The following is a 72,089-nucleotide window of genomic DNA, read 5'->3' on the forward strand; positions in this document are numbered from 1 at the left end:
TTTGCATTTCCCTCACAAACAAGAGTAAAATTTACTCAAGCAAAATGAGCCACGTGCAGCTTTTGAGCACTTGAAATGTGGCAGGTGTGCTGAGGAACTGAATTTTAGTTTTATTTAATTTTTATTAATTTAAATGTAAATAGCCACATGGCTTATAGCTACCATAGGGAATATGCAGCTGTAAACACTACAGTTAAAACTGATATTTCATCTGAGGATTCCTTTTATGAAATCAATTCTGAAATTGTAGTTTTCTACATTTATATATTTATTCTATCATGAATTTTAGGATTTATTTTCATGATGTACTTGTTCTTTGTAAAGATGAGAAATGGCCATGAGGGATATGTGGCCCAAATTAATTCAATTCCCGGACAAAAACTGACTCCCTGACCCCCACCCCCACCCTTGCCAATGTGTGTCTCTGGGCCAAGAAAAGCTGGGAGAGGATGTGAACAAATTAAAATAAATCTAGCAACATCATGAGAAAAATAAGTCAAAGTGGATTCCTCTTACCACGGTCAACATCAGATGGTCACACGGGAATGTTATTTCCTATCTGAATAATCTTGTATTGTTATTACATTTACAAATTCCACAAATATTAATCATGTATCTCTCTACTGAGAAGGAATATAAAAATTCCAGCCAATAAACATAAAAGAAGTGTGCATAAGAATGCTTCTATACAACTGTTTGAGCCCCAAAGTCTCAGAAAGTTGAAAAATACCAATAAAAATGTAAAATTCTTTTTCTTTCCAATTTCTTAATCTCTATTCCTTAAAGTGGAAGAAAGATGGAGCAGGAATTAAGAAAATTGTTCAACAGAATTGCTGCAACTGACACGGTTTCTTACAAATAAAGAATGTATTGAAAGAAAACGTTGCCTTAGCAAAGTATATTACACAACGAGGAAAAGGAATCTCGGAGAGAATGAAGACAATCTCTCACGGAGGTCTGATCAGAAAAAAAAAAATTCTTGACTTTCAACACTTTTCACTCTACTTTCTATCATAATTCAACATATTTCTGTGGCTCATTTATAAAGGAAAATATCTTTAGATATCTTTAGAGTATTCCAGGCTAAATAGAACAGCATTCATAAAGATTACCAGAAACACAGGGCGTAAAATCAATAATAGGAGTAGCTGGGTTCTTTATAGCAGTAAGAAAGAGAAAAGAGACCAAGAAACCAATAGGCAATGACCTAAAAGATTGTTAGGAAATGCTCCCTCCTCACTTTGTCTCTTGGGGTTCTTTGTAAAAGCCAGGATTTCACATTTTAATTTTACAGCAATCAACAAGCTTTAATCATTAATTAAAATAATTAAATACCATTTTCACTTATCGAATTGGCAATGATTAGAAAAAAATGTAATACCGTGCTGAGAGATTCAGAACACACTTTTGTGGGAGTGTAAATCGGTGCAACCACTCTGGTTGCATGCTACAAAAGCTTCAAAACACACCCATCCTGTGTGCGCTTTCCACTCCAGGCAACCTATTTAGCTGCAAGGATGTTCTTCCCAGCTACATAATGGAATGCTTTGCAAAAATGGTGTTGCATAATATATTGTTATATGAGGTGGAGGAGGGGGGTTACTAGTTCAAAAATTATGATTATATTTAAATTATATGTACACATAAAAGTAATTGGAAAGGGGTAGGATTAGGAATATTTTTATTTTCTTTATACTTATCTATATTTTCTCTATATATACTATATATATAAAAATATACATATAAAACATTACTGCTTTTTCAAGAAAAAAATTTAAATGATCATAAAAAAGGAGGAAGGAGGAAGTAACTTTTAAATGCTGCTGCATGAGGCCTGGCTGCCTCCCCTGCAGATGTTGTCATCTATTGTTTCATTATAACAAACTGCCTTTTACTGGAGTTAGGCTAGGTGGGTTTCTTTTCCCTTTTCTCTAATACTTTATCCCAAACTTTGTACCATCTGGAGGTACTGGCCAAAGAGTAAACCCATGTGTTGATCGGTAGTATTTCAGCACCTCCCCTCCACCACCAAAGGCTTTGAGACTTGTCAGAATAAACTCAAATTCTCAACATCTGGAATGCTGGGGACCATCTTATAGTATTGGTACAGTGGGGTTAAATAGGGAAGACCTCCTTGTCATCTCAGACAGACCACTGCCAAGAAGGCAGAGTTTCACTTTGGGTTTGAGCCACAGATATGACACTTCACTCTCACACACAAGTTTTTACTTCCCCAAGATGTAATTAAATCAGTCTGGAGACCTGACTGCATGTAACGCAAATGAGGGTTTCTGATGCCCTCCAAACCCTTGAGCTTCAGGGTCTCTCCTACCCCAGTGCTCACTCCCCCCCGCTTTCAGTCTCCAGGTGCTTCTCTCTGGCAGAAAAATCAGAAGCAAAATATGAATAAGCATCAACCAGAGTTTTCAGAGTAATTTTTCAGATTGCTTTAAATGACAGCATTTCCAATCCTGGTTTGTCTCATTTACTTTATTCCATAGAAAAAAGAACAAACAATACTGAGTGTGAGCTTTGACGTGACCTCCAACCATTTTTATATTCATATTGTTAATTTTGCCACTCAATTTTGCTTCCACTATACGCCATTAACTTGTTTTTTTCGGATGTCACTCATTTAAAAATTTTCTGGCATTTTCCATTGTTGCCCCAGTCACACAATTACAATTGACATAAAGCCAGCCCTACTCTCAGTTCAGTCTTGGCATAAAGTCACATTCAAAGAAATAACAGTCCATCAGAAGATTATAACAATTAAAATCTTTATGTGCCTCTCAAGAAAATACCACAGGATGAGTACACAAAATTTCTGAAAACAAGATAGAGAATATAAGTTGGGAGACAGTCCACCGGGGCAGAATTAGAATTTTAATGTGTGAGACACCAACAGGAAGTCACACTATGGGCTTTAAGGAAAAGAACGCTGTGCTCAGAGCAGCAGGCCTAGAAGCTGACTCTGGCTAGTAACACTCAAAGCAAAAAGAGAAAGTTCCAGCTGAAGGGGAAGGCACAGAGGTGGCTGCCAGAGTCCCGGTGAAGCACAGGATGCAGGCAGTGGTCTAGGAGGATGCACCATTGATAGGAGTGATGTGAAGGGTCCTTGAATATGTCCCTTGCACACTCGACATCTGAGAATGCGGACTTACAAAATATATTAAGGAGAGAGTTGCCTTACAAAAAGATTGTTCGAAAAGTTAATACCATTTCAACATATTTTCACACCTTTATTTCAAAAAAACTTGAATTATACGCAAATTTTCAGGACCCCATGAAAAGTAAGGTCCACTCATAATGTTAAAAATAACCTCAGGGTCATTACAGCATAAGCAAATCATGTTTTTATTAACAGAGATAGGGAAAGAAAACCTCAATTTACGACGGGGTCATGTCCAGATAAACCCACCGTTAAGTTGAAAATATCATAGGTCGAAAACACGTTTAATACATCTAACCTCGCAAAGATCACAGCTTAGCCTAGCCTACCTTAAATGTGCTCACAACACTTACATTAGCCTACAGTTGGGCAAAATCATCTAACACAAAGCCTATTTTATAGTGAAGTGACATTAGCCTACAGTTGGGCAAAATCATCTCACACAAAGCCTATTTTATAGTAAAGTATTGAATATCTCATGTAATTTATTGACCACCATACTGAAAGTGAGAAACAGAATGACTGTCTGGGTACAGAATGGTTGTAAGTGTATCAGTTGTTAACACTCCTGATCACGTGGCTGACTGGGAGGTACGGCCTCGCTGCCGTTGCCCAGCATCAGGAGAGAGTATCATACAGCATATCGCTAGCCCTGGAAAAGAGCAAAATTCAAAATTTGAAGTACAGTTTCTACTGAACGTGTATAGCTTTCGCACCATCCTAAAGTTGAAAATCGTTAAGTCAAACTATCGTTAAGTTGGGGACGGTCTGTAAATGCTTCTTTATTTTTATTGCCTCCGCTTAGACAAGTAAAGAGATGAAGGTCTTGAATGTAAGTAAAAAGTTAGAACACTAAAGACAGATTTGGGAAACATCTGGGTTCCTCACGTGCTAACATAGGACCTACTTCCCTGCAAGCCCTTCCGCCAGCCCAATGATTTCACGAACACAGAAAGTGTATTCATGCATATTTGTAATAATTAAGTTCCTTTCTCAGGCTCGGGGACTGTGAGACCCAGGCCCTCCTCCATGGGCCACCACAGTCACCACTGCTGAGGTTCTAGAAGCGTCAGGATGTCTGAGGGCCTTCCAACCCCACAGCCACGCAGTGCCCCAAGCAAAAATGAGAACAGTTCTTCGTCCTCCTCTGTCTCACTAGAACCCCAGAGACATCTGAGGTTTGTATGGTAAAAACTCTTTCATTTTACCACCCACAGCACCCTCAATATAGGACTCAGAACTTTGTCCACAGGGACTGGACCAAGACAGAAAAAGACAAGGGACAAATTGTCTTTGTTACTAGGCCAAGCTTTGCTGGTCGACTTTCTCACCTCTCAGACAAGCCTTCTCCCTGGGGGCTCCAGGCAGGCACGGCCCACCAGGGTGTCAGGCCCCTGACAGGACTGTGCCCCAGAGCTGGATGCAGCTTGGGCTAAAGCTGAGACCCCCTCGCCAGCCCTTCTCTCCCACACATGCCCGTTCCCCCAGCACGACAGCCACATAGAAATTAAACCCACAGGCAGGAGGACCCACAGAACCTCAAAAGGAGCAAGCACAAAGTCAGAGGGCTAGCTTCTTGGGCTGCGCCTGAGAAGACAATGTCGCTCTCAGAGAAGAAGAGTGACATCAGCACAGAATATGTTTTAAAAACAAGACAAGGGCTTTTTGGCAAAGAGAGTGCCTGAAGAAGCAGATTAAAAACAGAAAATGCCAGACTTCTTGCTCTGCACCATTTCCCAGAACAGTATCAGAAAAGCAGAAAGACATTCAAATGCTTTCACTCTTTTAATGGGTTCACCAGCCGCATTCTGACTTTCAGATACTTTCCACTAGAGTGACTTGGAGCAGCCAGTACCAGGAGTGCTCATGAAACCCAAAGAGCTCTTCAGGGGCCAGGCCCCTGGCACCCACCTCACCACACTGGAGACCCTCACCCTAGGGCTGGCCGGTGAGGATGACATTGATCTGAGCATCACCCACCTCCTTTCCTTAAAAGCATTCAGCACGGGATATCTTGCAATTGCAGAGCCCATCTTGAGGAGAATGCAAACACAATCATTGACAAGCCTTTCACAAGCACTTACAGTCTTACAAATAAGTCCTTCCCTCCTGCATCCAGCTCGCAATTCTAGGGCCACACACTCCTTCTATTTACCACAGCCCATGTATCTCCCTACCACATGCACACCACATCACAGACAACTACAGCCTCATTTATTTCTATGACTGCATGCTACAGTTACTTTTCCCTTCAATTGCTATTGGAATGTTTCCTGGAAAATGCTCACATGACCTTCTCTGTTAATAGTGCTTGCTTTCATATTACCTATTCAGAGGAAGAGCCTTTCTTCCTTCCCTCTACAAGTATCGGACATTTGTGAGGCAGAAATAAAGAAATTTAAAAAATGGGGGGAAAAAGTCATTCAATATTTTATCACGCTTCTAATTCGATTTGTGCAATGATTTGGGGTTTTTTGCAATGTTTTATTTTTACAGGTAAATTACTTGTACAAATTTTAACTATATCCTTTTCAGAAATACAACAGAGTCTCGTTTAGTTCAAGGCTGTCAGCAGCCAATCTTCCTATTGTAAGAGGTATACACACCATTGAAGCAACACAGGCATTCAAAATAGCAACCCTTAATGAGAGATGTGCACGCCCCTTATAAGGAAAACTACAAAATTTGTGTCTGAGTTTAGGGCCCACCAAAACGCAACACTGAGACTTACTGAGACTATTTGGGAGGTGATTCCAGGAAGCAAAATGAGGAAGTGGAAATGTACAACAGGGAAGAGAGAAAAGCCAAGAAAAGTGGGCAATTTTTCTGTGGGCAAGTGGGGCTTCATCTCACGGGGCACCTTTGAGAGACGATGGGAACACATCTCAGGTCATCCAACCGCAGGTTGGGGAAGCTGGAACACTAAACTACCAACTCGCATCTCCCATTGGTGAAGACTGCCCCAGGAGCCCTGACTCCCCACACTTTGGGGGTGCTCCCGTCGGTGGCAGGACAGGCTGAGATGGTGCCAAAGAAAGACCTTAGGCAGAGAAGAGAGATGCAGGCCTTGAGGTGGGAAGGCGTCAGCATTCTGGAAGCCTGTTACAGGTGACCTCGGGTGAGCCAAGGGGATGTAGGATGAGGCATGAACAGCATCTGCCATAACTCTATTGAGAGGTACACAAAACCACCTGAGTAAACAGATTTGTATTTTCCCGGACATGGGAGCCACGTATTTTACATAATGTTTAAGTCAGCTAGGGCTGCTATAACAAAATACACACACTAGGTGGCTTAGACAACAGAAATTTATTTGTCACTGTTCTGGAGGCTGGGAAGAAGAAGATCAAGGTGCTGGCCAATCCAGTTCCTGGTGAGGACTCTCTTCCTGGTTTGCAGATGGCTGCCTTCTTGCTGTGTCTTCACTTGGCTGACAGAGCAATCATCTCTCTCATGTCTCCTCTTATAAGGGCACTAATCCCATTCATGAGGGCTCCACCCTCATGGCCTAATCACCTTCCAAAGGCCCCACCTCCAAATACCATCACTTTGGGGATTAGGGCTTTGACATATGAATTTGGGGGTGGGGGAACAGAAACATTCAGTCCATAGCACATAAAGATATCAATCCTTCACACATTTATTCATAAATGCAATTCCATTCCAATAAAAAAATCCCAACCACAAGTTTCTTGGAATTCAACAAAATTATAGAATTATTCAAGAAGGAGAAATAAGTAAGAATATCAGAGAGATTCTGAAGCAAAAGAGGATAATGGGTGATATTAGTCCTACCAAGTATTGTAGCATATTATAAAGCTTTACCTGCCTCATGTGTTAGTATTAATATGAGTTTACCAGAGCATGAGATGAAAAGCCTCTCCCCATGTAGCACGCCCTCCCCCAGTTGTATCCATTTGCTTTGATAATACCTTATGCAGAATCTATGTAGAAAGATTGGGGGCTGAGTGAGGGTAGCAGCTGACTGTTCACTGGTGCGATATTGTGACTTATAAGAAATATATATTTGGTCTTTCTCCACAGTTCCTGGCTCATAGCTCCTAAAACCCTTGGAATTTCCTGAGCAATGAGAACACCTTTTGTCATAATACTTGGCCTCTGTTCCTCAGTTCCTGAAATCGCTTCAGGGCCATAAAGGTGAAATGGGTGTTTTGTTACATGTAACAAGTCTCTTTCCACCACAACTGGGTTTATGTTAATTTGGTGACTTTTGGAAAGCACCTAAGGATGGGGGCTGGCTGCCAGGAGAAACAATTATGAAGAGAGGGTTGGAATTTTCAGTCCCATCCCCTGATTTCTGGGAAGGGGAGAGGGATTGGAGGTTGAATCAAACGCCAAAGGCTAATGATTTAATCAATCATGCCTATTTAATGGAGTCTCCATAAAAACCCAAAGGAAGGGGTTCGGAGAGCTTCCGGGTTGGTAAACACAAAGAGATTTGGGGAGAGTGGCATGTTTAGAGAGCATCGAAGCTCCGTGCCCTTCCCCCATACCTTGCCCAAATGTCTCTTCCATCTGGATGTTCCTGAATTATGTCATTTTATAATAAGCGAATGATCTAGTAAGTAAAATGTTTCTGTGTGTTCTGTGAGCCATTCTAGCAAATTAATCAAACCCAAGGTGGAGGTCATTGGAAACTCTGATCCATAGCCAGTCGGACAAAAGCACAGATAACAATCTGAACTTGCAATTGGCATCTGAAGGGGCAGTCTTGTGAGACTGAACCCTTAACCTGTGGGATCTGATGCTATCTCCAGGTAGAGAGTGTCAAAATTGAGTTGAACCGTAGGACACCCAGCTGGTGTCGGAGAACTGCTTGGTGAGGGCGGACCCCCCTACACACACACACTCACACATACAAACGTTGGAATTGTGTGTTAGAATCATTTTAACCAATGATGAGAAAGATTATACCAGTGGTTTAGGAACTTCCAGTAGAAACACAAGAAATCTCCAGTTTCCAGAACAATAGAATAAGTCAGAAGCCAAGCCTGGGGTGGGAGTCAAAGAAATACTGACAAAATCAGACAGTTTGTTCCACAAAATCTGTGATGCAGAAGAAGGACCCAAGTGTGGCAAAGGTTCTAGGTGACATTAAACATTGGTTTGGGTACCTGGGATAGCTCACACATGGCTAGACAGAAAAAGAAAAGGAAAAATTCTGTTGGAGCCAAGGGGAAAATAGGAACCACAGCAAAACGAGTGGATGGGAGAGATAACCACACTCAGGACGTTGTTTAACTGATTTTCCTGGGCACCTACCATCTGCAAGGTCCTGAGTGTCTTCTCACAAGGAATTTACAACCTAATTAAAGACTAACAGATAAATAATAGGGGAGACCGAAACGGGGCTGGATGGTACAAGCCAGTTGCTGCTGGAGCAGGAGGAAGGCGGTTGAGTTTTGGTGGGAAGATATGGAAAGATTCACAGAGGAAGATCCATCTGAGTTAGAACCCCACAGCAGAGGGGGGCGGGGGGCAGGGAGAAGGAATTCAGGGCTGAGGGAACTGCTTGAGTGGATCCTCAGTTTAGCAATTAAAGAAAGGTCAACTGGCCCTTCAGGACTGCAGCCCCAGGGATGCAGGGAGAGATGCCCAGAAACGTGGTCAGGGCCCTTTCACAAGACCTGAGCCCCAGATCTTGAAGTATAGCCATTAAGTATAGCCGTTAAATGTGTTTAAAAAGTGGAGAGACATGGGCCACCCTGTACTGTGGCAGCACTATGATGGTTTCTTTTTAAATTCATGATCACTCATCTTTAAAGAAAATGTTCCTCACTCCTAAGAGAGAACCACAAAAACAGGCTGGCTGTCTTCCTCCTCTGCCTGTAGTGACTTGTGATACAATACTTCAGATTACTGCAGCCATCTGACTGCAACCTGGGGAGGGCAGGGAAGAGAGAGTAAAGGAATGAGGTCTTTGAGGACATGAATATCCCACTGAAGGGGCCCACCCTGAAGAGGCCCCTCATTGTTAGAGAGAGTTCAAAATACCCTCCCTTACGCCCACACTCTCCCCCAGCCACCACCCAGTACTTTGCTCCCCTCAGGGTAAAACTTCTCAGAAGAGTTGTCTCTATTGCCTCACCTCCCATTCCCTCTTCGATTTACTTCTGTCCCCATCACTCTATTGAAACTGCTCCCATCAAGTCCCCAGTAACAACCTCCATGTCACCAAATCCGGTGGGTTCTTCTCTATCTCCATTCTATTCAGTCTCTCAGTAGCTGACTCCTGCCTTCTTGAAACACTCCTCTCAGCTTCCAGGACCTTCTTGGTTTCCCTCCTACCTCACTGACCATCACTTCTCAGTTTCTCTTGCCAGCTACTCTTCCTCCAATTCAAAGTGTGGCTCAGCAACATCAGTATCATCTAGGAACCCATTAGAAATGCAGATTCTGAGAGGAGGAGTCAAGATGGCGGCGTAAGCAGACTCGGAACTCACCTCCTCCCATGGACACAGCCAATTTACAACTACTCGTGGAAAAATTACCCCTGAGACAGAACTGAAAACTGGATGAGAGGAACTCCTGCAACAACGGACAACCCTAACTGAGGTGGAAGAGGCAGAGACTCCCTTCTGGAGAGGAAAAACGCCGCCTTCACAAGCCGCCAGCTTCACGGCCGCCGGGAGCAGCTCACAGTACAATGATGTACACCTGAAACTTTTACAATGTTATAAACCAATGTTACTGCAATAAAAAAAAAAAAAAAAAAAAGAAATGCAGATTCTTGGACTCCATCCCAGACCTACTGGTCAGACTCTCTCGGGTGGGGCCCAGCAATGTGTGTTTTATCTCGTCCTCCAGGTAACACATCCTGAAGATTGAGAACTGCTGATCTAACCCTGTCAGCGTTCCCCACAGCTCGGTCCTAATTCTTCTTCTTTTCTCTGGCTACACTTTCTCCCTTGATGTTATCATCCAAGCCCATGACTTTGAAAACTGTCCATATACTGAAACTTCTAAATGCACATCTTCAGCACACCTCTCCCTCCACCTCCTGGCTGAGTTCCAGAATCCCCCATTTGGGGGTTACACAGGCATCTCAAACTCAACATGTCTAAGATGGAAAGAACTTCTCTAAAACCCCTTTCCTCTAAAACTTGGTCTTCCTCCATTTTTTACCATTTCAGAATCCCACCACCCTACATCAAGCCCCTGGACCACTGCAGAACCCACCTACCAGGCCCTGCTTCCACTTTTGTCCCCTCATGCCCCACACAACAAACAGAATGGTCTTTTAAGAAGGCAAATCAGGTGATGTCACTCCCCTGCTTACATCTTCAAGGGCTCCTATCACATTTAATTAAAATCTAAACACTTCATTAAGGGCTGTTAGGCCCTGCATGACCTGGTCACTTTCTATATGGCTGCCTGTACTCCTTTTGATATCTGAGGTCAGAGACTGTAACTATCTAACTCACACTAGATACTCAATAAATTATTTGTTGAATGAAATAATTTTCCTTTTGCAAACAACATAAATTTAGAGTTTGACTTATTTAGCTTCTCCACATTTGCTGAGGAGGATCTATGTGATGTTGACAAATAAACTTTGAGCCAGGACAAAGGAGATGCAAAGGGAGACTTTAAAAGAATGACCGGATGGTGCTGTGAACCTCAGCACAGCAGGGGCCCATGAGGGCACCAGATGAGTTCCCAGAGGACAAACCCTCAACCCCATCCCTCACCCAGTCCAGAAAATGGCCTTCCTTGTTATAACAGGATACGATAGTTGTAGGGATGGGAGAGGCAATCATAAACGAGGTTGGGACAAGGAATGATGTAGGGCCGTTGCAAAAGCTTCCTTCTGTGGGCTGCCCACTCCTGGAGCTATTCATAGGCTCAACGAAAGCCCCTAAAAATCCATACACCAGCCCCTAAAAATCCACCAACCCCATTATGGCAGTTTTTAAAAATGGCCACAAATTCTTTGATACTCCTCCCATTGAGAGATGAGGTCTACATCCCCGCTGTTGAATCTGGGTGGGCACACGACTACTTTGGTCAATAGCACACAGTGGAAGTGATGTTATGTGACTTGCGACACTAGGTGGGAAGTGGCAATGCAGCTTCCATCTTGTTTGCTGAAACTCACATGCTTGGAGTCCTAAGAAGCCACGTAAGAAATCCATTGAACCTGAGACCGCCATGCTGGGAGAAAGCCAGGCCACATGGAGAAGCCATGCAGAGGCACTCTGATCAGCACATCTGAGCTTCATGTCCTCCCAGCCCAGGTGCCAGTCATGCAAGTGAAAGAGCCTTCAAGTGATTCCAAGCCCCAGCTATCAAGTCAGCCTCAGACTTGGGGTCTTTCCAACTGCAGCCCCAGACATCATGGGGCAGAGTCAAGTTCCCACTGTGCCTGTCCAACTCCCTGGTCTAAACAATCCACGGCCATAACAAAATGGTGGTTGTCTTAAACCACTAAGTTTTGCAGTAGTTGCTACATAGCAATAATAGCCAGAATAGGACATAAGGCAATTTCTTTTGGTTCCCTAATCCCCCCAAGAAATCTTCTGCCTTTAGAGCCTTTTCCTGGTGGGCAGGAAGGGAGAGCATTCAGCCAGTAGACACAGGATTCTTTTGAGAAAAAGCTGAGTTTCGGCGTCTTCTAACTGTTAAAAAGAAACAACAGTCCCAAAATGGGGTCACTTATGCTAAGCTCCACCAAGACTTAATACCTAACCTAACTGCAGTTTCAGCCTCTCCTAGGAGTGGAATTTTAAACCAATCATTCTGGAATTTCCTGATCAACACTAGTGAGGTAATCTGCCTAAGGCCCCCTGCATTCCCCAAAGGGAAGGTGACCTAGCCTGAAATACTCCATTTTTTAAACTTCTTTGTCCCACCCTCTTTCTGCGTATAGAAACCTTACATTTTGTACAACTCCTCAGAGCTCCTACTTATTTGCTGGATGGGATGCTGCCTGATTCATGAATAGATGGATAAAGCCAACTAGATCTTTAAAGTCAGTCGGTTGAATTTTTGTTCTTTAATATAACCATGCTTTACAGGGCCCTTCCTGCCAGAGGGAAGCCAGCCCCTTGTCCAGTCTGATCTGGTCACCCACTCCCAGCCCCACCCCAGCACGAGACTCAAAGAGATGCTTCAACACCCCTAGTTCACCTCGAAACAAGCCATCTCTGAGGAAAGAAGATAAGGTTCTAAAAGTACTATCAATGTGATCATTACCTAAAACTGACTGGATAGAACACGGCCTCAGCATTGCTGCCCAATGATCATTTCTAACTGGCCGCAATCCAGTTCTCTGTTACTGAATCATCTCCATCCAATGGCGGCGTTTTCCAGACCTCTCATTTCTCCTTCCCAAACAACCTTTCAGGCCCCCACCCACATTCATATAAACCTCTCCCGGGTCTGTTTCACATTACTCTGTACAATTCTCCTGGCTTCTTGCTTTCCTCACCATGTGTCCTGGTAATTGGTCCTGGGATACAGTTATTTAATCCAAATCCTGTTTCCAATGCGTATCTCAATAATCTTAAACTTCTTTTCTTACAAGCTGGGTGGAACCTCTTGCCCTTAACAAGGTGACTAGATGTCCCATGTTTCCCAGGACAGCCCTGGTTTATGCCCATTGGCCCGGCTTAATTAATACGGGTGCCACTTTCAAAAGTGCCCTAATTTGGGTAATAATTTATACAGTCCCCCTAACTCTAGCTCATGTCCTTCTGTCACTTCATCTCTGGCCATGCTTTACATGAGACAAACCCCCATCTATTTTCTTAGCAGAAATAACGAGCAAGAACACACCTCTCAAAATACCTCATGTAATATGCGGAGTGGACTTGCTCAATGGAGAGCATTTTTCTCATTTGTGAATATCATAATCTAAATCATCTCTTTTGTACATAAGAAGCAGAAACTGAGTAAATGAAGGAACAGTTGATGGCCAATGTCCTTTCTAGGCCTCAAATTTCAAGGATTTATGTGAAAATTCATAAATCCTGGGCTCCATCTAGGATAGCAAAATTTTTCCCTCTTTAGAAATTTCTGGCTACCGGAAAAGTTCCAGAAATTGCTTTCTCATTCCCTAACCTTTCATTTTCTCCATTATGTAACGGGAGAGCTGGAGCTTTGGGCCGAATTTCCCTTTAAAGATGATTTTTATAGTCAATGAGCAACGTCAGAGAGTGATGACAGGAGGAGGCAGTATCAGCTGATGAAGCGTTCAAACAAATCCCAACGCGTGTTTTCCGGTGACTCAGATTCCCGGCCCTGCTTGGCTGCAGCTTTTAACATCAGCTCCGGCCGCCGGCCCGCAGGTGCGCCCGCCCGTGCGCGTGGCCGCGTGGTCATTGGTCCCCGCGCCGACTTCCGCCCGCGGCGCCGCGGCCCCGTCCCTCCCTTCCCGCCCCCGCAGCGCCTCCTGGGCCCCGCGCGTCGCCGGCCCTCGGCGCCAGTCACTGACAGCCGCGGCGCGGCGAGCGCCTTCTCTCCTCCCGGAGCAGGTAAACAGCCTTGTCGCCTTTACACTCCCAGCGGGGGCGTGGGCGTGGGCAGGGGTCCTGAGAACTGGGGTACGCGGGGCGCGCGGAGACCGCGAGTGAGAGTCCGGGGCGGTGGGGGGCACACCTTGACCGTGGGGAGGGCCGGGGCTTCCCGGCGGGCGCGGGGCGCGTGGGGCCTCGGTGTGCGCGCGTGTTTGGGGATGATGCCGCTCGGTTTTGCGTTTCTGGTGAGGAGAGCCCCTTCTATTCGGAATGAGGCGAGGGCGCGGCTGGCCGAGCCCCGCAGGAGGGATGTGGGTGGTGCCGAGGTGCCTGTCCGCCCCCTGCCTCACCGCCATCACGCGTGTCCGCGGCGGGAGCAGGAGAGCCGAGTCGCGCGGCCGGAGGGGGCCTCAGGTCCGGGAACCTGGGGGCGATCACCCCCGCGCTGCCGCGGCTGGGAACCCAAGGAGGGCCGCAGACGGGCCCCGCTGGGCGCTCGGCGGGAGAGCCGCCTGGGGGCCGCGGGCTCCCGGCGCCCCGCATGCTGGCCGCCCCTCGGAGCGGGCAGGGGCCGGGGGCGGGGACGGCCCTGGGCCGGGCCGGCCCCTCCCGATGCCCAGAGGTACGCGGGGCGGGGGCGGCGGGAGCGGGCGCCCGCCCGGGGCCATGGCCTCCGCGGGGAAGGAGTCCCGGGGCGCCTGGGGGCCGCCGCCGCGCTCGTCCCAGGAGGTGGCCCCGCCTGGCTCCACGCAGTCAGGGCTGTCCCTGAGGAGGCCGCCGCCTGGCACCGGGCCTCTGCGGGGAGGGGTCTCGGGCGGCCTCCCCCTGCACTCCCCGGCCTGGGGCGTCCAGGCCGCCGGGACAGAGGGTCTCCTGCCGGCCCTAGGTGTGGCTGACCTGCAGGCTTCGCTTTTCACCTTATTTCCTGTCCCTCTGGAAGGACAGAACGCAGTCTCAGGGGGCTCCCAGGGAGGGGTCGGGGGAGGTGGGGATGCCGCTCGGAGAACCAGCCTCCCCCACCTGTGCGGGAGGCGCCTTCACGTTTGTTTACACAATGGGGAGAAAGCCATTCTCACTGTCCTTTTCGGTTTTTTCTTTTCTGTTTGTAGTAGTTGTAGCAAACAGATTTTTAAAATCATAAACCCACCACCGTCACATCCACCCTCACCATCTCGAAGCCACTGCTTTCTGGTTTTCAGTCTCCTCGTCTCCAGATTCGTACACAACACAATGCAGTTATACCGCCCTGATCATGATTATCCCATGGCCGCTCTATCTCCTTGAACTTAGAGCATCACAGTTTAATAAGCAGTTCCCCCCACGTGCTAAACATTTGAGATGTTTCCCTTTTGCTTACGAAAAACTCCAGGTAGAATAGGATTAAAGATTTTTACAAATCAAATTGTCAGAAAAAAATAGGACTGGAAATTGAATAAAAATGCCAGACCTCTGGAGAATTAAGAACGCTCTCAGATTTGAAGAAGAAAGAAAAAAATCACCAATGAAAAGGAACAATTTTTCTTACACAAACACTGAGAAGCTCGTACAATGAAAAAGGACTAACCAGAAACGGAAAGAAAGCAGAGAGCTTTCTGTGATTTGCATATTATTTGTATCTGACACAAGTTTTTCATTCTTGTGAAAGGAAAATATCAAGATTATAGTAGATAAATGGTGAAACGAATCATCTAGAAAATAAAATACAAACTGAAGCAAGTCTGGGTTATGGTTTTACATCTATTAACAAAAACAACAATAGTAATAGTAACAGCAACTGCTGTTGGAAAGTGGCCCTGAAACGCATATTCCGTTATCTGGGGAGGTGGCAGGGCTTTGGGGTTAGAAAGATGGCTCTGCAACTAACTTTGCGACTTTGAACAGGTCACCTACTTTCCTAATCCTCTTTTTGTCCATTCATAAAATAGAGGTAATGATACCTACTTCCGGAGTTTGTTCCCAAGATTAATTTTAACCATCTATGTAAAATGAACCCTTGGATGTATACCTTTTTTCTTTTCCTAGTCACATCCCAGTGGGGACATTGTGAATCAGTGCAAATTTCTTGTAGAGCAATCTGGTGGATTTGTTAAGAAGTTAGAACACCATGACCCAGAAAACCCACTCCTGGGAATTTACCAGCAATGGAAGAAACAAACAAGAAAAAAAAGAGCCATATGCAGGCGCATATGCCAGGCAGAATGATCTAAAATTAGACTCACCTGGGAAACAACCTAAGTGTATAACAGCAGGGCAGCAGCTGAGAGAATCATGACACATTAACTGAAAGGAGTATTATGTAACTATTAAAAGTCATGATTTTGAGCCTGATATATGGGAAAAAACTGACAAGTCAACGTGCAAATTACTAGACCGGATCTACTTACTCAGACCTGAATGCGTGTGTGAATGCTCTGAAAGGAAAAGCACAAAAAAATGAAATTTAATAGAATAAAAATGAAGTTTTAATAGGAATTACAGGTGATGTTAATTTTCTTTTTGTTGAAGTATTGCTTTTCTAAAGAATGTAATTTTTTAAATAGTTCACCCTTCTCAGTTTTTTCAGTGAAATGCACTCAGTTTTCTGGGTGTGAAAGAGGGTGAGCTCAGTGTTAGGTTTGCTGCTACTTTTTTAGCTGACCTCATTTCTTTTTTCAAATATTGTCTCATTTTTTTCTTGAATAGATTTATTTATTTAGTTTAGTTTATTAGTTTGGTTTAGTAATTTATATGTTAGGTTTTTCTTTTAAAGAAGCTGTTCTTAGATTTTTTTATCAATTCTAGTTTTTTCTTTTTTGTTGTTTTTAAGGACTCCTGAATATATTTGAAAACTGAACAGTTTCACCCAGGCCCAAGCATTCTGTCTTCCCAGAGACGCAAATCCAGCTTAGCTGAGCCACAACAGATGTACGTACCCTGTGGAATCTCTTTGGTCTTATGATGGTTGAAAGTACCCAACTGCACCAGAAAATAAGGGTCTGGAAAGGCTGCGATTACAGGCTGCTGCTCTGGAGGCCACTTGGGTCTATATGTGTAATTCACACCTATTGCATCATCCTTTTCTGTAAAATCAGCTTCATTTTGCAAAGAAAGGGCCACAGCTTTCTCCAGAATCATGCTGAATTATGTAAGGAAGCAACCATTTTAAAATAATAAAATAAAACAAAAATAACATAAACATTTCTGCACCAAATTAACGCTGAAGGTGACTGTCAACCAACTGACGAAAGGCATTATGAGGTGAAAGGTTTTCTAAGCACTGTAGTTTTAACTTACCTGTTTCATTCTCCCTTTTCAGATCTTATTTCCTCTTCTAAGGCAACTATATCAGCTGTGAACTGTACGTATTAAACATTCATGACGTGCCTGTATCTAACCCGGTGATGGCCGAAGGGTTATAAAATAATCCTTGGGTGACTAGTGTGTGCAGCAGTGCTTACAGTCGGGAGAATTTTTTTCCCCGTTTGTTAATCCTTTTTCTCCTATTATATTCTGCTTATTACTGTCAAAATATTGTGTGATCACTCCGAGGGAGGTGTACCCTTTTATGAAAAGCATTATAAATGTTAAGTGTTGCACTTTTGAGGACTTAGCTCTGAAGCATAGCTAGGAGTGCAATTTCCTTGGAAGCTTTTATAGATTCCCAAAGCCCTCGATAGACACTTCCAGGCTATTGGCCTGGATAGGCTCCAGCAGTGTTTTTTAAAAGCACCATCAGGTCATTCTGATGATGGGCCAGGTTGGGGTCCTTTGCCCTATTCAGTCCAGGGCTGGGCCTCAGGGTACCAGTGAAAACCCCCACCCCAAAATGTTTTGCAAAATTTTGTATAGCCTGCATCAGATTCTTTAAGGGGCAATGATCTCGAAAAGATTAAAATATGACAAATGAATTCTATTTAGCTTGGGAAAGACAGGAAATTTCCCCTAGAGGGGGGCAGTGGAGGGTGCAGGGGGCTGTTTGGTGCCACTTCTGGATTTCACCAATTAAGTTTCAAGTGGTGACATGTTCTGAGTATCCGAAGTTTGGCTCCTGGAACACAACCGTTGGGCAAGTTCCTACCAGAGCTGAGAATTCCTACTCTCAGTCCCCATGTATAAATGGGAATAGGATGAATGGGGTAATCTACGGATCTTTTTTTGTACCTTCTTTCTAGTTCCATTGCTCTGCCGTTCTGCTCACGAGCCAGTGTACATGAACTTATTGTAGTGTTACATTGCATTCTAATACCTAGCAGGCCAAGTATGCCCTAGATTTTCTTCCGGTTCAATAATTTCTCCAGTATTCTTAATTTTGAGTATCATTTTGAGTAGCTCGTTCTTTAAAATCTCCTTTGAATTGTGACTGAGATTGTGTTGACTTTATGGATTATTTGCAGGTGAGTTGGTATCTTTTAACGTTGGTTTTCCCAACCAAAACTGTACACCTTTCTCTTTTTTCCAAAAGTCTTCCTTTATGTTTCTCAGTAAAATATTATAGCTTTCCTCATATAAGTCCTACTATTTATTTTTTGGTTAAATCCTAGATATTTTGAATTTTTTATTTCCCTTGTGAATGGAATGTTTTTTCCACACTAAACCTTGTAAATAATTACAACTGATTTGGGGACTCACTGGTTTTTTTATATAGTCGTTTCAAAAACGGCCACCCGAATGAGCTCACTTATTTATTCTAAGACATTTTTGGATGACTTTCCTGGATTTTCCAGATAGAAAATTATACCTAGCTAGGGGCCGTCCTGGCAGGTGGCAGTTCCCGGATTTGATCCTGGGCGTGGACCTGCTCACCACTCATCAAGCCATGCTGTGGTGGCATCCCACATAGAAGAGCTACAACTCTATAACTGTGATACACAACTATGTACTGGGGCTTTGGGGTGACAAAATAAAAAGAGGAAGATTGGCAACAGATGTTAGCACAGGGCCAATCTTCCTCACAGAAAAAAAAAAGAAAAAAGAAAATTATTCCTAGCTAGAACTGCCAGAACAATCTAAAATAACAGTGATTGCTTACATTCTTGTCTTGTTCACTACATTAATAGGAATGCCTTTCCTCTTTCAGTTAACGTAGGGTGTGGGCTGTGTTTGTGATACTGATTGTTTTTTGTGTGTGTGAGGAAGATCAGCCCTGAGCTAACATCTATGCTAATCCTCCTCTTTTTTTTTTGCTGAGGAAGACTGGCTCTGAGCTAACATCTATTGCCAATCCTCCTCCTTTTTTCCTTCCCCAAAGCCCCAGTAGATAGTTGTATGTCATAGTTGCACATCCTTCTAGTTGCTGTATGTGGGATGCGGCCTCAGCATGGCCGGAGAAGCGGTGCGTTGGGCCCGAACCCCAGGCCGCCAGTAGCGGAGCTCGAGCACTTAACCGCTAAGCCACGGGGCCAGCCCTGTGTGATACTGATTCTTACTGATGTAAAGGAACTATCCTTCTAGTTCTACAGAAACCTTTTTTTAACAGCTTAAACTTAAAAAATCAGGAATGTTGATTTTAATTGAAAACTTTTCAACATCTGTAAAGAATCTTATGGGTTTTTTTCCTCCTTAACCTATTAATAGAATTCCTGATTTTTGAGCCATCCTTGTATTCCTAAAACAATACTTATTGATCACAGTATATTTCTTTTGCTAAACTGTTAAAGTCAGTTTGGCAGTATTTTCTTTTGGATTTTGGCACCTGTATTGCAGGAAGCTGGGTGGCTAAGAGTGTTGAGCCTGCGCTCAACACTAGAGCCTGCGCTCTAGGTGAATACTGGAGTTTGAATCTCGACCCTTTATTCACTTGGCTGTGAGCACTACTTCTCATGAAGATGCCCAAATGTTTATCTCTGCTGAGTTCCATATTCTTAAAACAATTGCCTAAATTGATACACCCCCTTGAATGTCTCATAGTTGTAGCCAGGTTAATGTGTCCAAATTAAAACTCTTGGTTTTTTCTCCCAAGCATGGCCCTCTACCACTTTCCCCTACTTCAGTAGATGCGATCGCCACCATCTGCCTGGTTATGAAAGCCACAGACCTGGTCAGTTGTCACTCCTCCATCCACTCTATCAGCAAGTCTTAATTGGTTCCTTCTGCAAAACACATCTCATTTATTCATAGCTCCTGAGCTGCATCGTAACCACCCCAGCCCCCACCACCATCTTCCTTCAATCGTTTCAACTGGCCTCACCATTTCCTTTCTTGCCCCCCTAAATTTTCTTTACACAACAGTCTGGGTGAGCTTTGTAAAAACAGTCCTATTGTGGTACTCTCCTGAGGCCCTTTAATTGCTCCCCCACCGCATTCAGAATAAAAGGGAAACTTTCTCCATGGTGTATGAAGCCCTCGTGATCCGGTCCTCACCCACTCCGGTCTCATCAGGCTGCTTGCCCTCTGTCTTATCAGGCTCCAGACACTTACCTCCTTTTTGGTCCTTGAACCCACGAAGCTAAGGATCTTACTCACCATTGAGTCCTCAGCCCCTAGCACAATGCAAGAACCTTAGAAGACACTTAAGTATTTGTTGAATGAATGAATAAGTTATTGTACTGTAAACCTTACATTATATGTAATATTTAATTTTTGACAAGTTGTTTCCTCCACTTCTATGGTTATTGGTCAATTCAGGTTTACTATTTCTTTAAAAACTGGTACATACTAGTGATTTTGTAAATATTCGTTGAATGAATTCTAAAGTCGATTTCTGTAATTTATATAGTAGAAAGGCAATCCATCTCACACAGGTTTTTAATTCATAAAACAAAATTGTTTATAGTAAGTTGTTACCCTTTTAAAGCCTACTTTTTCTAAGGTTATTTCCCCTTTCTCATGCCCAATATAGAACTGTCATGTTTTCTAGTGATGTGTATTTGTGTGCATATTATGTTTTCCAATAACTTTTGATTTTATTTAGAAATACCACATTTTTCTGGGTTTTGTTTATTAAATTCTACTTTCGTCTCCATTATTTCTTTCTTTATAACTATGATGCTTTGTTTTGAAATTTTCTATTTTCTTCCTTTTTGAGTTGAATAATCATTTAATTTATTGTCATTCTTTCTGTTCAATTACATCACCCACACTCCGTGGATAGTCACGTGGGTTCCTTTCTTCCCACATCCCTGCCCTCCATTATCCAGCATTCTTTTTTTTCTGGCCAGCCTGATAAGTGTAAGTGATATATCATTTTTTTTCTCATTTTATCTGATTCTTAATGATTTTGAACATTTTTTGTGCCCTTTTGGCTTTCGCTCGTCTGTAAATTATCAGTTTGTATGTTTTGGCCATTTTTCTATTGGAATTATTGTCTCTTACTGCTTTTCAGGAATTCCTAGTAGGTCCTAGAAATGAATCCTCTGTTGGTCTTAGATACTACAAATATCTTTTACCATTGTGTGCTCTTTTTATTAACTTTGTCCATAGTATTCTTCTTATTGTTTAACAGTAATCCTTAATTTTTCTGTAATAAAATTCTTCAATTATTTACCTCATGGTTTGTGCCTTCTGTTTAGGAAGTCCTTCCCCCACTCCGGGCAGGTCACAAAGACATTCACCTGTATTTTCCTCTTCTCATGCTGTACTTTACCTTTGCTAGGTCTGTAAAACATCTAGAGTCTGCTTTCATATGTGATATTAGAGATCCAGTTTTATTTTTCTCCAGTTTCTCAGAAGTGCCTACTAAACAAACCTTCCTTTTTCCATTGGTCTGTGGTGCCTGCTTTATCATATATCAAGTCCCTACTAAAGTTGATATACAAGGGTTTATCTCTGAACTTGCCATTCTGTTTTCTTTGGTCTATTGGTCTGTTCCTAGACTTTTACCATGCAGTCTTTATTACTGTGCTTTGTAGTAGGATTTAATGTCTGATACAGCAGATTCTCTCCTCTTATCTTTTCCTTTTTAAGGTTGAGTTTGCTATTCATGGACATTTCTTTCCTTCTGTGAGTTTATTGAACTCCTCAAAAAATCCAGCTGGAATTTTGATTGGCATTTTATTGAAATTATGTTCATTTGGGGGTAATTGGCGTCTTTATAATACTAAGTTGACTCAATCAAGACCATGGAATGCTTTTCCATTTTATCAGATCTTCTTCTACGTTCTTTATTAGAGTTTAAAAAAATGTTTTTTTAATAAATGTCCTTTTTTCTTTTTTTTTTTTTTGCTGGGAAAGATTTGCTCTGAGCTAACATGTGCTGCCAATCTTCCTCTTTTTTATTTTTTTTCTTTTTCTCCCCAAAGCCCCAGTACATAGTAGTATATTTTAGTTGTAGGGCCTTCTAGTTCTTCTGTGTGAGCTGCCGCCACAGCATGGCTACTGACAGAGGAATGGTGTGGTTCTGCGCCTGGGAACCAAACCTGGGCTGCCAAAGCGGAGCGTGCCAAACTTTAACTGCTAGGTCATCAGGGCTAGCTCTACAGTTAAAAATTTTTTTCCCAGTCTTTTTTTCTTTCTTTTTTTTTTTTTTTTAAGTCATTTCCTACATACTTTACAGTTTTAGTTGCTATTCTGAGTATCTTATTTAAAAAAAATTTTTTTTCTAGTCAGTTAATGCTGGTATAGAGCAATGCTGGTGATTTTTGGAGGCCAATCTTGTTATCCCACAACCTTGCTGAACTCTAGTACTGGGTCTCGTGTTACCTCTGTCGAGTCGGTTGGATTTCCTATGTATATGATCACAACTGGAGCACCTTCCTTGCAGTTCTTTCCCCACTTTCTTCTTCGTCTTTCATATGGCATTGGACAGCCCCTCCAGTCCTGTGATGATGGGCACCTTCGTCTTGTTTCTGATCTTGCAGAGAATGCATTCATGGGTTATCCATTGAGTATGTTTGCTGTTTTTGTGGTATAACCTTTATCAAGTAAGGAGAGTTTCCTCCTATTCCTCATTTGCTAAGAGTATTTTTCTTAATGGTAAATAGGTACTGACCTTTGTCAAATGCATAATGTTTTGAAATGTACCAGAGGATTAGGTCTGACCGTTCACAGGAGAGTATCTTATATGAACAGTGTCATAGCATAGCCAGGGATTCAGAAACCCAGTCTCCATTCCCAGCAGTTTCACTAACCAACACTGTAATCACGGATTTGTCACTTGACCTTCCTGAATCTTGGTAGCCTAATTTGTAGGGTGACAGGTTTAGATTAAATAATATAAGATGTTCCTAATTTTATCACAAACAGAAAGAGATTCTCCAAAGTCTCATGTAAGTTTTAAGTCCCTCTTATCTTGAGAAATGATTCTCTACTTCAAAATGTAGTTATTTTTAATACTTCTCATAATTAAATGTTGCTTTTGTTGTTTTCAACTGATTTTAAAATGATCTTGTCTTAATATATTCTATGATTATCCAACTTTATCCAGAATTCAATTTTAATAAAGTACTGATCAGCGACACATGCCCATATCTCTGATGCCGTATTGCTGTATCTCCAGTCCGTGGTTATTCCTCAACTCCGGACTCACCAAGCTAACTGCCTACTGGTGTCTCTTGTCCCACATGTAGGTTGGTAACAGTGTTGCCGAAGCCAAACCCCTCATTTATTTCCCTGTAGACCTGTTCCACCTTCTGTGTTCTGTCTACACAGTTGCCCAATCCAGAAAACTGGGTGCCACCTCGACTCTTCCAGTCTCTCGTCTTCCACATCAAACACCAAGCCCTCCAGAAGCTACCTCCTAAATCAAATCACCCATTACTCTCCAACCCCTGGCCAAGGCTGCCATCTTCTTTGATCACTGAAGTAGCCTTGTGACTAGTTTCCCTGCATCCTGACATACACACACAGTCCCCAATCCATTCTTCACAATGTTCTTTCTAAAAGGGAACCCAGGACTCTTTAGTGGCTTAGATCCAGACTACTTAATATACCTTATAATTAGGCTGACCACATAACCTAGCATCCAAACTGGGACACTCTTGAGAATGAAAGGGGCACTATTAATATTAGCACAGGAACGAAAGATGTAAACTGTCCTGGGCAAGTCAGGATGTCTGCTCACCTTGCTTATGAGGCCCTTTGTTATCTGACCCCCACCTGCCTCTCCAGTGCACATTGAAGCTCCACTTCCCTGAAACCCCCTGCGGCCCCCAGATCTGCCAGTGTTCTCTCTCACCACCTGTCTCCACTCTGAATGCTCTGTGGCCCCATTCACCTCCTGTGCCTGGCCCAGGGACCTGGTCCGTCTCTGTGTCTCCTTTACTGTGTGGTACTATCGGCTGCTCATGCGTCTACATAACTTACAGAGCTGTAACTCTTACAATCTCCAGTGAGGTATGTTCAAAGCCTAACTCGGTGTTACTCCCCCTGCAGCCTCCTCTTCCTCCCGCCTTGACCATTTCAGGGAACATCTCCAGCCAGCCAGAGTCTACCATGGTGGGTGGCACATGAAATAAATGTTTATTTAACTGAATTGAGGATGTTAGACAGTTGGCCATTGCAGAAAAGAATGTTTTGAAAATACATAAATATGGTTCACTTTCGATATCCATTGTAATTATTTAATGTTTAGTTTGGTTATTTTTTAGACTTCATTACACATGTTTTCACACTCATCCATTCATTCAGCATTTGTTTTGCATGTGTGTGAGTCAGGCACTATGTCTAGGCACTAGGGACACTGCTGTGACCAAAACAAAACTCCCTCCCCAGAGGAGCTTACGCTCCCCTGGAGAAGATGAACAATAAACAGTAAAGAATAGATGTCAAGTTGGCATCACTGCTCTGGAGAAGAATGAAGCAGGGTAAGGGCAGAGGACAGGGGTGCTGATTTAGGTAGAGTGGCGTGGACAGCCCCATTGAGATGATATTAGAGCAGACTTGAGCCATGTGAGTAACTGGAGGAAGAGCCTTCCAGGCCCCAAGCAGCAAGTGCAAAGGCCCTGAGATGGGAAAGTGTTTTTCGGGTTTGAGGAGCAGAGGGAGGCCGGGGAGAGGCAGGCTGGCGGGGCCAGGTCACATGGGGCCTAGGCCACATGGTCAGGACTTTGGGTATTATCCTGAGCATCAAGGAGTGGCACAGTGTGACCTCCATATTAAAAGTCTCCCTCAGGCCACTGAGTGGAGAACATATACAGTGGAGGCCAGGGGAGAAGCAGGGAGGCTGGTTGGAGGCTGTTGAAAGGTTCAAGTGAGAAATGATGGAGGCTTCAACTACCATGGAGGCTTCAACCTACCAAACCCCATCCCATTGGGGATTTAGGATTTATTTTCAAGATAGAGCTGATAAGATTTGCTGGTAGATTCATTGTGTGCTATGAGAGAAAATTCAAGAATAACTCCAGGGTGTTGGCTGGGTTTGGCTCATTGGGGTGAATGAAAAGGGTGTTGACATAGAACCCCTTTGGCTTGGGAGTTATTGGCTGAGGTGATCATCCCCTAGTTCAGTTCCTGGAGGTGTGTGAGCAGAAGTATGAGCTGCATGGAGGCCAAGAGCTGAGCAAACAGAGCATAGATCAGGGACGCAGGCTTGCAGAAGACTGGGGTGCCGGGAGATGTGGGTGCAAGGATGAGGCCAGTCAGCATGTCCTAGGACCCTGCCCCTCTGACCCCTACCCAAAGGAGCCTCCAAAAATCCTAACTGGTGTGATCTGAGCAGTTTGACTGGGCTTGTAACTTTCAAATATATTTCTATTTACTTAAGACCACCAAGACATTTCAATAATAATAGTAGAAACATAAATAGGATGTTAACTCATTTGTTTAATCGTTGTTCTTCCTCTGAATATTATCCAATTTAGTCTTTATCTCTGAAGGTTATGAAAAATAATTTTCTAATTCTTGATGCCACTTTTATTTGAAGATAATTCCAGTGCTGAAGATAAGACTAATATCAGCATTACAGCATATGCCATTTTCGTTTTTACAGCACGTAAAACGTGCTATTTTGGAGTGTGTAGTTCAACATGGGGTACAGTAAACACTGTTCAATATTCATTCTACTATGTGTCTTTGATCTATGCCCTTGGAACTGAGCACCCAGGGCACATGAGATTATCAGTCTGAAAGGAGATTTTTAATTTGATGAATGTACAGTCTGCAGAGGGTCATAAATTATCATCCAGGGTACTTGGTTTGTTTGTTTATTCCTAAACTATGCTAGCCCTTTTATATAAGGCATGTTTCTTTTGTACCAAAAATTAGGAGAGAATAAGTCACTCATAAACCATTAAATGCTGAACTAAAACTCATTCAGTGAGTGAGTGACTGAAATCTTGTGAACACAGCTATTCCTACCCTACTTTGGGCAGCCCCATTTGTCTGTCTATAGAGAGAAAGATGAATTTATAAGTGGGTTTGCAAAATCCTCCATGTTTCCTATTTCCAAAAAGAATTGTATTCCTTTGAGGAAATTCTTGTTGGCATTTATATGTGCAGGGGGTGTTAATTCCTTCACTTAACAAATATCTTTTGTGTGCCTGCTCTGTGCCAGGCGCTGCCCTAGCCCCTGAGGAGACAGCAGCAAGCCAGAGACTCATCCCTGCTTCCGTTCCGCTGAGGAAGGAAGACCAGAGCTGGCTAGTTAGGAAGTTATTTCATCACTGCAGCGCCCACCTGGGGGTCTTCCTAAATAGACATTAGACTCACAAGACTTCCGTAGGGGCCACACCAGGGTCCTCGGGGCAGTCCAGCAGCAGCCAGGGACTTGTGTCCACCCCCAGCCCCCACAGTGACTGCTCAGGTGCAAGGGAGTGAAATCCATGTTGGTGGGTAAAGGGTTCCCCTTGGCGTAGAAGCCCCGGGCCCCCCAGGAACCAACATCCTTTATAACAGCGCGATGGGCACAGCTCCTGGGGTCCCCACAGGAACCTGCCTGGTTGCAATAATCGTGGCTCTAGAGAAGCTGAAAGCCCTGGCAAACCCACCAGGTGTTTAGAGCTCCTGCTAGTCCAGGTGCAATGTATCAGTCAGAGGTTATTTTTACCATAAGCCAATTTGCTGGCATTCCACCTTTATCAAGTTTCCGGGAAAACAGAGCCAGAAATTATTTTAAGATCAAATTTGTCCTTAGAGAAGGAGAAAGAGTTGTGTTAACCTTCTGCTTACAATTACTTTCGTCGTAAGTGCTGCAAAGGAGAAGTGCAGTGTGAAAAGCATTTATGACCAGGAGCTGATGCCACTGCTGTGCATGCATTCATTATGCAGCAAAAGTGAAGTGGTTTCAGCGTAAACGTAGGACACTGACACCCTCTTCATTTTGCAGATAAGTCATCATGGTGAAAAGCCACGTAGGCGGCTGGATCCTGGTTCTCTTTGTGGCCACATGGAGTGACGTGGGCCTCTGCAAGAAGCGACCGAAGCCTGGAGGAGGATGGAACACTGGGGGGAGCCGATACCCAGGGCAGGGCAGTCCTGGAGGCAACCGCTACCCACCGCAGGGTGGTGGCGGCTGGGGTCAACCCCACGGTGGTGGCTGGGGTCAGCCCCACGGCGGCGGCTGGGGTCAGCCCCACGGTGGTGGCTGGGGACAGCCCCATGGTGGCGGAGGCTGGGGTCAAGGTGGCTCCCACGGTCAGTGGAACAAGCCCAGTAAGCCAAAAACCAACATGAAGCACATGGCAGGAGCCGCCGCGGCCGGGGCGGTGGTGGGGGGCCTTGGCGGCTACATGCTGGGAAGTGCCATGAGCAGGCCCCTCATTCATTTTGGCAATGACTATGAGGACCGTTACTATCGTGAAAACATGTACCGTTACCCCAACCAAGTGTACTACAGGCCAGTGAGTGAGTACAGCAACCAGAACAACTTTGTGCACGACTGCGTCAACATCACGGTCAAGCAGCACACGGTCACCACCACCACGAAGGGGGAGAACTTCACCGAGACCGACGTCAAGATGATGGAGCGCGTGGTGGAGCAGATGTGCATCACCCAGTACCAGAGAGAGTACGAGGCTTTTCAACAAAGAGGGGCGAGCGTGGTCCTTTTCTCCTCCCCGCCGGTGGTCCTCCTCATCTCTTTCCTCATTTTCCTGATAGTGGGATGAGGACCGCCTTCCTGTTTCACCATCTTCTTAATCTTTACCAGGCTGGGGAAGGGGGTGTCTCATTCTTGCTTCTCTCTTCTCACCCGTAGGCTAATACCCTTGGCACTGATGGGCACTGGGGAATGCAGAGCAGACCCGGGATGCTCTTTATTCAAGCCCTGTCTGAGTCCTTCGCGGGCCAGTGCCAGTGCCAGGCTGGAAAGAGGGTAACAGCAAATAATCGTTGGTTGAGCTGGGCTTATTTTTTGTCTAGTGCAACAGATTGAGGCTAAAACAGTTCTCAAAACAGTCTTCAAATACCTTTGCCTAAATACTTCCGGCTCCTTCCTCAGCTAAAGTTCAGTACACTAATGCCTCATCTTAGCAGTGATTTCGAGCAATTCGGAGAAATTTTCTCATCCGTTTTAAGAAAACTTGACTGCATTTTCCTGTCCAAACAGCATTTCTGCCAAATTTGGAAGGAGGCCACATGATACCCATTCAAAAAAAAAACTAGAAATCCTTAGCTCTTGGGCCCAGGCTCAGCCGGCTGGAGAGTGTGGGCCCTGTGTCTGCAGAGAACTGTAACAAGGTTTGCATTTTGCAGTATGGGCTACACAGCAGCTGTTGCATCAAGAGTAAAGATGTGTACAACACTAGACCTCTGGGCAGAGGACGTTTTCACAGGGAATGAACACGACTATCACAATGTGAAAGGCTTCTGGGACTAAAAACTCCAGCATTTGGGAGTGGTGCCCTTGGAGGCAAGCTCCCGTTCTCAATGTTTAAAGCACCTACATGTGGCATTCCTTTCTTTAGTAATTCAACTATAGATAATTAAGGCAGTAAAAAATTAAATTACCTCCTAGACACTGGAGCAAATCTTCGTTCGTTTACCTGGAAACGGGAATGATTTTGACGTTGTTTGGGTGAACCCAGGAGATTTTAACATGGAGCTGAAGCTGTACAAACACCATTATCATAGAGGATTATGGAATGAGGAAAATGGTTAGTGGACAAAGAAAAGAAATGCTTGCATTTCTTCATTGCTGTCATAATTGTCAAAAATCATAATTAGATTGAGTCTTTAATTTCTGTAATTGGCTTTTAAATCAAAGAATAGGGAGTTAAACCAAAAAAAATCTTAGATTGGAGATGATGGAAATATCCATTCAGAGTAGAAAAAGAAATTCTGTTAAATAAGGTAAAATTATCCCCTGGATCGTTCAATATGGTCACCTAGCAGATATATATTACTCTTCTGCAATGTTATTGGCTTGCACTGTGTGGGTATTCTATCAAAAAATATATATATATATTGCATATGACAAACCTAGAAATTTTCGTTAGAGCAGTTAACATCTAAAGTATCTAATGCATTACCTGTTTTTGTAAGGTACTAAACACCTGATATGTGGGAAACCCTTTTGCGTGGTCCTTAGGCTTATAGCGTGCACTGAATAGTTTTGTATAAGGATCCAAAGTGGTCTTTGAAATATGCATGTACTTTATATTTTCTATATTTGTAACTTTGCATGTACTTGTTTTGTTGTATAAAAAATTTATAAATGTTAATATCTGACTAAAATTAAACAGGAGCTAAGATGAGCATCTTCCATGGAGTTCGCAGCTGTATTCACTATGGTGCCCTGGGTTGGCAGGGTCATTGGGGGTTAATCTAAGCAAAGTGGTGCCTTCAGTGCCCACACTGCCTATGATGGCCAATGTTTCATGTCCCTCCTCCTGATACTGCCCTCAGCCTTACTCCCAGCCACACACCAGTTGATCTCTGCTGCCTTGTCCTTTTTTCCACAAGTACCTAAGTGTGCTTGGCCCTGGGTCAATGGCAAAGTCACTACTGCAGCAGAGAAAGACAGTCCTTGCACTCTGGAAGCTTCTTTCTGTCCTGGATTTTGAAATGGAGGATGTTCTTGATTAAAATGAAATTTAACAAGCTCTAAATTACCTATTTAATGCCCACCCCTCCAAATCGGGTCATGAAGTATCTCCATGGCCTGTAAGCCCCAGTGACAATCTCTCTCTGAACTGAAATTCGACCCCATAAGTCCAATAGGCCACTCTCATTTGTCCCAATCTTTCAGCTCATTCTACACAGTTCCTGCTTTCTTCCCAGGTTCCTGCCTTCTTCCCAAGTGCAAGGCCCCAGCCTGCGATGCTCTCGGTTTCCTGGGCAGAGGTTTTCTTCTGCAGCTGTAATTTACCAACAGCAGGAAGTAATCACAAGAAGTGACAGTGGTTAAAAGCACAATATTTATTAACACCTTACCAAATGCCAATATCCTGCAGCAATCAGAGGATCAACTTAGCATTAAAAATGAAAAGATAAGAATCAACACCTTGAAACCCTATCGTTCACAAAACTACTAAAAGAAATGACATAGGCAAAGTCTCAAAAGCCTTACTCAAAAGTTAATCCTTAGGGCCGGCCCCGTGGCTTAGCGGTTAAGTGCACGCGCTCCGCTGCTGGCGGCCTGGCTTCGGATCCCGGGCACGCACCGCTTCTCCGGCCATGCTGGGGCCGCGTCCCACATACAGCAACTGGAAGGATGTGCAGCTATGACATACAACTATCTACTGGGGCTTTGGGGGGAATAAATAAATAAAATCTTTAAAGATCAAATTTCATTTTAAAAAAAGTTAATCCTTAACATAAAAATTTATAACATTTCATGCTGCCTTTTTGGCCATATTTCTAATTATTTAAGCTCTTCAGTAACTGCCAATCATAATTTATCAAAAATAGCCCACTGAGAAGACTTCACTCATTCAAAGCAAAGGTATTTCGAGGGCCAAAGTGAATAATATCCATCTGTATCTTTCTCAGGCCCCTATATTTTCTTTTTTTTTAATATAGATTTTTTTAAATCATTTTATTTATTCATTTTTTCCCCCAAAGCCTCAGTAGATAGTTGTATGTCATAGATGCACATCCTTCTAGTTGCTGTATGTGGGATGCGGCCTCAGCATGGCCGGATAAGCGGTGCATCGGTGTGCGCCCGGGGTCCGAACCCAGGCCACCAGCAGCAGAGCGTGCACACTTAACCGCTAAGGCACCGGGCCAGCCCCAGGGCCCTATATTTTCTTCCTTTTACTTCCAACTCCTGTGAGTTGTGCTAAAGGAATTTTTACTAAAAAATTAAAAATCAATTTAAAATGACTGACATAAAGTAACTAACCCTCACAGACAGTTCTGGAGAAGTGTCAGGTGCCACCTTGTTTTCCGTTCTCCCTCCCTGATGCTGAGACCAAAAAAGTGTCCTCTGCCTTCAGAGGGAAATTGGGGTGTGTACTGCTTCCCACCCTAGTGGGAGCCTTAATCTCGGCCAGAACCTGAGCTTCCCCAGGCACAGATTGGACCTTACATAAGCATGACTGACCTCAGCATTCTGTGATTTCATTTGCACCCGGGACAGGTTAGTTCCTCTCTGGCTTTTCGAAACTCCTCCCCCAGGATTTAGCTCGTCCTGTATTAACCTTACATTTCCGTCCTTTGCCCAACCTCTGTTCTCCAGGAAGCCACACCTTCCATTGCACACACGCGGGCCCCGTGCTTCACCCCTGCTTCTGTACACCTGTCCCTTCCTTGAGAGCCAGCGCTCCTTTCTTGCCCTGGAGCAGGGCTCCTCAAACTCGAGTGCGCTCACCAATCTGCATGTTCCGACTCACAGACCTGGGGTGAGGCCAAGATTTAAGAACGTTTCTCACAAGCTCCTCGGTGCTGTGCTGGCTCCGTGGGCCTCGCTGGAACAAGGCCCTCATGGTTCTCACACTTGAGTCTGCGTGAGAACCCCTGGAGGTTTGTTCAACACAGGTTGCTGGGCCCCACCCCAGAGTTTCTGATTCCAGAGTGCTGGGGTGGGACCTAAGAATCTGCATTCCTAACAAATTCCCAGGTGCTGCTGCTGCTGGTGGTCTGGAGATTACACGTGGAGCTCCACTGTGCTCCAGGAAGATGTGAAAGAAAGAGAAGCCTACCCAGCCCTGAAATACTCCCAGAGCTCTCCAGGAGACCAAGCACCTGCCTAGGAAATAGCCTGGGAACTCTCCCCTGAAGGAGGGGAGAGCTGGGAGCTCTAGGGATGAATGGCAATGGCGGAGTAAGGAGGTGATTGACTCCTGCTGTCTGAGAAGCGGGAAGCCCAGCTGAGTCCTGAGGCCACCCGTAGTGAACGCTTCAGCTAAACCCAGAATGTTACCTTGTCAAAATGCAGGTTCTGAGACCACAAGTCTGAGGTGGGCTCAAAGATTCTGCATTTCTCCAAGCTCCCAGGTGATGCAATGCTGCTGGTCTGAGGACCACACTCGAAGAAACAAGGACCTAGAGGCCCAAGTCATCTCTGCTAACCCTGGCCAAGACTTTGGGGATGTACTGAGGGCTCGGGAGCCTCGGGGTTGGGGGAGTAGCGGGTGGGGAGTCTTCACCTTCTCTTGATTTCGCCCTGAATGCTGCCTCTCCTGCTCTCAGAGCACAATCCCCCTGCCTGGGCCAGTCAACAGAACCAACCTGCAGGCAGTGGTGAGGCTGGCTAGGAGCTCACCTCAGAGCCAAGCAGAGTTAGTTGTCTGCCTGGGGGAACTCTCTCTGAGGAAGTTTCAAACCCTCCTGCTGCAACATCTTCACCCCAGGGCCCCTACATTCCTTAAACTTACAACAGACTTACTTGTTCTGTAGGAATTGCCCAAGACAAGGCCAAGTGGGGCAGGGAGTTAGGCCTCTGAGGCCCTGTCACCCCCAGGCCATGCTACTTCCTTGGCCTGAGACGCTGGCTTCTCCACATAGCCCTCAGACCCAGGCACTGGGGCCCCTGCCCTCACTGCGTGCTTTAAAGGGGCCCCTTCTAGGCCTCCACGCAGAGCCCACTGTCCCCCTCTTCCTAGAACTCATTCCAGGTACTGAGGATGTCGGAATTCTCTGCCCAAATGGCCCCGAGCCACCTTCCAGGGCCCGTACAGGCCTCGTATCTGTCCGACCTTCCACAGGTGGACCACAGGTGGACATACCTCAATGGCCTAGAGGTAGCCGAGGGGTGGCTGTCTGGGGAAGGGGTGCTCAGAGCCTGGATACGTGGGCCTGGGTGTCCATGCCCGTGAATGCAAGGCCCCCACAAGGTGCTGGCTGGATTCAGGTTGGGGAGCAGAGGGTGGCCACAGGCTGGAGGCCTCCCTTTGGACTCTTCCTCCAGGGCCTGCATATGTTAGAGACAGTCCTGCCCTAAAGCTGCCAGGAGAAAGCAGTGAAGGATTTTGCAATAAAGTCATTAGGGTTTTTTTTTTTTTTTTTTTGTGAGGAAGATCAGCCCTGAGCTAACATCCATGCTAATCCTCCTCTTTTTGCTGAGGAAGACCGGCTCTGAGCTAACATCTATTGCCAATCCTCCTCCTTTTTTTTTTCCCCCAAAGCCCCAGTAGATAGTTGTATGTCACAGTTGCACAGCCTTCTAGTTGCTGTATGTGGGACGTGGCCTCAGCATGGCTGGAGAAGCGGTGCATCGGTGCGCACCCGGGGTTCTGAACCCAGGCTGCCAGTAGTGGAGCGCGCGCACTTAACCTCTAAGCCACGGGGCCGGCCCATAAAGTCATTAGTTTTTACAAACTTCACAAAAGTGTTTTCAGGAAAGTGTTTTCAAGTTCTCAGAGAGGCCAGGACAGGTCGTGTTCGGTTCTGGCTCACTCCCTTCCGAGGGGCCTCCAGGCAGAGAAGCAGTAGACCTCACGCTGGTGCCTGCTAGCAATTCACCACCCTGGGCAGCTGCTCCTCACCTTCTTCCCAGGTCCCCACATCTAACTGGTCCCCCAGGCTTCCCAAGCACCTTTTTGATGAGCCTCTAGAAAGTGGCTGGTGCTGCAGAAATTTCTTGTAATCTGCTCAAATTTGTAGGATCCCACCAGTCAAACGACAACAGTCTTTTTGCTTCCACCAGGGAATCTGCCAACACTTGCTTCTAAGATCTGACCCTTAGAGCCACTGATGGTCCACCAATTTGATTAAAAAAATTATAGTGAGCCAGAATTTAGAAATTTTTTTAAATTATAGTGCTTCCATGCAATGGAATACTACACTGCAACTAAAAATCATGCTTTCGAAGAATTGTTCCTTACACGAGAAAGTATGTATAATATCATTTTAAGTGAAAATCAGAGTATGAACCTATAAGGGTAGTGTATCCATTTTTTATAAAGCAAAGAAATAAAATATAGAAATACACAGAAAAAAAATAACAGAAACATATAGGCTTTTTTTGCTGGGTGGTGAGTAACAGTTGATTTTTATTTTCCTCTGTATTGTTTTTATATTCTCCAGAAAATTTACAGTGACCAAATATTGCTTTTCTAGTAAGAAAGAGATCAGTAACTATTGTTTTTAATTCTTCTCATGGCATGCACCCGCCTGGCCAGTGTGCCTTCAGGGACCTTGTGTGTAGCATTTTCTCAGATTTGAGTTCAGTTTTTGAGGGTGTATCACGTGCCAGGCTCCGTGCCCAGCACTTGGCATATGTGGCCTTATCTGATCTTCATAAGATCCCCATTTTAGGAACCTGATACCCAGAGACATTCTGTCACTTGTCCAAGGTCACACAGATAGTATGTTCCCTGAAGTACATTGTGGAAACTCTTTGCCTTTGGTTTGTGCTGATATTGAAGGGTTTGGCTCAGAGGTCCCAGGCCTGTGGCACTGTGCTCAACTCCTGGCCTCTGTGAATGGCGCCCCCTGGTCTCCTGCAGGGCTCCAGCTTCAGGGGGCTCAGCCGACTCCAAGTGGTACCTAGAAGAGGGGTCAGCAATCCAAAAAGCAAGCTAAGCCTAAAATGCCACCTACCCCGGACAAGACTCTCCATCTCTTGCTGTCCCATACACGCCCCCCCGTGCATGATTTCAGAGGTGACCTTCAGCCAGGGCCCAAGGGTTGTTCACAGGTGATGGCCCGCTCCTATCAAACCAGAATCCCCTAGAACCCTAGAGGATGGGTCTCCTCCCACTGGAGTCCCCAGGCTGGAGGCCACCAGGGTGCTTGGACATGGGGGGCCTCTTCTCCCTAACTGTCCTGGCAAATCTTCCCCTTTCCTCCCTCCCTCTCTAAAAACAAACAACAAATGAACAAATAAAAACAAAGTAAATATCTTAATCCTTGTATTGGACAAAGATACTGTTTTCGGTAACTCCATCCCTTGGCACCCTTACTTAACGCAGTCACTTCAGAAAACCTCACAGGATCCCATTTTCACTGCCTTCCTTAATGATTTTATCATCTCTATTAGTTTGCTAAGGCTGCCATAACAAAACACCACAGACTGGGGTGCTTAAACAACAGGAACTTATTTTCTCACCGTCTGGAGGCTGCAAGTCCAAGATCAAGGTGCCAGCAGGGTTGGTTTCTTCTGAGGCCTCTCTCCTTGACTTGTACATGGCCGTCTTCTCCCTGTGTCCTCACGCGGTCTTCCCTCTGTGTGTGTCTCTCTCTCCTAATCTCTTTTCATAAGGACACCACTCATCATATTGGATTAGGGCCCACCCTAATGGCCTCATTTTAACTTAACTTTAAATTAACTCTTTAAAGGCCATATCTCCAAATACAGTCACTTTGAGGTATTGGGGACTTCAACATATGAATTTTGTGGGGACACAGTTCAGCCCATAAGACCATCTTTCTGGAAACGTCACAGCAGTGTGTGAGTGTCACTCTCAACACAGTTCAAAGGCATTCCCAGAACTGTGAGGGCCTTGTGAGGACCCCATACTCACACACTCCCCTAGGCTTCTCATAATGAAAATACCATTGTCTGCCTCACTCTGTGCCCTCAACAGACTGGGCCACTGCCCACCACTCCACTTAGGATTGCCAAGGGTGCCTACTTCATACTGTTCATTGCAGAGCAAACAGAAATGCTTCCATTCTGGATACAGCCCCTGAAATCCAGCCACCATGCCCCCATGGGTGGCACAAAGTGAAGAGTTTCACGATCAACCAAATTTGTTTAGTTTGGCTCATACTTGTGAAGATCTAAAACTCTAAGCCAGATAACATTCCTCCCACACCCAAATACACTGCAAACACAGCTGGCTTAGAGTTATGCTCATTATGAGTTATTTAACATAAAACTGAGTGCTAGCTGTAATTCACTGGGTGCTCTAGAAAGCCGGTCAGATCTTATTCCCTCACGCTGCCAAATTCCGAGTGCTAGGCATGCCCATCACCCTGCTCGCGGTGGCACCCACACATGGAATGTGTCCACTCAGGTTTCTTTATGGCCCCAGTTCACCTACCCAAGGCCCCAGTACCAATGTGCAAGGAGAATCCCATAGATTCCAGGCCCTCCCAGTTGTGTGCCAGGTAGTCTTGCCCATTGTTAAGACTCACAGACCAGAGAACCCAATGAGGAAGGGGACTGTATTTTATTTTTCTAGCCAATGCCATATTTCCCCCTTTTTCCTACATGTCTCTGAATCTCCTTTTATTCCAGCCCTCCCAAAGAGACCTCTTCTCTCCAACCAATCTGAAGACCTTCTTCCCTACACTGTCTTCCAGGAGGCAACTGACATCCTGTGGGTTCGTTATTTCCGTGGCATCATGCAGACATCGAAGCTATTGTTCTGGACCAGCCCAGCCCAGAAGGAGGGTTTCCCACCTCCAATTAGGGCCATCAGGCAGGGCTAATGTTTACTTAAGAAACATCTCTGGGCTTTTGATGAATGAAGAAAAGAATGAATGAATGAATGAATGATTATATGCTCACTCAAGCCCAGATTCCCCTCATAAAGTCTCTCAGAGACCATTCTTAGCTTTGAGAATTCTAGGAGCAAGATTTTTCACTGCTACCCATGGAAGAGGCCCATTTGTGGCTCTGCTGCACATCTGATTTCCACCATCTTTGGCTGCCACATTCCCCAGAACCTGCCAGGAGATGAACTCAATGAATAAACCAGGATGAGCTGTTTGGCTCTGTCCAGCCAAGTTATGGAAAAATGCCCAGTGAAAACCACCATCTTACTTTTGACATACTCACCTGAAGAGTAATGGGACAACAGAAACATTGTTTTATTCAGCATCTCCTAGTTTGTAATAATAAAACCACAATATCAAATGGGAGAGCATTTATGTCCTCCAGGGCAAAGGGTGTAGACCATAAAATATTATTCAGCCATAAAAAAGCTGAATGAAGTTCTGATCCCTGCTGCAACATGGATGAACTTTGAAAACATGATGCTAAGTGGAAGAAGCCAGACACAAAAGGATAGTGTGTGATTCCCTTTATGTGAAATATCCAGAATAGGCAACTCCATAGAGACCGAAAGTAAATTAGTGTTGCCAGGGATTGGAGAGAGGTGGAGGATTGAGAAGTGACTGTTAATGGGTATGGGGTTTCAAAAATATTCTAGAATCAGATCATGGTGATCAATGAACAACTTTGTGAATGTGCTAAATATCACTGAATTGTACACTTTGAAATGGTGAATCTCATGATTTGTGAATTATATCTCGAGGAAGCTGTTTTTTTTTTTCTTACCTACCTAAGAATAGGAGTGATGAAAGGGTAGGAGGAGGTCTATGCATTTGCTTGAGATTTAATCTGTTATAAGAATATTTCAGCCCACTTGTTTTTCTCATAGGTGTTCCAGAAAACAGTCTGTACGGAAGCACTAATAAGCCTTGGGTCCACTGTGTTTATAAACACTTGGCCCAAAGCCTTTTCTGGCCACAGAATCAAAGCCTAAATCAACAAAAGCTGAAAAATGTAGTATGACATTCTTGGCCTCGAAAAAGGTGAGCACAGAAATATTTAACCATGGAGTGGCTGAGTTTAAAACCTGCTTCCCCTCTCGCAATATGTTATACTAGAAGCCCTGCTGGTATCAAGAGCTGATGGAATGATTACCAGGTGAATAGACCTGTTACCCATATGTGACAGAAACGCAAAACCCTTTATTCTCAGCATTAAATACCAAAGTTTCCTCAAGAAAAGCTATGGATCTTTGACAAATGAATGAATGAATGAATGAGGGACCTGGGAAGTTGCTTCATGCACCAGTTTTTGTGACGAGTCTAGTGACTGCCTTTTCTACTAGATTATGAATTACTCCTTATACAGACTATTTCAACACCTTTCATCCACCTAGTGGAAACTTGACCCTTTTCCCCAAAGGTGGCATTTCTCCCAGTTTCTCAATCTGCCGGGTGGAGGTGGCCCACCTGTTCCTTCTCCACCTCGTGAGGAAGTGACACAGATGAGTAAGGACACGCCCTTTCACGCTGCAGGTAAGTCTTTGGCAAGACTGGGCGGTGTGAATGCCAGGCCTTGAGAAACAGAGGCCTTCATCTGTGCCTTAGCATCTTAACTGCCCACATTACCTCCCTGTCTTACTCACCTTGACCTGCTCGCCCTGTTCAGAGTCTTTGCTGGATCCTTTAAGAACCGGAAGTCCCATCTGAATCACCCATGTGATGTTTTGGCTTTCCTTCCATTGGCTTTCCTTCCAATTGGTTTTCCCTCCTGCGTTTACACCTGATCCTCCTTCCCTGTGTCATCTCACACCTCCATGTCACTTCAGAGAAGGTAGAAGAGGGGCATTGATTCGTATCCAATTGGAAAATCCAAAATGTGTCCACATGGCAGCTAAAGTGAGGGAGCGAGAGGCCCCGGTCAACCCTTGAAATCAAGGACATCCGTGGTGGAGGTGGAGGTGGATGTGAACTGCCAGGAGAGACATATCTATGCCAAAAGGATGGTTCCCCCGCGGTGACCATTATCCAGGGCTGGAAAGAGAATGCACGGAGCAGTGTTAGCCCTTCCTCTGGACCACAAATCTCAGTCAGATGCAAAACCTTGCAGGGCAGAAACGGTTGTGAAAGAAATCTACCAGAACACCAAAGATGTCAACTGTCTGCCCACAGCTTCCTCCCCACAGCTCTCTCAGTGGCGAGCCAGCCCTCCACTGATGCACCTGTAATAGGACACTACCCCCTGCCCATCCTCACTTCCCTCCAAGAACTGGCCTCATCACCTTCCTCCCAGGCAGTCATCTCTGCAGACTGCCACCACAATGATCGCCACCTCCTCTACACTCTATAACCCTTGCCCGGTACATGCTATCATACACACGGAGCCAACGTGCTGTTTCATGGATCACAAATATTAGCAATCACAGCTTGCTACCATCATTTCCCCAAGCCTAAATTTAAAAGGTGTATTCAAACTCATCATAAGTCCTTAGGCCTAATTTCCCCTAACCTTTATACTTTGTTCTTAGCTCTACTATAACTTACCAAACTATTGTTATGATTTATTTAAAAATGAAAAGAGGTCTCCAATACAGAAGGGCTGGCTGCTACCTGGGGAACACTGGAGCTCTCATACACAGCGGAATCTAAGTCAACTGAACAACTTTGCAAAACTGTTTAGCAGTTTCTACTAAAGCTGAGCAGACACCCATCCAATGACCCAGGATTTCCACTCCTGAGAATTTGCCCAACGGAAATGAGAGCTGATGTTCACCAAGAGTTGTATATAAGAATTTTCATAGCAACTGCTTTCATAATAGCCCCACACGGGGAATAACCCTAATGTCCATCAAAAGGTGAAGAGATAAATAAATCGTTGTCTATTTATACAAGCATATATCATTCAGGAATGAGAACTGAAAAATAACATCTCTAGGCAACCATGTTGATGAATCTCACAAACATAATGGTGAGCAAAAGAAGCCAGCCACAGAAGAGCACATGGTGCATAATTCCATTTGTATAAAATACAAAAAGCAGATGAGGGGCCGGCCTGGTGGCATAGTGGTTGAGTTCGCACACTCTGCTTCGGTGGCCCAGGATTCGCAGGATCTGATCCCGGGTATGGACCTACACACTGCTTATCAAGCCATGCTGTGGCAGGTGTCCCATATATAAAGTAGAGGAAGATGGGCATGGATGTTAGCCCAGGGCATATCTTCCTCAGCAAAAAGAGGAGGATTGGCAACAGATGTTAGCTCGGGGCTGATCTTCCTTACAAAAAAAATAAATAAATAAAGGTGGGTGAAACTAGCCCGGGCATTAGAACTCGGGACAGTGGGTACCCTGTGGGTGGCAGGGGAGCATGAGAGTTTGGAATGTTCTGCTGGTTACATAAGGATGTTCAGTTTGTGAAAATTTATTGAAACACACACTTACCGAATGTGCACTTTTCTGTCTGTATCTTATACTTCTATGAAAGCATTTCTTTAAAATGTTGGGTTCCCCATTCCCATCTGCTGCCAGATCTCGTGCCTGCAGCCATCAATACCAAGAAGTAACCTCTCTCTGCATTTTCCAGTTTGTTGGCTCTGCGGCTTGACCTCTGCTTTCCCCACCGAATGTGACCCGTCTTGGTGGGGCTCCGATCTCTCCTGGCTGAAGGCCACCACAGACCCAGGCTCTGGCAGGAACCTCTTCGGCCTCTGCTAGTTGCCTTCACAACGGTAAACTCTTCATTAGTATTTCTGGCAGGCCAACAATTAACGTGTTAACACATGCCCGTGTGCTCAAAGCAGCTTTTACCTTAGCTGACTACCTTTATACTATTTGGGGGGAAGGGTTTGTATTGCATTCTGTGATTCCAACAGTCCTAAGCATCATCCGATAAGCCCTAACAGTGGTGGTGGAGGGCATGAGACTTCTTGCACAGACGTGAAAACTGATTCTCAGTGTGAACTTCTGCCTCCCCCACAGATGTCGAGTAAATATACCATTTATCGTGTGAGACGGAGGGCGGCTCCCATGATAGGGAAGGCTGTGCTTTCCTCTGACCGATGATAACTGAAGTCACTGGAGGCAGAGAACGGCAGGGTGGGGATGAGAACCTGGGTCTCTGGTTCACGCCTGCTCTCTTTGCAGCATCCCCAGGGCCTCCCCTGAGAATGAAAGCCACCATGGGTGACAAAGGTCTCACTGCTCTGACACAATAGCTGGCCCCTCTTACCTGTTCCAGGTAACCCCGCCCTGGGGGAGGCCTTTCTCCTTTTGGACATTTTCCTGCGTATTAGGGAGAAAAGACAAACCACAGATCAAATTATCAGGTTAATTGTGCTTTAAAAAAACATCAGAGACAATGAGAAAAGTGGTGGGAGGCTGAATGAGGAACTGAAACACGGTGGCCCAGGCTGGCCTTCTCAGGTTGGAGTTTCTGCCTTTTTGCAGGCCACTCCTTTCCGGATCAACTTAAAACACAGCCTTCATCCTGTTACCCCAGCTCTAAGTCTTCAGTGGCTCTCTATCTTCTCCCTTATAAACACCCTTTTCCAAGAACATGAATACTCGGTGATGGCCAAGATGAGTAACTGCCTTGGTGGTTCCTGATAAGCCACCAGAAGATTCCTCACCTCCCCTCCCCTACTCACCTCCCTCCCACCCCTGCATACTCTGTCTCACCTCCCTGCCCTGAATCAATCCCACAGCCCAGCTCCAAACACCAACTGCGGTCTGAGCAGGGAAAGGCAGAGAACTGCGGAGGAAATTACCCTTCGATGAGTGCAGCTTTCACTTCTCCAAGCAGTGAGCGTACTTCTAGACACCTGTATGCTGTGCAATTTCAACTACTGCCATGACGGGTCTTCACCATGCAGCCCTGGGTTTTTGTTTTTTTTTTTAACTAATTGTAAGACTGTGGCATTTATTAAATTTCCTCTTGCTGCCTCTACCTATCCCTACCTGCTGCGATTTGGAGTGTTGAGCCTGCCCTCTGGCACATGGCCCACCGTGGCAGCTTTGCTCCATGTACAGCTCTGACAAGACTGTCCACAGCTAGATCACTGGTAAAGAAGGCATACAGGAATCTAGATGCATCTACATTCTAGGCACCATGCTAGGTGTGGGGCAAACAGGCGCAAATGAAACACGGTCCTTCAACTTCTGTGAGCACAACTGAGTGTATGAACAGCAATGGGATGCCCCAGATGACTATCTGGTTATGTGTCAAGTGCTATGGGATCCCACACATGGAGACCTCTGATCGTTCCTGGGAAGAGAAGAGTGTGCAAGCTATAGAGGAATGTGGCGTTTAAGATTTGCGCAAAGCCGTAATCAAAATTCTAAGAATATAAAAGCTGAATGTAGGCATATTCTATGACCCAGCAAGTCTACCCCTCAGAATGTACATTTGACAGAAAAGTCCACCAACAGGCACATGCAGGAATGTTCTCGGGAGCACTATTTGTAAGAACTCAAACCAGAAAGCACCCAAATACCCACCAGGGGGCGAACGGAGGAGTAGATTGTGGAAGTGTCTCACAGTGGAAAGAGCAATCTACAACTACTCACAATGTGGGTGAATATCACAGACGTAATTTGAGCAAGACAGACTCAAAAGATTATGTTCTGTATAATTCTATTTATATGAAGTACAAAAGGAGGCAAAACATCTACAGTGTAAGGAGTCAGGACAGTGGTCAGTATAGGGGAGGGGGTAGTGACCTGACAGGGACACAAAGAGGCTTTGGGGCTGCTGTCATGTTTGGTTTCCTAATCTGGGTGCAGGCTACATGGGCATGTTCAGTTTGTAAAAACACATAATGCTGTCCACTCAGGATATGTTCAGCTTTCTGTGTCTACGGTAGACTTCAATAAAAAGAAAACACTGAGTATGGCTATTTAGACAGCTACACAGAACACATTTCAGTTACTTCTCTACCATTCGGCCATGAGCTCCTTTAGCTGAGTTATCCATCTTGACGCTCTGCCTTCCTTGGTCCAAGCACATAATAGACACTTGATAAATCTCCAAGAAGCCAAGGTAGAGTGGGTGATTTCTCTCACACTAACTCTTCTGGGTACAGCTAGTGCGGCACGGCATCTTGTATCTTAATGATCACTGCATTTATTTATAAATGCTCTCCGAAGGTCCAAGATCTAATCGAACTAGGAAATGATATAATAATGACCTACTCATGCATTCTAGAACTCAGCCTTTCCTTGTTGCTTTTATTTTTTTAATCCACATAATTTTCTGTTGTTCATACATTGGAGAGAAATACGTCATAGTCTGTTGCACCATGGAGCACCCAGCCCAGTGGAATGTCTCATTCACCCTGTTTTCTCCAAGATGTTCTACGTTCAATTATATTCCTGATATAACTGTCGATGCCAGAAGACACAATTCACTCGGCCCTGCCCTCTCGGCTCATCTGAAGAGACTGATGTTCTCTCACTACTTCCTTGGCTGTTCATTCGTCTTCACAGGCAGGGAGCTGGGTGCCAGGCAGGACTGGAGCAGTTCTGCTCTCTCTGCCTCTGGTTAATGTTTTCCTGCCTTGTTTGCAGCTTCCAGAGCGCCTCCCACCTTCTCGAACATTTTCAGTCCACACTCCTCTGTGCCTCTGAGAACAGCCTTTTGTTCCCCAACAAGAGGAATCTGCAGCCTCATCAGCTGTCAACCAACCTCCCACCGCCTTCTAGGCAAAGCCCTGCTCAGAAAGGGAGCAGAAAGAAGAGGGTTGGAGGGGGCCTGGAGGTGATCGCCTGGATGGGGACAGGCAGGGGAACCGTACATAGAGTTCAGAACAGGCCAGTGGGCCCACGGGGGCGGCAGGGGGTGGGGGGGGTGACCTTGGGCCTCTCTGGGCCCCATGACCTCACGATGAGTAGGAGCTGGACTAGAGGATTCTGAGTCCTTTCCCATCCTAAATATCCCAAACCCTCATTATGACCCTAAGCATTTATATATTGAACAAAATTGTACTGACACTTGGTCTCTGGGAGGCGAAACAGTAAGAGATCTTTTTTCTTTTCTTTTCTGCATTTTGCTAATAGTTTATACTAAGTTTGCACTACTAGTGTTTTTGTGTGTGTGTTCACAAACACAAAAAGCCTATGACTACAGCAAGAAAATGGAAAAGTTTTTTTTTAAAAAAAAACAGGAAACTGAAATAAGTTTTAAAAGTAAAGGCAGAGGAGGAAGAAACGGCCAACCGGAGGCCCCAAATCCGACTGCAGCATAGAAGCCCCGGAGGGGCAGCGTTAGCGGCGGGGTTTCCCCAACGGCCAGGGTGTAGTCTTTGTAAACTCTTCTGGCGCCATCTGCTGGTCATCCCAGAAGCAACTGCTTAATTTGGTTCCCAAAAGGGCTTTGAAGGAATCTAGGGAACGCGGATGGATTCACACTCAGGATAAAGATCACAGTCTATTGAGAGGCAACTTTCTCTCCACACTCACCTCCAGAATTCACTTTTGATTTTGCATTGCAGTAATGATCGTGACAGGGACACCTGGGCAAGTGCCTTCATTATAGGCAATGGTCACCCAATACCTACGCACAGTCCCTCAGGCCAGGAGTGACTGAGTCGCCGGCTCTCCTCCTCGCTATGCTGGGGCGTCATGTAGTGAGGGGTGCACCCTGAGGAAACCCACTCTCAGCCCTCACCGTCTTGGAACGGTGTTGATTTCGTCTTCATCTGTCTCTGTCCCCCGGGTTTCCGTAGATGTTCAATTCGTTGGCCTTTGGACTAACTCAGTGGTTCAAACATTCCCACGTGGCCCCGAGCAGGCCAAAGTGCTGGCAGGTCCTCTCATTTGTCCTTCCACCCAACATTAGCCCTGCTTTCCCACCTGCGCAATGCAAGCGTGGCCCCACACTCCCTCTGGGTCCGTCCTTCTGGGTCCCGGCTGCGGGCTCGTGGTCCAGCGAACACTCGCCCTCTTCCCGAGCCGACCCTTCTCACACAGCATGTCCAGCAAAGGCCCCTTTGTTGTCTGAGGCTGGTCTCCAGGTGCAGGCCAGTATGTATACCCAGCAGGAATTGTTTAAACCACCTTCTGTTGTAGATGCTGGTGGGAAAGCATTTGCTTTCCATCACTTCTAATTTTAATTCTAAAGAGTACCTCTTGAAATGTCAATCTTAAAAACAGCCCTAACCCGACTCTTGGGCCAGATGCATCCATCCCTCTGTCCAGCTGTGACTTTGTGATATAATAAGAAATATATATTTGATCTTTGTCCCCAGTTCCTGCCACAGAGCTTCTAAAACCTTGTAACTTCCTGAGTGATGGGGGTGACAGGAGCAGCTTTTGTTGTAATATTTGGGTTTTTGTCCCCAGTTCCTGGCACCGAGGAGTTTGGAGAGCTTCTGGGTTGGTGAACACAGCCACATGTGGGGATGGTGGTGCACCCAAATGCCGCGAGGACAGAAGCTCCTGCACTTGGGACCTCTCCAGACCTCCCACCACATCCCTCTTCACCTGGCTGTTCATTTATATCCTTTATAATAAACCAGTAATAGTAAGCTAACATTTTTTTAAATAAATTTCAAAGGCACACTTTAAGTCATCTGAACTTCAGCAAGATCTTCACGTGGTGTTTATTAGCAAAAAGTGATGAGAAGGTCCATCCTTCTCAAGGCAAAGGAGTGCCCGGGAACCCCTGATTGGTCCTGCCCGGGAGGGAAGGGCTGCCATATTTGGAGAGCAGCAGGAATGCACCTCCCCCTGCAGCTCCTACATAGCTGGGCAGGCCTGGCTGCTTAGAAGGTGTGCTGGAGGACAGCGTGGACCGTGGATCCAGAGGCACACTCCCAGAGAGAGCCCGAGGTACGTGGGGGTCAGAGTTCGCCCGAGGATCCCATTTCTGTGGTCTGGGTTGCACATTTCTCATCAGACTGCAAACAGTGCAGTGATTTCTTTAATCACACTTCCTGGTATGTGTCCCAAGTTGGGGGACCCATGTGAGAATGTTGGGGCATCACTGGTGTTGCATGTCTATGTTTTGGGGCTACAATAAAATGCTATTTTAGAGTTGGCTGGTGGGGATTTTCTTTTGCTTTTAAGCCCTTGCCTATGAAGACTAATTTCTTTCTCAAAATCTCCATGCTGTTATTGTTTTAATTTGACACACCCATAGTTTAGCTATTATTCTTATTTAAGATTTCTCCTACCAAGGAGTATAGGCTGATGACATGGGGTCTGGCCCCCGTTTAGGGGATTAATGAATGTTTGCTTCACACTTGGATCTCTTTGGAGGAGGCTGGTCTGAGCTCATGTGATCGGGGGCAGTGGGGAGTGGGATTCCGGAAGACTGGGGGCTCATGCCCACCCTGGGGCAGAGGCCAGACGATGCCTACAAGTAAAGAAAGGTCAGCAGAGGCCTCCTTGTGAGTGTCCAGAGGAGACTGGATGGAACTTAGGTTGCGTTTTGCCTTTTATCTACATAAGGACCAGTGTGACTCCAGAGCCGAAAATTTAACAGAGGCGTACTCATCACTTTTAGGAATACTGCAGGGAGGGTGTGTCGGGGGCTAAGCGAGCTACCTTCTCCACCTCCTCCAGCCCTGGCACTGATGGACTCACGGTAAATCTTCATCTAGGAGACAGCCTGAGCATGCTCCACTATAGCAACTCATCCTGAATCCCTGAGCCACATGGACAAAGGTCCAGGTGCTGGAATGCCCTGAACGGTTGACCTTGGGAGGTGGATTTCTACAATAGCTATTGTAGTTTCAGGAGCCAGATGACAAAACTACCGGATTGGGGGGATGTGTGTGGGGTGATATTCCCTGATGTCATCAGCAGCCCTTCAGATGCCCTGGGCCACCTTGACCCAGGACCCTCGGTGCTCCCCCAGGCCCTCCCGTCCTCCCCGTCATCTCATGTCCTCTGAAATTCCTCACGGGCCCTGCTCTTTGCTCAGCTTAGGCGCCATCAGGGCTACCCTTCATGCCCAGTGAGTCAAAAGCACAAAATGTGAGCACCAGCCCCTCCTGCAGCCCAGAAGGGCATGAAGCACAGCGAGTGGGCACAGGCAGAGCTGGATTCAAATCCGCCACCCGCTATTGTGCGGCCTTGGGTAAATTACTTGCCCTCTCTAAATCCCAGAACAACTTTTAGAAAATGGGGATAATAATGTGCCCACCCCCATGTGAGAATTGTTGGGCAATGTCAGGGCTGATGCATAATAAGTGTGCAGTAGGAAGCTGGTTGAGGGAGGAAGGTGGGGTCACGCTGTCCCCAGGGGTAAGACTAGAAGGGATACCTACAACACATCTTGACCCCTTAACCTAGCGGGAAGCAGGGGCCCCCTGACTGCACTTCCGTCTCCTCTCCCCCGCCATCCTCCTCTGTCTCTCTCATTACCATAAAGCCCTTTACGCTCCGCAGCCAGCGACTTTCTTAGAACAGATAGCAGAATGTGCCTGAGACAGTCCAGCTTAGAGCAACAGAGAACAAAGAGGGAAGAGCAAAAGTACAGCCTATGCCCAGAACCCTCCGCTTCCAATTCTTCTACTGTGTTTTCCTCCCAGGGACCCCTTGATTTGAAAGTACCAAAGAAAACCTATGTGTATTAAGTCATTACTCATTTATTTTCCCATGCATATTCAAAGGCTTTATAATTGCCAGTTGCAGCTTCTTATCTGTCTGAGAAAACCAGGATCACTGCCCTGAATGGATATAATTCCAGGCAAAAGCAAAAAACTTGGTGCTGACTTAACCCTGTGCAGCCCAAGCATGGGAAACAATTAGGCTTCTGGAAAAATGTAAATGGTGCAAGGATGCCATTCCTGCTTACAATCCCCTACACAGAGAGGGGCAGGGGAGACGGGACCCCCGCTGGGGAAGTTAACTGCCCCGGCCTTTGCTGTTGCAGATTCTGCCACAATGAGGAAGCATCTGGCTGGATGCTGGTTGGCCATTGTCTGTGTCCTGCTCTTCAGCCAGCTCTCCCCTGTCAAGGCGAGAGGCATAAAGCACAGAATCAAATGGAACCGGAAGGCCTTGCCGAGTACGTCCAAGGTCACCGAGGCCCACACGGCGGAGATCCGCCCAGGGGCCTTCATCAGGCAGGGCCGAAAGCTCAACATCGATTTCGGCGCCGAGGGCAACAGGTACTACGAGGCCAACTACTGGCAGTTCCCTGACGAGATCCACTACAACGGCTGCTCCGAGGCCAACGTGACCAAGGAGAAGTTTGTCATCAGCTGCATCAATGCTACCCAGGCAGAGAACCAGGAGGAGCTGTCCCGAGAGAAGCAGGACGACAAGCTTCACCAGCGGATCCTGTGGCGGCTGATCCGGGAGCTCTGCTCCGTCAAGCACTGCGATTTCTGGTTGGACAGCGGAGCGGGACTCCGGGTCGCCGTGGACCAGCCTGTGTTGCTCTGCCTGCTGGTTTTCACTTGGTTTATCGTGAAATAAGCTTGCAGGCAGGCTGGCAGCCACAGAGCTGAGCCAGGCCAGTTATCCCAGTTCTCTCCCCAGCCCCAATCCACACCTGTTCTGAAGGTACCAAAGAGCAGTGATGCTGCGGCGCTTCAAACAGCGCGCCCAAGTGTTCACTCTGGTATTTGTTTGTATTTGATAAATGCTTGTGTATCCATCCCTCCAGGCTTGTCCTCACAGTGGCTTGTCCATCACTGCATTCTCAGCGCCCGGTGGAGTGTCTGGCACACCATATTATGCAGTAAATGTTTGGTGAATAGGTAAAAGAATGCACCAGGGACTGTGCCAAGCACTTCACAGTACTTTCCAACAACTCTCAGAGGTAGGTGTGACTCCCGTTTTATAGATGAGTAAACTGAGGCTCCGAGAGATAAAGCAGCTCAAAAGCAGCAAAGCCGGAATTTAACCCTGGCTTGTCTAACCCCAGATTTTCCTCTCTGGGCAATCCCAGAGCCGTCTGTGATCCCCTATGGCACGCAAGGCCCGAATCCAAACACATATCTCTAATGAAACTGGGGAAACTCCACTTTTAGAAATCTGAAAACAGCTGAGCTGACGGCCATGTATTTCAATACGTTGTCACATGGAGGTTTCATTTAATTCCTCTAATTAAACTAAGATATAATAAAAGAATTAAACTAACATAGAAATAAAGCTAGACAAAGTTCCAGAAATCATCTTGTAAGGCAGTATTGCCATGCTGGCTCCCAGAGCAGACTAGATCTACAGCGGGATGTGTCTGTGGCACAAAGATTTTTTTCACAAGAAGGATAAATGTTTGCTGTTCCCATCTCTGAAATAGTCCGTGTATTTAAGAAAATATTTTTAAATGACATGTTTGCTTTCTAATGTTCCCCTAACCCTATGTGCATGTTTTTCTGCACATGCCTATGGGCATCTTCAAATATACTCCCTTCACACAGGGACTCCACGACAGTCTCTAGCCGTTCTCTTACCCCCACTTTGGCAAGGGGCCATCATTTCTGTGAACCACTTATCACTACAAAAAAAAATTCCTCACCAAAAAAATTGAAAAGAAACTATATCTTCAGGGAGACCCAATACAGAATTCATCCATGCCATAAGCAAGAGTAGATACACAACTTATCTACTCATTATTAGTTAGAATATATATTACAAGATATTATTAGTTAATAATAGTTTAAAATATATATTACAAAATATGAATACAATTTAAATTAAAATAATGAATCTAATGCTCTAAGATGCCCCCACAGGCCCTTTAGGGTACCCTCAGAGTCTCCCAGGAGTTGTTGAGCCATATTTGGAGACAACAGCTGATGAATATTATCAATTTTCCTTTAAAGACAGTCTGTAAGGGAAAACAAAGTGTATTGTCAGACAATTTATCCTAAGTATTTTAGAACATGAATGTTGATAACGGTACCTCTTGTTCTGAGCCTCCACTGTTATCAGCGTTCTTCACAAGGATACATTTGGAAGGTTTTAACATAGAAAGCGGGTGGAGGACTTGGGGGCGGGCAGCCCAGGGGAGCAGCCTTCTGCTGGGTACACGGGAGACACCACCCTGGGCTGATACAGCACAGCGTGGGAGGAAGCCAGAGGCGGCTTTGGGTTTTGTGTTATCAGCCCTGCACTCACCTGCTTTTACAGTCCTGTTGAATTCTAGATCAGAAAGCAAGATAAAAGAACAGAACACGTAGAGGTTATTTCCTGCATGTCAATTTTTTTTTTCTAAATAACAACACTAGCAATAAACACAGAAAGAACAAGTACTTATAGGCTGATGTTGCAAGTTCAAGTCCCGGCTCTCCTGAGTTTAATTACAGAGGCACGCATAGCCACGTAAGCAAAATGACTTCATTTCTTAGCTGAGAACACTTAGGCCATGATGTAATACATTTTCTATAATTGCTGTCTTTTCTCATTTTGTTAATAGTTCCCGAAACCAGATTTAAGTGGGGCAGGAGGTGAATTTGGACATGGTGATTCAAATGCAACATTTTTTGATGAATCTTTTAATTGAAACTGTCTGTGCTTGATCATCCTTGCTCATGTTTATGAATTATGAGGTCAAGTCAAGGCTTTGTGAGTCTGGTTTTTCACTTTAGCAAAGGGTGGTCAAGTGCCTGCTATGTGCAAGACATTATGAGGGGCTTCTGATTTATTCTTAGTAGAGTCATTTTAAATGTGAATAATTTCACCAACCGTCACTTTTCTTGTTCCTTCTGAGTGTTGACTTTTTAAAATATGTTTATTGTAAAAGTGACATTAAAACTACAACAGAAATCCAAACAAAACGTTGCCCGTGATCCCAACATCTGATTAAATCTGTGTTTTTACTTTACCCTATAATCTCCTAGTCCTTACCCATTTGCATATAAAAATGTACATATTTGCAATAATAATATAGGTGAGCTTTTATATTCTAAATTTTCCTTAACTTTATTCTATGCTTTTTTCATTTTCCTGTGATATTTGTGTTCTTGCCTCTCCTCTACCTTCCCCAACTCACCCCCTCCTTCCTCCTGAGATGTAGCCTCCATACTTTCCCTGTGGTCAGATATATAAGGGAGAGGTTTTTGTTTGAGTACTCCTTTTAAAAGATACAATAATCATATCACATTTATTCTTCTGCAATTTGCCTCTCTAACTTACCACTGCATCACGAACCTCTCTACACTTCAACAGCCAGCTAGTTAGCGAACTTGTCCTTTTAGACAGTTGTGTAATATTCCACAGCACAGATGGACACTGGTTGATTTAATCATTTCCTTGTTGATAGACCTTCGGGTTGTTTCGTTTTTCACCACTGCAAACAATAAACATCCTTGTACATACAAGCTTGCAATCTGTTACTTTTATTTCTATGCAATAGATTTACACATGCAGAATTTGTGAAACAAAACCGTGTGTAATGTAAATTTTTCTAGACATAACTGGATTATGTTCCCACATAGCTGGAGCAATTCCAGTTCCCACGTGCAGTGTATGGAGTTAACTTGTAAGAGTTTCTATGTCGTTTAAGCACGAGAAGCCACCTTTTCTACAAACACTGCTTGAGCACCTTCTCCCCTTTGCAGACGACACACCTAAAGCTTCCCAAGTAACTTCTGACCATAAGAACCATTTGAAAATCCTAAAACTGTTGGCAATTTCCATTCTAAACCTGGTCCATGGCCCAAAATATCTGGACGAGAAGCCTGAAAAGAAGGTGGTGTGTGTGTAGGCTTCCTGCCCAGAGTGTGGTGTGTTTGCGCAACTCCACACTCCTGAACGGCCAGGGGAGGCATAGGGTAAGGTTTTTAGTAAAATTACACTTTAGTAAAAATTAGTAAAATTTTTAGTAAAATTATACATGCAAGTATCTGCATTCTAACGACAGCGCCCTCTAGGTCATAAAGACCAAAAGGAGCAGGCACCAAGCACACAGTTAAAGTGGCCCATGCTGATCCTCCCCTCCGAGCTCAGGCAGACAACCAGCATCTCCCTGAAGCTCCTCGCACCCCACCTTGCTTAGGATGTGCCTGGCAACATTTAGAAACCCCACCCTCTGGTCTTAACGAGGTGTGTCCCAAGTGGTGGCCATGAGTTTGTCTTGAGCTGCCCACACTCTCTACCTCAAGCTTTCTGATAACAAGTGACGGGCATTGGGTCAGGGACCCCAGCCCTACTGCGGTTTGGTCACGCCCTTCATCTCTACCCAACACTTTTGCTTCATGTGCTGTATATGGCTAGACAGGGACACCCTAAGATGCCCACGTGCTGCTGCGTGGCACCTTCTGGAGTCTGCCAAGGTCTCAGCTGAAACGCTGACAGTGGGGCCCGTGTGCCCACGTGCAGGCAGTGAGAACACGCTGGCAGCCCACACACACCAGGCAGGTGATCGAGACTTACATAGACGTGGTGTTGTGGCAAGTTTCCACTCCCCAGCTGAAAGCTCAGAGGCTGCTCTGTTGAAGAGCAAACTTCCGTCAAACCCGGCTCACGCCAGTGGTGCCGTGTTAGCTCTCTCTGCCCCAAGGCCGCACAGTCAGACACAGCACGGGCTCTGGTCCTCACTGCTGGCGGAAGACCCCATTTCAGTTGGGCACCAGCTTCCCTGGTGGAAGAGAAGGAAGCAAACTCCCATGCCACCGGCAATGATAGGCACCTGCAAAATAGGCATAAGTCAGACACTCCTTGCAAAATGGGACTTAGGTACTATGTCTTGGAGACGTCTCTAAGCCCATCCCAGCCCATTGAAAGCCTGCTCCAGAAAAACAGCTGTTTCCCTTGGCAAATAGGAGCCTTCACCTGGGCCCACGGGAGGCCTCAGACTGAAATCGGTCCCACGCGCTGACCACCCTCCTTCTAAAGGGACCTTCCTGGTTGCTGCATGCAACCCAGAGCTGACCCCCAAAAAGAGCTTATCCTCCAATACTTAAGTGTCACTGTGTCCTCAAGATGCTTCCTTCTATGCTGGTCTGAAGTTCTTATCTCCATCCTCTCACCCACCCAGTCCGTCCTTGGAATTCCCAGATCTTATTTTAATCTTTTTGTGGGAAAGCATTGCCTTCTTCAACAATACAGATTGTTTTACCTCCAACAGGCTTGAATATAAATTGTGGAAGGAAATTGGCAGAAGGCCAGAGGGGAACTCGAGGAAGCTGGAAACAAGTCACGGCCAGAGGTCCTAACACAGCTGGTCTCCCTGGATGGAGGGAGGGGGGCAAGGGTGGGAAGTTATGAGAGGAGGGGGCCAGGAGAAGACCATCCATGGATAGAATTATGCACTCAGGCTCATCAGAGGTGACATCAGCTTCCAATAGGGTGGGGTGTTATGCCCCCAGAGCTCTGGGCTCAAGAAACAATGTTCAATGCCAAGGAGAGGGATTTTCAAGGACTAAGCAGAGGGAAGGATCCAGGGTTGGGACTTGGCTAGGGGAGACCCATATCAATTGTGTTGTACTTGAATTTCCAAATCCATAATTAAGGTCTCTAATTTTGTGTGTGTGTGTGTGTGAGGAAGATCAGCCCTGAGCTAACATCCATGCCAATCCTCTTCTTTTTGCTGAGGAAGACTGGCCCTGGGCTAACATCTGTGCCCATCTTCCTCTGCTTTATGTGGGACGCTGCCACAGGATGGCTCAACAAGCAGTGCATCGGTGCACACCGGGGATCTGAACCTGTGAACCCCAGCCACCGAAGCACAGCGCGCCAACTTAACTGCTACACCACCAGGCCAGCCCCTAAGGTTTCTAATTTTTTCAGCTAGCTGTTTTGACTCAGGGCTACATAGCAATCAAGAACAAAATGAAGGAGCTTATGGCATCTGCAATTTTGTGATTGATAAGAAATACATATTTGGTCATTCAGGTAACCAAAGTATATTTTTCATATATATTTGGTCTTTACCCACAGTTCCTGGCTCACAGCTCGCAAACTCTTGGAATTTCCTGAGTGATAGAAGTATCTTTTATTATAATATTTGGTCTCTTGTCTTCGGTTTCTGAAATTGCTTCAGAGCCATAAAGGTGAAATGGGTGTCTTGTTATTCACAAGCCCCTTTCCACCACAACTGGGTTTATATAATGCGGTGACTTGGAAAGCACCTAAAGATTGGGGCTGGTTGCCAGAAGAACTAACCATGAGTAGAGGGTTGGAACTTTCAGTCCACCCCCTGATTTCCAGGGGTGGGGGCGGGGCGCGCTGGAGATTGAATCAATTGCCAATGGCCAATGATTTAATCAATCATGCCTATGAAATGAAGCCTCCATAAAAACCCAAAAGGAGGAGGTTTGGAGAGCTTTTGGGTTGCTGAACATGTGGAGATTTGGAGAGAATGGCAAGCTCGGAGAGGGTATGGAAGCTCCTTGCCCTTTCCCCATACCTTGCCCTATGTAAGCATCTCTTCCATCTGGCTGTTCCTGAGTTATATCCTTTTATAATAAACCAGTAATCTAGTAAGTAAAATGTTTCTCTGAGTTCCATGAGAATCTAGTAAATTAATTGAGCCCAAAGAGGGGGTCGTTGGAACCTCAGATCTATAGCCGATCAGTCAGAAATGCAGGTGATGCCCTGAAGGGCATCTGAAGGAGTGGGTGGGCAGCAGTCTCGTACGACTGAGCCCTTAACCTGTGGGCTCTGATGCTCTCTCTGGGTACATGGAGTCAGAATTGAGTTGAATTATAGGACACCCAGATGGTGTCACAGAATTGCTTGGATGTGTAGGGAAACTCACACACACACATTGGACGTGGGTCCAGAACCCTTTCAGCATCTCTTAAATGTCATTTATCCTGTGCCTAAGTCAAACCCCATCATCACCTCTGCTCCCCTCGGGACAAAATAAAAGGGAGCAGGAGGCAAAGTGTTGGTGGGTTTCCCTCAGCTTTTGGCCCACGTGGCATAGCCAAAGGGTGGAGGGCCCCAAGCCAAAGTGAAAGGGCTTTTCTGGTCTCATTGTCACAAGAGCAGACTCTAAAAAGCTCCTCCTGGAATTTCAAACTTACTGTGGTCTGCAAACATGCTCCCTCTAGCTGGGGGATGCTGACCTGTGGGATGCTGACCTGTGGGGATGGATGTTTCCAGAAGTCCAGCTGCCAGACTCTCACCCAGGGCAGGACCTGAGCCTGTCTGTGGGGCCTCCTCATCTAGATTTCAAGATCATTGGCCCTCTGCCTTGGCAGATGGCTTTTACTTAGAATTACAGACAATTTTTCCTCTGGGCGCTATCTCAGCCCCTAACTTATTTTCCACCTTTTAGCTAATGTCCGTCTCCGCCTCATCTTGGGCATTTTGTGGGTTCATCCATGCCTTCCTTCAACAAACATTTATTGAGTTCTTCTATGTGTCAGTCTACTCTGCACTGGAGCTATAAAGATGAGCAGGAAAGGGAATATTCCTGCTGTTAGGGTGTTTACACACAAACACACACACACACACAACAGAGGTGCACTGATATACCAGCTCTCTGGGTGGGGCAAGTCGAGGGGGGCAGAGAGCTCTGATTTGTACCATTTGCCAGTTTCTGTGATATAAATAGTGACCTGGTGCTCCATGCCTGGGTTTTAATTTATAAAGGTGACTGAGTGACAACATGAAGAGGTCAATGCCCTTGAAGGAAAAGATTAATGTTACAGTTTCCCTGGAAACAGGAGGCACGGCTGGCCATGCAGGACCACAGGAAGACCCTAGGCTTTGGTCAGGAGGCACTGGAAAGCCTAGGTCAGAGGCCTTTCTTGGGGTTTCCTTGGGAAAGGCAAGGCAGAGTAAACAGTTTAGGACGGGCTAGCTCAAATAATTTCAGCAGGCTTTGGGCTGTAGTGGCAGGCTCTGGTTTGCTGGTACCTGGCCCTTTAAAGTGGAGGAATATTGCCTCCCGGGGTGCACAGGCCTGATGGAAGAGGTCAGACTCACGGTAGGTTTGTTTGCACATCAAAGGCATGCTCCCCGATGAACCCTTGCTATCTCTAAGAATTGGTTGGCCCAGGGAGGGCAGTCTCTCCCCATCCAGAAAGATTTTTTTTAAATGCCAAACATCACAATATACAGAAAATAAAAATCATGCTTAATACACTTGGCCAATTTCAAGTTACCAGGGTGACATGGCTGACTGTGAACTTGGAAGAGACGTGCACAGTCCTATCTTGGGAGAATTTGGGACCGGCTCTAGCACAACTAATTTAGCTGTTTAGTTTGTAACCTTTACACACATTCATTCATTCTATAGACAATTTTTATAGCCCTCTCAAAGCAGAGCTGAAGTAATTTCAAGTGAGGGGCTGGAGATGGATTGAAGATTGCCCTCCAGATCTCTCACCCCCGCGTGCAGAGACCCAGATGGACACACAGCTGCTGCAAGAAGGGCTGAGGCCAGAGCAGAAGAGAGATGGTGCCTGGGGCCACCGCTGGAGTAAATCTTTATTGACTATTACATGCCTGACCTTCCGCAGAGCTCTGCAGACCACAGTGAATGAGTCACCACGGCTGCCTTCAAGGTGCTCACAGCCTGATGGGGAAGTGGACAGTGACCATGCATGTGGCAGAACACTAGACATAGGCACTAGCAAGAAAGGTTTTCGAGAGATGGCAAGTTGGAAAGGATCAATGAGGGGACCCAGGTGGAGAAGATAAGAAAGAGACAACATCATTGCAAAACGAAAAGACCGTGGTACATTCAAGGAGCTGCTTGAATGGTTCAGTCCAGTGGAGATGCGGGGGTGTACGAGGAGAGTGATGCTCTGAGGCTGGAGGATGAGAGGGGCAAGACCAGGCAACGGTCCCTCTTCTTGTGTTCTATAGGACAGCACTTCTCAGGCTTTAATGGGCACACGAATTCCCTGGGGATATTGGTAAAACGCAGATTCTGCTTCAGCAGGTTTGGGACAGGCCCAAGATTCTGCATTTCTAACAAGCTTCCAGATGATGCCAACACTGCTGGTCCACGGACCACACCTTGAGGATGGAGGGTGTAGGTGAGAGAGAGCACTGAAGGTCATTAAGGTGAATGCCATATCACGCTTGCATTTAGAAAGACAGCCCTAGTTTCTGCGTAGGGAACGGGCTGCAGCCAGAGCTGCAGGAGCGATCCAGGAGAGGAAGAAGGTCAAGTCTGGCAAACGACGAGTTTGAGGTGTCCCATCTAGATCCTCCTTTGTGTTTGACTCCCTTGTCCTCACTACCTGCCTCACCCGTTTCTCCTCCCAAGGGGCATGCTGGAGCTCCCAGAATTCCTCCCACTCCAGGACATCTTCTCATGTCACGGTGAAGCCACATGCACAGCATCACTCAGCTTTACAGATACAGGCAAATTTGTACTTCATGGCACTCAGTCCTGTTACACAGTAAAGTCATTTAACTTAGGGACAGAATTTATTTCAGTAGCTTTATAACTGGCTATATTTATATAGTTAAGTATATTTTCAAGACTTAAAGGGTGGTCATTTATGCTTTCTAACTAAACTAGGCTGAATTTTAGGAGGGAAAATCTTAGGATATATTGCTTTGGAATGTTCACAGTCCACAAGGATGGGGTAAAATCAGGGGCTCAAAGGGGACCGGTGGGGCTGCTATGGGAGCTTGAAGGAGGGATAATTAGCTGGTCCCGGAGATATTAGAGATGAGAGTTAAGCAGAGGCCAGTAGAAAGTGAGAGAATAGGGCAAGGAGGGCATACTTGTAAGAGGGAATAACGTGCCCAAAGGCTTACAGGGCTAGAAAGAGGTGACACATGTGCCCACTGCATGCACACAGCCCGGTCTAACTCTAGATAGACTGTGCGTGGGGCAGTGGTGAGAAATGAAACCCAGTGATCACCAGAGAACAGAATACAATGAACCCCGTGTGCTGGACTGAAAGTAGGACAGCTAAGCTGGACTCCATCCCACTGGCCAGCCTGTTAGGAAACACACATTTACTAAGCTGCTCCATGTGCTGGGCATCTGTGCCAGGCCTTGGGGACACAGTGATGGAGACCACTGTGATGGAGTCAAGGAGCTTAGAGCAGGTCAATAGTGGGGACAGACTTACACAATGAATATGATTCTTTACTTAATTTCACATGTGATGAATGCCACGCACAAGCAAAAGGGATTTGGGTATTGATGTTAGAGGTTGATGTGTGTGCTGAGACCTGAAAATTAAGTGGGAAGGAGGCACATCAAAATCCATCCTAGCTCTCCTACTCTGCTGGTGGGGGTGAAAAATGGTCCAATCACTTTGAAAAACTGTTGGGCAGTTTCTAATAGTTAAACACATGAGCTAGCAATCCTACTCCTAGGAATACCTCCAAGAGAGATGACAACATATGTCCACACAAAAACTTGTACATGAGTGTTCATAACAGTATCATTCAGAATAGCCCAAACCTGGAGAACACTTAAATGTCCATCAACAAGTGAGTGGATAATCACCTAAAAACTAGGGCAATAGTTAAAAAAAAAAAAAGTTATGGTTTAGCAAAAGAGTATGCATCAAAGCATCAAAAGATGTGATGAGAGTAGTTTCGACTTCTAATTATAGAGATCTTTCACAAAAGAAGTGCTTTATCAGCTCATCTTGCATGAGCGCTAAAGATCATGAAAATACAACTGTTAGCTCCAGAGTCTACAGTCTCAGATACAACGCCCGAATTTACAAGACCTGAGTGCCCAGAGGTGGGGAATGAGATGTGTTATGGACTGAATGTTTGTGCCCACCCCACCCCCCCAATTCATATGTTGAAATCCCAACACCCAATGTGATAGTATTAAGAGGTGGGCCTTTGGGGGTGATTAGGTCATGACAGTGAAGTCCTCATGAATGGGGTTAGTGCCCTTATAAAAGAGAGCCCTGAGACCTCCCTCCTCACTTCCACCATGTGAGGACACAGCAAGGAGACGGCCGTCTATGAACCAGGAATCAAACCTGACACCACCAGACACTGGATCTGCCAGGGCCTTGATCTTGGACTTCTCAGACTCCAGAACTCTGGGAAATACATTTCTGTTGGTTATAAACCATCCAGTCTATGGTACTTTGTCGTAGCAGCCCAAACTGACTAAGACAAGATGCAACAGGGTCTCTGGGCCTGCGGGGGAGTATTGGCCTGCTATGCAATTCCTACGCCATCAGATGTTCTCTGTCCATGGTCTCAGTGTTCCTAGATTTGTGGTCCTTATCCTAATGGCTTCCTACATGAGACCATCCATCTGTTCTTGGCCCTACCTCAGGCCTAGAATTTTCCCCAATTGCACTCCACCATTTATGTCCATCACTTACTTCAAAAACAGCAAAGCTCATCTCCGATTCCACAAATATCTTCTGTATCCCATTGAAAATTCCTTAACACCTACCTATAGACCATACTGCACTTTTACTGTGCACTCTTACTTTGCTGACATTGCCTCCTTCTTCCATGTATTTCCAAGCAGAATATGGGTTCATCAGATAAGAGCTGGACTTGCTGCTTCTTTTACATCCCCCCAAGCCCCCAGTGCAGAGCTGAGTGCATCAACCAATGAATGAATTAGTGAATGCATGCTATCTTACCCGTGGAAGCCCAGTTTCCTCCTGCCTACTACTTCCACACCCACTTAGAAGAGTCTATCACATCTTGAAAGAACTCCGTCTATCTCCATCAGTGTCAGAGCAATGTCACTATAAATGGCTCAGAGTAATCTGGGATGAATTTCTTTGCCTTCCCACTCACACAAAAGCCCAAGTGCTCTCGCGTTTACCTGCACCATAAAAAAAAAGGAAAGTACAGGAGCCAGCCCCACACGTAGTGGTGAAGTTTGGTGCCCTTGGCTTAGGTAGCCCAGGGTTCACAGGTTCAGATCCTTGGCGCAGACCTACACCGCTCGTCAGCCATGCTGTGGCGGCAACCCACATACAAAAAAGAGGAAGGCTGGCACGGATGTTAGCTCAGAGCTAATCTTCCTCAAGCAAAAAAAAGAGGAAGATTGGCAGCAACTGTTAGCTCAGGGCGAAACTTCCTTACAAAAAAAAAAGGCAAAGTGCAAAATTGTTGAAAAGAGATATGGCAGGTTTATGAGAACATCTTTCAGGTGTATCAGAAACAATCCAGGTTGTAAACACTTCTGATTCTTCAAGAAAAGCAGAACAAAGTGATCGCTACAGTCTGTTTTGGATCTCCTGTTCTTTGTTTTTGAGAGTGCTTCAAGTCTATTCAAAATCCTTTAAGGCCATTCCGCTGTGCACAGAAGGTCATGGCACCTCAACAAAGTGCACGAAAAATCATTCATAACCCAGACCTGCCTCATTCTCCAAGCTCACCTTCCATAATCCCCTTATAGTTCTACCATACAGCCAAACCCTTTCAAGCCCTTCCCCATCCCCTGAGGAATTCCTACTCACACCTCAGGACCAGCTCAGACATGACCTCCAGGATACCTTTCCTAAGATTCTAGGTGAGATAACTAGCCCCTTTGTCACTTAGTGACACAATTATTCATTTACAAGTGTATCACTCATAGGGGTCTGTGAGCACCTCCAAACCCAACAGTGTGTTTTGGTCACCTTGTGTTCCTCTACACAGCAGCTGCCCCAATCTTGTCAGGCTGTCTGCAGGGACTAGAGCCTTCAGATGAGGTCCTCACTGCCACTCTACCTGTCTGACTCCTGAATTACACTGCCTTTTCCTTCCACTAAGATCCTATCCCTTCTCTTGGAAGCACCAGAACCTACTCTGACATGCCCCAGGGAAGTTGTTCCTCCACTTCCCAGGCCTGGTCTTCCCTGATGGGAGGGTCTCAGCCAAACCCAACTGCCTCTACTTCAACACCTTACTTTGAGGAGGCCCTGCCTCCCAAGAGCCACAGTATGGCATCCTATTAGGCCTTTCTAGAGCCACAGGAGGAACCAATGTTCCAGCACCGGCCAGCAGAGGGCAGTGAAGAAACACACAAACTAGGTCCTTTTTCCAGGGTCATCTTCCCTGACGGTGTCTATCTCTGCCTCTAGGAGGATGACTTGAGCCATTCCTCAGGTCTCACGTCCATCTGAATTCTTCTCTCATCCTTTATTTCTTTTAAATTAGAAAATCCTAATTCACTTTCTGGATTGTTTGGAAAGGCAATAAGCTCTGCCAGTCAGTTCTGGGTATTTGAATCAAATGTGGGCCAGAAATCGTGGAGCTTTCTTTCAGTATTATTGTATCTGAGTCGGCAAGATCTTTTTTTTTTTTTTTGCCTGTCACACACAAAAATAGGAACACTGAATATCTTAAGCTGAGAGATGAAGACAAATAGGTTACCTCTTTTTTTCTTCCAGCTTTATCTAGGTAGAATTGACATATAAAATTTTAAGCTGTTTAAAGTGTACATCATGGTGATTTGATATACATATTCATTGTGAAAGGATTCCCCCCCACCTAGTTAATTAACACACCCATCATCTCACATATTTATCTTTTGGGTGTGTGTGTGAGAACATTTAAGTTCTACTCTGTTAGCAAATGTCAATTATGTAATACAGTGTTATCAACTATAGTCACCATGACCTACATTAGATCCTCAGACCTCATTCATCTTATAGCTGAAAGTTTGTACCCTTTTGCCAACCTCTCCCTATTTCCCCCACCCCCTAGCTCCAGAAATAAGTGGCTTTCTAATCCCCCTGATGCCTTGAGTTCTAGAAAGTACTTCTATTCTATTGGAGTCTTTGGACACGTCTTTTAAATAAACCATAGATTTCTTTCTCTGATGAATGAAAAGAATTATCTAACATTGGGAAAGAGTCAAATCCTCCATGTTTAACCATTTGCATTTCTTTAAAAATCCTGTTTTTGAATCCACAGAATTTAACATCATGTTATTTTGGCCCTAAAGTCATAATTTTGAGCTGTTCTGGCTACTGAATGTGTTGCTGAGATCATGCAAGCAAGCTGCTCCGAAGCATATACATGCTCTTTATTGCATTATCAGTACCATGAAGAAGTGTTTCAGTCTCATCCTTCATTTCAGAAACATATGTGAGCACTTTCTTGATACATGGGTGATACCTGAGTCTTGGGGAGCCAAGGCACAGGCTTACTGAGGGGTCTCTTACCCCTGCTGGTCACATAGCTAAAATCAGGCTGGATAAACATGTAAACCAAGTGCCACCCATCTTCACATTTTAAAGAAATAACATGGACATGCTGCTACAGGGTGTCCCCAGAAGAGCTTTGGACTTTAAACAGCCCTTTGTAAACCACCAGCAAGAATAATTAATCCACATCTTGGCCAAAGGTTTTTACCAGACTCCAGATGCCCCTGGAGTTGATTAAGCACGGAATCTCCACAGACCAACTGCAAGTTAACCTCATCCTTGCTTGGTCACCAAGTCCTTCTCGATCACATGTGTTGTGCACTTTACTCTAGTTAATACAGTTGTTTCCCACGGGGTGTGGGTTGACAATTCCGATACCATTGGACAATTAATTAAATGGATGGAGGACATTAGGCACCAGGTTCCTCCCTGTTGGAGAGCGAATTCATGGAGAAGCAAAGGGAGGAGGCTAGAATAATCCGTGTGGTAACGGAGCAGAGTTGGAGACATCAGTATAAACTCATGTTTAGCTTAATATAGATACAGAACGTTACATATACAAATTCTTATAGATATGGGTATATTGGCTAGTGTACACAATATATTTCCTTGTTCTGTCAGCCGAGAAGACCTAAAAGAAACATCACCGTAGTAGCAACGAACACACCCAGTGCCTAGCTCTTGGTGTCTAATGCCACTCTCCAGTAAAAGGAACCATGGCTCCTTGGAGAAATGGCTGATTCTAAGACTGGGGCAGAAATACCTAGATGAGCCTAGAGCATCTTGTAGTATCAGAAAAGAGGAAGTGCTCAAAAACAAACAATAAGCAAACAAACCCATGTTAATGGGGCATGTCAAAGGGACACAGGAACCAACTGAAAGAGCTCCCAATTGCCAAAGTGGGAAAAATTTGAGTGACAAAATAAAGTAGTAGTGGATTATAACCCAAATAAAATAAATATCCACGAGTCCATACTGATATAAACAAATTATTGAATAAATTAATATATGGGGGAGAAGAAACAAATCTCCTGGGTAGAAGAATTCCAAATAATTTATGTAGCTATTCTGCCCTCAAGGTGATGGAACATAACTACCGACTCCTTAAGCACAGCTGTGCTGGTGACTTCCTTCCAAAGAAGACAGTATGGAAAGAGGGGGAAAGAGTAACTTTACAGTGGAGAAACCTGACAAACACAACCTCAGCCAGGTGATCAAGGTCAACATCAACAGTGATAAGTCCTGTTGATAATATGTACTTCCGAAATGATGTGAGTAAAATGGCAATTTACTTCTATGTATTCCTCCCAAAAACTCATAACCCCAGTCTAATCATGAGAAAAACATCAGACAAATCTAATAGAGGGATTTGTCTACAAATATCTGACGTTCTACAAAATATGACCAGGACTCCTCAAAACTATTAAGGTCATCAAAAACAAGAAAAGTCTGAGAAGCTGTCACAGCCAAGAGAAGCCCAAGGAGATATGCTGGCTAAATAATGTATCAATATTGGTTCATTACTTGTAACAAAAATACCATACTAATGTAAGATGTTAATAGTAATAATAATTATGTTAATAATAATAATAAAATATAATAATAATAATAGAGGGTACTGGGCATGGGGTATATGGGAACTCTCTGTACTAGATTATCAATTTTTCTGTAAATCAAAAATGGTTCTAAACAATAAAGTCTTTTTAAAAATACAAGCAACAGAAGAAGAGAAAGTGTTTGCAACATATAACAGATTCCTATATGGAATGTATAAACAACTTCCACAATCAATGAGGAAAAGATAAACAACTAGAAAATTTGACAAAGGATATGAAAAGGCAAAACGTGGAAGAAATTCAAGTGGCCAATTAACATAAGAAAAAAAAGGCTTCATCTCACTAACAATCAGAGAAATGTACGTTCATTAAAATATCAATAAAATTGTTTGCCCCCATCAGTTTAAAGGACTAGTGATAGTCAGTCTTAGCGTGAGAAAACAATGAAAATGGAATCATATACTACTTGTGTAATTAAATATAAACTAACAGGGGGCGAATTTTTAAGAAAACTCAGAGAAAAAGAAAGGCGTTATCCCTTTGCCAGACTCTAAAGAAAAATATGACTCAAAAATAATGGATGGATATCCAAATGGCCAAACTGCTCAGTCTCATTCATCATCAGGGAAATGTAAATTGAAACCACAATGAGATACTACTACATACCAGAATGATTGACATTATCAAATGTTGATGAGGATGTCAAGCAACTAGACCTCTCATGTGGGTGGGATTGGCACAACCCACTTTGGAAAACTCTTGGACAGTATCCACTCAAGCTACACAGGCACCTATTTTGAGGCCCAGCAATTCCACCACTCGGTAGATACCCAACAGTGTGAGGGCTTATGGCCACTGAAAGACACATTCAAAAATATTCATAGCAATTGTATTCACAATAGCTACAAACTGGAAACAACCCACATGTCCATGGACAGTAGAATAGATAAACGGTAGTATAGCCATACAATGTAATTCGATACAGCAACCAAAAAGAACTATTGCCACTTACAACACGAATGAATCTCACAGACTTATTGCTGAGCAAAAGAAATCAGATGCAAAAAAGTACATATTGTGTTGTAACCACGGGCCCATTTAGAGCCAGTTCAGACAGACCTCATCTCTTATCAACAGAGTGATTAAGGATTGTCTCTCAGAAAAACTGCAAAGTCACGGAGCCAGGGCATGCGCAAAAGAAGAAATCGTGACCTGAAACGACCTCGGAACCAAAGATCCTCCTTCTACAGAACCCAAGGACCACGACACCACCGGAATTTGACAGCCAGACTCTTATCAGAAGCGAGATGTCCCTCATTCAGGAAGATCCGGTGTTAAAATTCCTTCCCCACCTCATGCAAAAATGTTTAGAACCTCATCATAAATGTTTAGAACCTTACTGTAAATACTTGAAGCCCACCAATCAAAACCTGTTCCGCTAGCGTTTCCATGTGCCAACCTGTTCTCCCTAACCTCTTAAATTTTGTCCCAAAACCTGAACTGGGGAGACAGACCTGAGGGCACATGCCCTCTGTCTCCCTGGAGATTGACCTCACAGAATAAAAGCTGATTTCTCCCATCAAATGCTGATGCCATAATTAATTGGCTTGTTCATGTGCATCAGGCAGAGAACCCCAATTTTGTGCGGTAACAATGTGGTTCCATTTCTGTGAAGTTCAAGGATAGGCAAAACTAATCTAAGATGATAGAAAGCAGCATAGGGACTTTGAGGAGGAGGGGGTGTTGCCTGGGAGGAGTCCTGAGTCAGCCGGATGGGAGCATGAAATGTTCCGTATCTGCAGCTGGGTGGTGGTTATTCAGGTATAGACAGAAGTAAAAACTCATCAACTGACACACTTCAGATGTGTGCCCTTTACTATATATGAGCTATATATCAGTAAACATAAGTTAAAGGGAGGAAATGTGTGAGTCTTTGAAAATGGGATAATTACTACAAAATGAGTCATTTGGCTATACCTGCTGCATGGTGTGGAGATCGGATTTCAAAAGGAAATACTAAAACAGAGGAATGATAAATAAAATGTGGCCTATCCACATAATGGAGTATTATTCAGCCATAGAAAGGACTGAAAAATAGATGAACCTTGAAAACATGTGCAGTGAAAGACACCAGGCACAAAAGGCCACGTACTGTATGACTCATGTCCAGAATATGGAAATCCACAGAGACAGAAAGTAGGTTAGTGGTTGCCGAGGGCTGAAGGGAGGGAGGAATGGGAAGTGACTGTTACAGGCACGGGGTTTCTTCTTGGGGTGATGAAAATGTTCCGGAATTAGATAGTGATCACAGTTGCACAACTTTGTAAATATACTAAAAACAACTGAACTGTACACTTTATTTTTTTTTTTAAGATTTTATTTATTTATTTTCTTCCCCTTAAAGCGCCAGTAGGTAGTTGTATGTCATAGCTGCACATCCTTCCAGTTGCTGTATGTGGGACGCGGCCTCAGCATGGCCCGAGAAGCGGTGCGTCGTTGCGTGCCTGGGATCCGAACCTGGGCCGCCAGCAGCGGAGCACGAGCACCCAACCACTAAGCCACGGGGCCAGCCCTGAACTGTACACTTTAAAAGGGTGAATTTTATAGTATGTGAATTATATCTCCAAGAAAAAAACAAAATAAACAAACATGAAGGGAGCTTCAGAAATCCCAGAACAACGCAATGAGCAGGGCACACCTCTGTCCTCAGGGCCACCTTCACAGGCATGTGGCCTGTGCAGCTGTCAGAAGGGCCCTGCACTTGGTTTAATATTCTGCTGTTGCCACCTTGAAATTCTTAATAATTTTTTACAAGGGCTTGCATCTTCATTTAGCACTGGGCCCAGCGAATTAAGTGGCTGGTCCCGGGTGTCAGGAAGACCTCAACCTTAGTGGGCTGCGGCTGGTGCCTGCCCTGGGAGGTGGGGGCTGGGGAGGGGGAAGACACACAAGGACAGTGTGGGACCTCCTTTCCTTGCTCTGTCTGAGAACCTGGATCCCCGGAAGGTGGCTCCGAGGGCCACATTTCCCTTCCCGGGGTGGCCGAGGGTCAGACTGAGGAGCCAGAGGAGCTACTCTCAGTTCTGTCCTGGGGGGAGGGGCCCCTGTGCCACCCCAGAAGGCACAGCTGGGGTCTGCCAGGGGCGGGCCGGGGCCTAGACAGCAGCGGAGAAGGGGCTCCAGTGCAGGGGGAGGGTGAGGGCAATGGCAGGGAGTCACCCCCAAACCTGGGGCTCCCGTCACGAGCACCCCTGCCTCTGTCAGGGTGCAATGGAGGGGATTCCTGCAGCAGAGGACAAGGGAGCCACCAGATGAGCCCCAGGGCCCTCCAGCTCCAGATTCTAAGAGGATGGAAGTAGTGAGGGGCCAAGACTGAGGTGTGGATTGATTCCTTCTAGTGAGTTTAAAAATAGCAACCAAACATTAAGGCAGCTACCCAGGGAGAGGGCCTGAGTGGCTCCAGGCAGCTCCCGTGATTAGTGTCTCCTCGTCAGTGACGCTGTTGATGCTGATGAAGGTGAGGCCGGGGGACCTGGAAGAAGGGACAGCCCCAAAAGGACCCTGGACGTCTGCTGTTTCTGGAGGCCAAGCACAGGGTCCAGGGTGCGTGGCCACTGCCCTGTCCACTTGGGAGCCTAAGGGGCAGACATGTGGAAGGCTGCTTTTCTGTTTTAGGTTTTAATTAAACTACACATTCCTTCTTATATCCACCCATCCTCTTATGCACTTTACTTGCTTCTGCTGATCTGTGATGATGTTAATAAAAAGTTCACAATGAAAAATGAAGACACAAATCAAATTATTTAGCAACTAGAGATGCTGATTATTATTTTCAAAGTTTCAAAAATAACGGGTAGCATCCGAGTGCTTAGTTTGAGCCGGGCCGTGTTTCAAGAAGTCACCTGTGGCTTAGTTAACCCTCACAACCCTATCAGGCGGCCACCATAATTATCCCCGTTTAACAGAAGGGGAGACTGAGGCCTGGGGACTAGGCATGATTGGCAGTAAGCAGGGGACCCAGGCAGTCAGTCTGGCTTCAAAGTCCACACTTTAACCTCCACATCTTGTCGCCTCCCTTTAATAAATTTCAGTATTTTTATAATTTTCATCAATGAGGTTGGAAGATCACCCCTTGTGGCTGGAGTCTTCAACTGAAGGTCATGGCCCTGGTGTAGGGGCATCCACCTGGCTCTGCATCGTCCCGCTCCCCACCCAAAACAAGACCATGGAGGTTGGCATTCCTGGCCCCAGATGCCCTGCCAGAGGGCAGGAGAGCCTGGGGTCTCCGATTGTGCTTTCCACTTACAGGTCATATAACCGGTCCCATAACACCTCCCCCCACCCCCCACCCCACCCCCGCTCAGTCCCCTGTTTTCCTCTCTGTTTTTATGTACCGCATGCTTTCAGAGAAGAGAACCCGGCCAGGGCACCTCCTTCTCTCGTGTAGGCATTTCCAGTTCACAAGAAACCTTGGCCAGGCCTGGCTGAGGGGTGGACTGGACCATCCCGCTGAGAAGGTCTGGCCGCAGCTCTGAAGGAGGCTCCAGCCCTCTTGGGGCGTCTTCCTTAGACACTGAATGAACAGGTGGGGCGGAGGCTGCCAGGAGTCCAGGAGGAGCGGCTCATTCAGATACGCAGCCAACATTGACTCTCCCTCTGCCCACCTACAGAATGGCTGACGGGCCTAAGAATCTTGCAGACTTCAATTTACCAGTCTTCAGAGACAGGCTGTCAGTTCCAGTCCTAGGTACAGACCTAAGAGAAAGGAGTGTCAGGTCCTCCAGAAGACAAACAAGAATGTTCATAGCCCCCTAAGGCACAGCCTCCAACAGGCAACAACCCATGGGGATGAAGGGGAACAGCTCCAGCAAAAACAGCAGGTGAGGATGAAGACGGTTCAGAGGAAGCAGACCCGCAGGCTCTCCTGAGCGCCACGAGAGCTCCATTGTTCTCTGCAAGTCTCAGAGATGTCCCCAGCACGCTGCGGGTCAGCTGAAGGAAGTTTTGGCTCCGGGTTTTGTCATCTCTTCCTGCTGATGGAAAGAATGGGAGCTGGCAGGAAAGGAAATTGAACAAAGAGCCAGAGGAAAATCAAGAGGTTCCCAGGGGACAAGTCGCAGCTGGCCCAGGAGCTCATTGTATTGCGGTGGGGGGACCCGTGTGAGAACCAGCCACTGCCCGAGGACTATGTCTTAAAGCTCTAAGAGAACCCCATGCTTGTCACCACCAAACCTGGCTCCAGCCCCAGAATTTGACTTTCTAGATCTCAAAAGAGGCATAAAACTGGGTTCAAAAAACTTGACTTTTTCTATATGCATTTAAAACTGAACTCTTGTTAAAAAGCAAATGTTGACTCTGGGGAACCATGCGTGCTAAGATTATCAGCCAAGAAAGAGATTTCTCAGGTGCCTCAGCCACCATCCAGAGATGGGAGCACAGCTGAGTTTGCAACTAGGGTTGGGGATGGGTAGACAAGGATCCTGAAAGATTTACGCCACAAGACAACGTGTGAGAGGTGCTCAGGGGCCTTGAGCATCCAAGTATCCAAGGGATGGTGCCACAGTATCGGGGGGTATTGCACAGACCTGAATAAGGGAACTCTGAAAGCCTTGCAAGCTACTGCACCATTTTCCTGGGTCCTCCCCTGGGGCATGGCCAACACAGAGACTGTACCGAACCCCAGATCACTCTGATCCTCTTACCAGCTGTGAGTGCCCTTGAGCAAGTCACTGATCCTCATGGCGTCTCCATCTCCTCACCTGTAAAGTGAGGATGATGACCTACCTCATGGCGTGTGAGAAGGTCGAGTGCTTAGGGCAGTGCCTAGAATAGAGGAAGTGCTCAACAAATACTAGTTACTACACCGCCGCTGTGACTTCTGCACTCTCCTTCGAATGCCACATACATATCCATCATCTCATCTACCTTCCTTTCTCTCCTCTGGATTTCCAGGAATGGTTTTTTGGGGAGGGGACTTGATAGCTGATGGTAGTTTTCCATCATACCCCAAACCAGAAGTCTTGGTCCTATGATGTCTACTCTAAAATGCGCTATTAATCCACTCATTTTTCAGCACCACCACTGCCAAATGGTCCCGGCTGCCATCATCTCATCTGGATGTCTGCAACAGCCTCCAAATTGGCGTTCCTGCTTCTAGTCACACAGGAACAAGAATGGTCTATTAAAAACGTAAAATCAATCTCTCTCTCTCCTTAAGACCTTTTAAAGGCCTCCCATTGTATCTGGAATAAAATCCAAACTCCTTACACTGCCTCAAAAGCTCTGTACCTCTCTCTAACATCATCTTGGCCCCTCTTCCCCTGACTAACTCTGTTTCAGCCACCCAGGTCTTCTGTCAGCTTCTGAAACACAAGTTCTTTTTAGCCTCAGGACCTTGTCTGTTCTTACTTCCCACCCTTCATCATGTGGAAAGCTCCTTCTCAACCTGCAGGTCCCAGCCAAACATCAGCTCTCACCAGACCCTCCCAAACTATCAGGCCTAAAGTAGGTTTCTTCTGCTCATCTGTATCTATCTCAGCTCCTTGTTCCCTTCAAAGCACCTGTATCAGTAAGCTATTGCTGTGTAACAAACTGCCTAAAAACTCCATGGTTTAGGGGCCGGCCCCGTGGCTTAGTGGTTAACTGTGCGCCCTCCACTACTGGCAGCCCAGGTTCGGATCCTGGGCGTACACCGACGCACCGCTTCTCCGGCCATGCTGAGGCCACGTCCCACATACAGCAACTAGAAGGATGTGCAACTATGACATACAACTATCTACTGGGGCTTTGGGGAAAAAAAGGAGGAGGATTGGCAATAGATGTTAGCTCAGGGTCAGTCTTCCTCAGCAAAAAGAAGAGGATTAGTGTAGATGTTAGCTCAGGGCTGGGCTTCCTCACAAAAAAAAAAAAAAAAAAAAAAATCCATGGTTTAAAACCATAATCCTGTATTATTGCTGACATCTGTACGCTGGCTGGGGTTCAGCCAATCTAGTCTGGGCTCAGCTGGACAGCTATGCTCCATCATGGGAAGGCTGTGGGACAGTTTGCAGCAGCTCTGATTCACGTGTCCCTCATCGTCTCACTGGGACCAGGCTGGGCATGTTTTTCTCACGACAACAGCAGAGGAGCAATAGAGCAAGCAGAAATGTGTGAGATCTCTGAAGATCTAGGCTCAAAATGGACACACTGCCACTTCTACTCACATTCTATTGGCCAAACCAAGTTTTATGATTAAGCCTGAGGTCAAGCTGTGGCGAAGTGTCCTTCACCCCTAATGAGGCCAGGCAGGCACATGGATACAGGGAGGATGAAGACTGAGCATATTCATTCAATGGCCACATTTGTGACTTGTGGTTAATATTTTTATTCCTTCTTTCTCCACTAGAATGTAAGCTCTGAGCAAGGAAGGAACTTGTCTGTCTTCTGTATCTTTAGCTGGTATCCTCAGCACCTAGAACAGTGTCTGGCATGTGGCAGATGTTCGACCAGTCCCTCATTATACATTTGAATGAACTCCTGAAATAGAAGTCTATGTTGAAGTCCAAGCAACTGTCCTATAAAACCATTACAAGTTGGCTTTTTGGAAATGACTTTTGTTGGAGATTGACTCAGACAGACAAACTTTTACTTAACAAAGGAGTCTTTCATTAATCGTGTGCAACTTCATACCTACCTGCTGGCACCTGCTTCGGACATGGCTTCAGAAGCACAACAGCCACCTTGTGGTCCAGAAAAACCCCAGGAAAGTGGCTCTGACCAGGAAAAAAACTGTGCAAGACATTCTCTACCCTGGATATGGCAGAATCAATAAAGATCAGAGCAGGACCCAGCCCTGAGCTCCCCTGGTTCCAAACCTGCGTATCCTTTAGAGACGAGAGTAGGAGGGGGGCAGAAGGTAGCCAAAGGGTAAGTTGCAAAGGCTGATAGTCCTCCTCTTGCACATTCAAGGAGAATGGGGCAGATAAAAGGTTAACTGTCATGGAAAGGATCTAGAAGCGTGTGAAAACCAGCAGCCTTTGCAGTCAAGAGGCCTGGCTCAGCCAGTGACCACATCATGTAACTGTGGACAAGCCTGACGACCTGTCTATGTTTCAGTGTCCCCACATGAAAGATGACCCTGAAGCCCTTGCCAGCCCAAAGGGCAGCTGAGCGAATCAAGGGAGATGCGCAGGGTGAAGCCCACACATCTATTGGGGATCCCTCACCCCCATCCATCTCAGAACCAGTGGTCCCCAAGCTTTTCAGATTGGACACCCACTCAGTGAGCATTCTTAATATGTGCTAGTACTTATTTATTAATTATATACATGTGCTTTTATATATCATTAATTTTAATGGTCCATCTTCTGAACCTCTTGCATTTGCATTATTCATATTATCTTCAGTCCAAATTTTTTGCAGTAATTTTTAAGCCTCTTAGGATTTTTGCGAGAGTTTTAGTCTAGGTAAAACTAAAAAATAATAGTTGCTGCCACCTATACAGTCCCCACCAAGGCACTTTTCTAAACATTTTAAAGGCATTTAATGCCTGTAGCAGCCCCATGAGATGGATCCTAATATTATCTCCATTAAACAGATGAAGAAATGGAGGTGGGTAGAGAGTAATCCAGGGCTCACAATAGTGCAACAAAGATTTTAACCTGAGCAGTCTAGCTAAGAAAGCATCAAACACACCAAGGATGTGTCAAAAGCTTTATCTCCCAAACACTGAGCCAGGGAAGGCATCACAAGCAGCCTCTCTCAGGTTAAGAGGCTTTCATGTGCTCCCAGGATACCCCTCCGCCCTTACCTTATGCAACGTGATACGAGGCTGACAAACAAACCACCAAGGTCAAAATGTCACTAATTTTAAGATTCAAAAAATTCAATTATTTCAGTTAAAATAGAGGTTGTAGTCTTTCCTTCTCCCACCCCACTTGGGCTGCCGCTGCTCAGAAGAGGTGGGGGGGAGTGGGAATAGCACAGCGTCTGGACCACCAGAGGGCGCCCTAAAACCACCGACCTTGATGGGCGAGTGACAAACCCGCCGGCAGCGCTCACAGCCCGAATGCCTGGAACGAGGCCTTCCGCGGAGCTTGCCTTTCGCGTTCTCATTAACCCTCAGGCTCACCCAGTTTGAAAGATGAGCCCGTCTTTCTTAGCCCCAAATCTTTGTCAGGGCTGGGCCTGGGACGAGGAGCCGGGCAGCCACACTCAGCTAATACTCAGGCGTGGCAATGACCACGAAATCCTCATAGAGTCACAGAGCCAGAAGGTACCACCAGGAGGC

The 72,089-nt window shown here is 45.6% G+C and overlaps 2 protein-coding genes across 3 annotated transcripts; both read left to right on the forward strand.

Annotated features, from left to right (window-relative positions):
* The first annotated feature begins 13,508 nt into the window (after positions 1 to 13,508).
* On the forward strand, positions 13,509 to 29,198 carry PRNP (prion protein). Of its 2 annotated transcripts, XM_058563146.1 has the most exons (3): positions 13,510 to 13,668; positions 16,457 to 16,554; positions 26,828 to 29,198. In XM_058563146.1, exon 3 carries the CDS (start codon positions 26,838 to 26,840, stop codon positions 27,606 to 27,608), a length of 771 nt encoding a protein of 256 aa, XP_058419129.1. In that variant the 5' UTR covers positions 13,510 to 13,668; positions 16,457 to 16,554; positions 26,828 to 26,837; the 3' UTR covers positions 27,609 to 29,198. The 2 variants fall into 2 exon arrangements, with proteins under 2 accessions (XP_058419130.1, XP_058419129.1); XM_058563147.1 differs by lacking the exon at positions 16,457 to 16,554 and having other exon boundaries at positions 13,509 to 13,668.
* A 15,895-nt stretch (positions 29,199 to 45,093) lies between these two features.
* Positions 45,094 to 50,594, forward strand: PRND (prion like protein doppel). Its single transcript, XM_058563148.1, has 2 exons — positions 45,094 to 45,147; positions 47,198 to 50,594. The coding sequence occupies exon 2, from the start codon at positions 47,209 to 47,211 to the stop codon at positions 47,743 to 47,745; it is 537 nt and encodes a 178-aa protein (XP_058419131.1). The 5' UTR covers positions 45,094 to 45,147; positions 47,198 to 47,208; the 3' UTR covers positions 47,746 to 50,594.
* Positions 50,595 to 72,089: the final 21,495 nt, after the last annotated feature.

The sequence above is a fragment of the Diceros bicornis genome, chromosome 19 (genome assembly GCF_020826845.1).
Source record: "Diceros bicornis minor isolate mBicDic1 chromosome 19, mDicBic1.mat.cur, whole genome shotgun sequence".
Lineage (NCBI taxonomy): Eukaryota > Metazoa > Chordata > Mammalia > Perissodactyla > Rhinocerotidae > Diceros > Diceros bicornis.

Bases quoted from the DNA above. Each gene is read 5' to 3' on its own strand.
- PRNP (XM_058563147.1), top strand. From the start codon at position 26,838: ATGGTGAAAAGCCACGTAGGCGGCTGGATCCTGGTTCTCTTTGTGGCC.
- PRND (XM_058563148.1), top strand. From the start codon at position 47,209: ATGAGGAAGCATCTGGCTGGATGCTGGTTGGCCATTGTCTGTGTCCTG.